The sequence below is a fragment of the Lepidochelys kempii genome, chromosome 19, assembly GCF_965140285.1.
Source record: "Lepidochelys kempii isolate rLepKem1 chromosome 19, rLepKem1.hap1, whole genome shotgun sequence".
In the NCBI taxonomy this organism is placed as follows: Eukaryota; Metazoa; Chordata; order Testudines; family Cheloniidae; genus Lepidochelys; species Lepidochelys kempii.
This window is the reverse complement of record NC_136398.1, coordinates 9,121,507-9,181,703: the sequence shown is the minus strand read 5'-3', so window position 1 is coordinate 9,181,703 and position 60,197 is coordinate 9,121,507. Positions and strand designations below refer to the sequence as shown.

At 48.7% G+C, this 60,197-nt stretch overlaps 1 protein-coding gene across 2 annotated transcripts; it reads right to left on the bottom strand.

Moving 5' to 3' along the window:
• Window positions 1-982: 982 nt before the first annotated feature.
• On the bottom strand, window positions 983-37,618 carry LDLRAP1 (low density lipoprotein receptor adaptor protein 1). Of its 2 annotated transcripts, none has more exons than XM_073317876.2 (9): window positions 37,440-37,618; window positions 23,989-24,131; window positions 19,952-20,064; window positions 15,599-15,713; window positions 11,261-11,333; window positions 9,803-9,886; window positions 7,174-7,301; window positions 4,833-4,867; window positions 983-3,066 (listed from the first exon to the last, which is right to left on the bottom strand). In XM_073317876.2, the coding sequence occupies exons 1-9, from the start codon at window positions 37,522-37,524 to the stop codon at window positions 2,922-2,924; spliced, it is 921 nt and encodes a 306-aa protein (XP_073173977.1). In that variant the 5' UTR covers window positions 37,525-37,618; the 3' UTR covers window positions 983-2,921. The 2 variants fall into 2 exon arrangements, with proteins under 2 accessions (XP_073173977.1, XP_073173979.1); XM_073317878.2 differs by having other exon boundaries at window positions 7,174-7,298.
• Window positions 37,619-60,197: the final 22,579 nt, after the last annotated feature.

Here is a 60,197-nt window from a genome sequence, read left to right as displayed (position 1 = left end):
GCCAATTTAAATAGTGGGGGAGGGAGAGAGAGGGGAAGAACTTATGGAATTTTTGTTGGTTTGACACTGATGAAAGGAATCTTTGTAAACTCCGACCCACACAGCAGTCAATACCAGACGGGTTCGGTGTTACATTCTGAGAACATTCCATTGCTCATGGTACTTGTCAACATCCTAAAATGAATCTCTATATTTGCTCTTCAACAGGTGATTTTTAGCAACGTGATTAAATGTTAGCCCAGGAGACTGCCTCCCCCCCCCCCAAAAATATGGAGTAGAATAAACAAGACTTCAGGGGTAAGAAAAGCATGTTTTTGATTCAGATTTACATTTAAAGAGGCAACAGTAAAAATTAGCCATCGCCTCTCATGGGAAGGGTGTAAGAAATCCTTGCAGATTAGACCATCCCCACATGTAAAATTTATTTTTAAAAATTGTATATTTAGTTGTACACAGACGTTTACTTTTATTTTTCCCTGGCGGGGCCCTGCCCCACTCTTCACCTTCCTCTGCAGTCTTGCCCCACCTCTTCCCCCCCCCCACTCTGCCTCCTCCCCTAAGGCCTCCCCACCCACCCCTCTCTGCCCTTCCTCGAGGCCCCCTGTCCACTGCTCTCCCCCAACCACCTCCTACCCCGGAAAGGTGACTGGCAGACCACCCCGGGGCCTGCTGAAAGCACAGCACAGCCTGGGAAAGAACAGATGATTCTTACCTGGGGGCTGAAGTCAAAGCACATCACTTAAGCATGTGCTTGTCAGAGAGCTAGCCATCTGATTACAATAAGACTCCAGCAATCACTCCTCCACAGGTAGGCCGCTGTGAAGAGACTGATCAAGGCATGCATTCTACAAGTGTTTCATATGCTGGCCATTTCCTGTCCAATAGATGTGGGAGGGAGAAGGTAATCATTGCATGTGAGAAGCAGGGACAAGCTAATTTTTCTTGCCACTGCGTTTGCACATTTAAAGCAGTCCATCACTGGTACTCAAAAAAGGTGGAACTTTTAATAACTTTTTTTTTTTTACAGCGTAGGGTTTAAGACTATGTACATATATGCAGAATACTGTATCTGTAAGGATATACTCCAAGGATCTCTAGAAAGAGAGATTAACGTATAGCTGAATCCTCATGGTTTGTGCACCAAAAACTTTAGAAAAAAAAATCAACGCCCCCAAGGAATCAGAGCAGGGTGCTTGCTACAGCTGGCTTTGCTTAATTGGGGGACTGTTTATACAATCAGCGTATGGCAGATATACAGAACTTAAGAGTGCAACTCCTCCATTTGCAAGAGACTACCAAACAAGATGCAAGAATGCTTTTGCAGGAGAAAGGAGTACCAAGATTTTATAGTGGACATGAGGGAGCTGCGACGCTGACTCATCACATCACAGTACCCTTTATAAAACGCATTGTCTGTAAGTTACGAGTCATTCAGCTGTTTCCTAATACAATTACTCTCTCTCCCCGGAGGAAAAAAAAAATTTTTATTTTTACTTTGTACAATGTTAGGAGACTTATAAAAAGATGAATTCATTCCCCACGTAGTGTTTCAGAACCAAGTTACAAATCTATAAAACAGATTAGAATATTCCTCACAAGGCCACAAACACTGCAAACTATGTCTGTGTCGTCATTAAGTTTAATCTTTTAATTAGCATAATCCTTATATCGCCATTATTGATTTTCAAATCTAGAAGTACAGGAGATTAAGGAGCCGCATTTTTCTCTCAGCTTCTCAGGAGGTGTAGGTCTTGGAACGATCATCAAAATAGCATACAGGGGATTTTTTCCCCCCCCTTGGAAGAACATCCAGGTAAATATTGGTTTCACTTAATCCAATTCTGCCTCAGCCTACTAAGTGGCTCCACTAGGCAGATTGGTATGGAGACCAGACAGAGGAGTGCCCAGTAGGAGGCAGCCAGCATTAACCTATTATGCATCTGGTTCAATCCAACCTGCAATTTTCAATGCATGATCAAAAGCCAAGTGTTACCAGAGAACCTTTTTATGACTATCAGTGCGACTGAAGTCTTTAGATTTAGAGTCACAGTGAAGGGGGGGGAAAAAAAAAAAAAAAAAGTGAGAGGTCGGTTGTGAGATACAGACCTGCAATATTGCGGTGGTTTTTGGATCAGTAGCTTCTGGGTGAGGAGAGGTTAGAGATGAACACCCAGCTTGTTTTGACATTTTGGGCCATACTTTCAGTTCAGGCTTTTAAAGTGCAAAGCTACAAGTCTTTGGGTAAGTGTGCCAACTCTAATCTGAAAGCTAACAAAGTGTCAGACAACCCATTACTGATGGCTGACAACTATGGGGATTTATCGCAGACATTCACAAGGAAAATAAAACCGGTTACCTCTGATTTTAATACTGGTGTAGTTCTTTCCCTCCCAGTTTATCAAGAAGGTGAAATGCAAGAAGACAACTGCAGAACTAGAGCTGTTTTGGAAGCAAAGGATGAGTAACATTTGTGCTTATAATCGCAATTATATGTGCAGGTGTCTAGAAAAATATGTACACGCTAAAGAGTCTTTGGTGCTGGATAGTCATTTTCGGAAGACAGCATGCTCTGCTGAATACTCTTCCATCAGTATATTGCCATCTAAGACTGTACATGTTACTTTTGTATAGGATCCAGCAATGCAACTTCCATAATATATGTAAACTGTAACGGTTACTGAATAAATATATTCAAGAGCATCTCATTGTTTGTTTAGATAAAAAGCAAGGTTAAAAAAATATGTATTAAATGTCTAAAGCTTTGGTCTAACCAGTTGTTATTGCGGTAACAGCATCTGTAAGAATGGTGAAACCTCCCCTTTAAGAAATCCCTCCAGAACTTCACCCAGAAGGGTTTGCATTCAGCCCTTTTACTTTTAGTGGTTACTTTATTGCAAACGGTTCGGTGGAGGAGGAGTTCTTCAGAACCCAAACAGGTCATCTTTCTCTGCCGCATTTGAATCCATTTTGTCCCAGTCTACGGGAGAGAGGGTTTCTGCACTCTGGATATCTTGAGCAGTCAGGCCAGTGTCCAGGACGTGAGGGTTAGTTCTTGACTGAGCAAGTCTGAGAAGAAAGAAGGCGTTTATAGCCTCTATACTGCTATATGCAGCTTCATACTTCAAAATTCTTCCTACAGCTTGTAAAGAAATGCTCCTAAATAGGGAAAAAGCTGATCTTTGAAGCTCTTTGAAGTCTGATGCCTGCTTCTCAGAGTTTCACCTTAAAGACAGTCTACATTTGCAATGAGGGCTCCCTTTACAGTATAGGCCTGGCAAAACGTTGCCTTTTTCCTCCGAAGCTAGCACTGACTGGTACGTTGTAGCAGGGACCTTATCTCAGTTAAAAGAACGCACTGACCAAAGCAGCCTCACCAAAAGAAGTGTCTAAATTTTCACCATTCCAGGAATACCTGAGCAAGCAGCCAGTACATAATTTACTGCCATCCACAATCACTCCAACAGCTCACAGCAGCACTCCTGGTTCTCAGAAGCTGGTTCTAAAATTTTACTCTTAAGTAAAAAAGACAGTATTTTGAGGCTGTGTTCAGATCTGAAATGGTAGTGGTGGTCAGCCTGTAGGGTCATTATTAACAGGATCTTTCATCCCAGGGCACTGCAGAGGTTTATGAAAGTTAAAGCCCCACAGATTTGTAGTCCAATTACTAAATTCCATGTGTACAAGCCTAATACTTCAGTGCAAACTCTCTCATGCACAAAAGATATTTGGAGTTCATATAATGGATCTTAACAGACTATCAACTCAAGTTTGACCCCAAAAATATGTTTTTAAAACCACAACAAAAGCCAAACCCAAACCATAATGATGCTTTTAAAAGAAAGATCAACAGAAAAGTTCTCATGATTTGCTAAATTCCATTGGGAAAAGATTAATAAAGTTCTCCTGCTGCATTTGCGGCCCAACCATTGTGACAGGGATAGCCTGAAAGTGAAACTGACAATTCAATGTCCAAACTGCAGGGGCGGCAGGGGAGATAGTGACTAGTAAAATTTCTTTCTTAAAGTTCAGTTTTAAGTAGTCCAACACATTCTTTAGTAATATAGGTGAGGAAACTGGTTTGGAGTAGGATTTAAGTTGACAGCATCCCTTTAATGATTTAGGAATGGATTTGCAACTTCTCTTTCCACAATGAACAGTGGAGGTAAGGAAAGCGAGCCTTCCACCTTAAGTCCAGTGTACTCGCTTTTTTTGTGCTATAAGCTCAACTAACCTTAAACTACTGTAAGTATGGTTTAAATAGGTAGATATTAGGGATTTGCACTGTAATCAAGTTGGTTTTGTTACAACAATGCAAGGATTCTAACATAAAACCCCTTGGTTAGGTGATGAACTAGATCTGAGTTAGAGGGTCTTACTCCTTGACTACATGTTTGCAGTTCATCTGGGGAATGGCAGCGTAAACGCTATGTTAGTGTTACACTAACATGGGGGAGAAGCAAGTCAGTCATAAGTGCAAGAAGATCAGACCAAGATCACTCCTGCTAGCGCGGGAACTAGACACTGTCAGCTGAGCGAATAGCATATCCGTTCCAGGAAGAAGAGACACTATCACCATGCTATGTTTGGGGAATTAAATTCCCCATCACACACACACACCCTTATCTCCATCCTTAAAAGGTTAGTCAAATATTTTGACCATCAGCCAGCCTCAAAGTCTATCTTTCAATTAAGAGCTGAAGCACTGGCTGGGCTGCTCCCCCGGTCAGATCATTGGAGCAGATTAGATTAGAAGCATTATTAAAACTAGTCAGAGTGAAGACTCTTGGGTTGGTCCCTAGTGCCATAAACTTGTAAAGAGTTATTAGAATTACCTTGAAAATGCCTCCTCCAGCCCGTCATCCATTTCCTTTATTAAGAAAGGGAGAGAAAAAAGAAGAAGAGGTCGTTGCTAAGCTAGCATGCAAGTGTATTTAAACAGTTGGCTCAACTTTCCTTCGGGCCGTAGGTACAGCATCATCAAGTGCTTAGAGCAACACTGGGTATCCGGGTCTGAGCACTGCAGTTTTCTTTGCAAGGACCTAACAGATTGAGGGATGCTGTTCCACCACCAACCACATCCATTTCCAGCATCTCTCCCGTCTCTTCTCCCCCTCCCAGCCAGCAGCATTCCCCTCCCTGTACCAGTGCAATAGCCAACCTAAGACCTGATCCAAAGCCCAGTGGAATCGCCCTCCCTGCCCCCAAGCCTTCCAAAATTAAGCATCCACACGACCTGCACCCCCCAACCAAGTTAACTTCAGGTAGCAGAAAGCTGTGCAGTGCCAGGTACTGCTACTGCCTCACCCCTTTCCAAGGCCTCCTGATGGTTTTCTGCAGTGGATTTTGTTGGGAAAAAGAACAGGAGGACTTGTGGCACCTTAGAGACTAACCAATTTATTTGAGCCTAAGCTTTCGTGAGCTACAGCTCACTTCATCGGATGCATGCAGTGGAAAGATTTTATACACACAGAGAACATGAAACATTGGATGTTACCATCACTCATTACAGTCTGTATGATAACACCCATAGTTTCATGTTCTCTGTGTATATAAAATGTCCCCACTGTATTTTCCACTGAATGCATCTGATGAAGTGAGCTGTAGCTCATGAAAGCTTATGCTCAAATAAATGTTGGTCTCTAAGGTGCCACAAGTACTCTCTTTTTGTGGATACAGACTAACACGGCTGCTACTCTGAAATTTGTAGGGAAAGAGAGATGCCTTTTTATTTGTGTACTGCCTCTTTAAAATTTCTCACCACTGCTGCTAAGTCAAAATTCACTGCTGCAGGGAGGGACAGCCCAAGGCGATGCACAGTGTAAGCCCTCAAAACAAGCCTAATCCTTGCGCTGTCTCCTCTGTGCAGGGGTGAGTTTCACCCCGAGAGCAGCCACTTTGTTCCAAGTTCAGATGCTGAGACTCTGGCATGTGCTTCTCACAAGAGCCTATTTCTGTTCTCTCAACGCAACACAAAAAGGTTGTTCTGGCTGAAAGCATTGGTTTGCTCTTTGCATGCAGACACTTTCCCCAGCGCTGGAAACAAAAAGCGGATCACTCCTTAGATTTTAGGGTTGGCCAAGTCGACTGATTGCACTCACCATTTCAAGCTTACAGGGTGCAAAGTGCAGCAGATACAGTGGACCCAGCTCAGCAGGATGCTTTCGGCAAAGGACCTACTAAGCACATACTTCAGCTGGACCTTTGTGCCGAGAACATTATATTTAAAGAGCTACGGGGCAGTGTTTCTTGAGGAACTGCTGGTGTGCTTCTTTTTCAAATCTCTCCTCTTTGGAGGCTGCCCATGAAGGGTATTTGAATATTACTGAATGGGGGCTGAGGGGTTGTTTTAATTGAAAGATTAGGTTTGGGATGGCCTTTCAACGGGCAACTTGATTACATCCACTGGGGGTTTTAAGCTTTGGGGCTCTGATGACCTTGATGCTATTGAGAGTTATGCAAAAGAAGGAGGTTGGCTAAGATCCCTCCAGGACCTACGGTGATGTTGAAATTAACAGGTGATATTCTAATTTGGCCTGAAGGTCACAAAACTTGGGTTCAGACAGGCAGTCTCTGGAAGCAAAGCCCTTTGGCTAAAGAGGCCCCATCACTGCTCCACAATTCAGCAGATTTCATCTACTGCAGTGGGAGAGGAGGAGGTAGTTTGAGGTCGTGGGTCTCAGACTATTCAGGACTTGACAAGTCAAACAATAGATTCCATGGCGAGAGCACGGGTGTAACCCACACCAGCATGCACAGCAGCTACAGACTGGTGCTTCCATCTGAAAACTAGACATTTAGGTATGTGATAAAGCACATAAAGAAGTGCCCAAGCATCTGAAATGTGGGTTTGTGAAAGAAGTTTACAAGCTCTTCTGAAAATCCCAGGTCTTGGCAGTCAACAGGAGCCTAAGAAGGAATTAGGCATCCAAATCAAACTCCAGGCTCCCACTGAAAGCAAACTTGATTGGACCCCTTTGAAAATCCCAGCACGAATGGCTGAGTAGTCTGGAAGTTCTACACCCAATTGCTAAGGCTTTGGTTAAGAGGTGGGCCCAGAATGAAGACAACCCCCATTCCCAACGGAGGATGTTGGGACCAACAGAAAATGAAGCTTCACCTTCCCCCAGCATCCCTCTTCTCAGGAGAAAGAGCTTGCACCTCCAGTACGCTTACCCAGACTATGTTGTTGTTCTCAGATGAGAAGTTTGGACCCAACTCATCCATGCGTGGGGCGTTCACACTGACAGTCAGGGGAGATCTGGCAGCATCTTCGAAGTCCAGCAGGTTCCCTGTGGCAACTGCTGTGTTAACAGAGCAAAAAAAAAACACAACAAAAAAAAACCTGTTACCTAGAAGAGTTTTGCAGTTCTCCTTCCCTGCCCTCTCCACTCCAATAAGAGAAATATGTACACCTTCCTACTGGGCTATCCTGCCACCACTTATTCGCTTTATGTTAACAGGTAGGAGTCCTTCTCCAACCTCCCACATTGGGGCCAGGACATTGCTAAGCACTGTACAAACATCTGGGCAGGGACTGTAAAACCTGATGGGCCAAAGAGACAAGAGAGTGGGAAGGGAAAAAGAGGCACAGATGAGTTAAGTGACTTCCCTAGGGTCACACACAGCAGGGAACAGAACCCGGTCATTGGATTTCCCAGTCCAGAGCCTTGCCCAATGGGCTACACTGCCACCATGCTCTTGATCTATGCTACACTAGGAGTGCAGAACGATTACTGGGCTAAGCATTGGATCAAAGCCCTTCTGCAGAAAAAAAAGTCAGAAGCCTCATTTTCATGGCAAGACACCCTGGATTAGGTGGTGAAGCAGACTGGGAGACCTGCAGCGGCTTTGCTTAAGCATCCGTTTGAAAATGGAATTATTGAATTAAATATGAAGTGGGAATAGCCCAGCCTGCACTTTGTCCCCTAGGTTCTTTTGATATTAATGTTATTGCAGCCCATTCCCGCCTTCAGTCTAATACCACACAATGTCATTCAAGCTCACATTTGCATCATAGGACTATTGGTAACCAGGCAAAGAGTAGGTGGGTGTTTGGATTTTTTCCATCTTAAAGTGCCACATTAACTGAATGTTTGCTGCTCAAGTTAGTCAGTTTGCTAGCTGGCAAGTGCCATCATTTTATGTTTCAAAGTTAACACCTCATTGAGATGCATGGGGCAGTCCTCACCTCTCCAAGCTAAAGATTCAGGCTGCTTGCAGTCTCAGGGCTGGTCTACACCAGAGTTACGTCAGCTTAATTACATTGCTCAGGGCTGCAAAGAGTTTCATGCCCTCTGCAATGTAATTAAGCCAACCACAACAGTTTTGCCTTTTTCTTTGCCAGCTTGTATTCCTCATCACGTTCTAGCCTTCTTAACTTTCTGCCATCACTTAAACTTTTCCTCCTTCACTGCCTCCTGCACACTACCGGACCATCGCCATGTCTACTTCACAAGAAGTTTCCCTCCTTTCATTTGGCCACCCCCTCTTCTCCCTCCAGCCTCGCTGATGTGATCATGGTCCGTTTGGTTGTAGTCTTGCCTGCAAGCCTCCAACACTTCATTTTTTTGGTCCACAATTCATCTTTTGCCCATCCTCCCACCCCACTAGCCTTGTCACCCTGAAGTCCATTACAAGCAATGTAATCTGCTCTCCCGGAACGACTTCAGTCTCCCGTTTGTTAAATCTCATCTTGGCAGGAAGTGGCCACTCTATGTAACAAAATGCTCCTCCCTTTTTTACAAAGTATGTATTGGCAACAATCAGGCCATGGGCTCTGGCTAACAAAGACGTTCTCACCAGCTACATTTCTGGGTCCAAGGCATCGTACTTAACAACAACTGTTTTAGCCCTTGGGTTCTCCCATATGTCCACTGAGAGAGTTTCATTAATCAATCAGGCACTTAGCTGGACCTACTGATAAGCAAGGAACTGCTAGCTAGCTGGAATTTCTCCTCCTCTGTCATAACGCTAACCTATGGCACGTACTCGCATAAAACATTAAAGTTTTGGTCTCTACTCACTGCTATTGTCAGAGCTCACTCTTCCTTTGGATGTCCACTATCATAGCCTGTAATGTTCTGCTAGGATTGTTCTTACTCTATTCTTTTTTACTACTGATCCATGGTACTGAGCCACAAAGCAACTTGTAGCACTGGTCAACCTCCATAGATTTTGATCCCTTCTATTCGGTGTCTTGTACACAAGCAACGTGCACCCTCCTTCTCTTCAGCGTCTCAGCTACTTCTTCGTTTCCTGTTCATTGCTCCTACATTCAGGGAAGCCCGATGTAGTTCTTGGGCTCACTTTAGCTGTACATGCCCAGAATGTAGTAGCATTTACCTTTTCTCACAGCAATTGTGTGTCACTTCTGGGGGAGGGTGGGGGACGACGACACCCTAGCATTGTATTGATAGTCTCCCTGAAGTCAGACGCAGGGAGAGTATGCGATTGTAAAAGCTGCACTAAACTGGCTAGTCAGGTCTGACATTTCTTGGTTTGACCCCCTATTTTAGGTGGGCTGTCTGCCAGCCAGTGAGCAGCCCTACCTGCCTGGATCCCTCCACTTCAGCAGAGGGCATTTAGAGAAGAGGCTGCAGTAGAAGCCATGGCTGAGAATGGCTCTCTTCGTAGTGGTTGGCCAATAACAAATCTACACCACGGATACAAAAAGTTGTTTGTCCTGCACTAGTCTCCGCAGTTCTGCTGGGAGACTTGGTCAAATCCAGATGAAGACACCCAGTTGCTGCTCAGAGGTCTTTAGATCCCTGAAAGCTAACAGGGCGTTTTGTTCATCACTTACATGCTTTAAGGCAGGCAGGATCTTCTGAGTTTGGGCCACTTGCACCTTCTCCCTCAGAGAGGGACTTTTCCCGCTTTTCTTTCTCTGCAACAAGAAAGACTCCCTCATTGTCCGTAGGCACTGGATTTCCTGATGTGCATTTCACGAACGGAAACGTGATATGTCGTGACCATAAGAGCTGGTTGGGAACTTTCCCCATCGGGGCATTTTTCTGTCAAAGTATTCATTTTGCCAAAATTGAAGTTTTGCCACCAAAAGATTGATTTTCCAGCTGGGGGGGGGGCGGGAAGGGGAGGGGAGAGAAATGGGATTTACGGAGGCCTCCTGGACTGACTGCCTAGGAGACACAACTGCCAGCAAAAAAAAAAAAAAATGAAACTGACAAAAGCCTTGCAGGCAGAGAGCTTTGAGATTCCATTCTGGTTCTCCCAAAATGCAGTTTTTCCGGAAATTGCATTTGACTTTTTGGTCACAAATTAGGGCACAATTTTTCTTCCCTAGGGGGGATTTCCATTTTCAGCCAACTTTTGTGACTGCCTGCATCAAGGGCTTTGTGTACTTGGGACAAATGTTTTCCGAGTCACACCCTCAGGAGACACTTATGTTCCACTCACTTTCCAGAAGAGTCAGCACCACCCAAGACAATTGGGGCCAGTTCCTCCTCCTTCTCCACGCCCTACATGCCTCTCTGGTGGCATATAAGGGCAGTCTAGGAGATGCAAGTGGAAGGGACATGTGATTGAGGGTATTTCCCCAGTGCAGGAGATGCATAGGGCTGACACAAGTGGCCCTTTTTTTGTTTGGGGGGGGGGGGAGGGGGAAGAGACGAGGAGAGGGGAGAAATACTCTAACTTACATGCCAAGGGATGTACCAGCCCCTACACCTGCCTAGAATCCAGGTGGCACAGACCCACAGTCATCCCAGGTGCCCTTTCCCAGCAGCACAGCACAGATTCTGCCCCCGTAGGTTTGGTTTTCAGGAGGTGTGAGCACCCCAGCTTCATTACAGTGGGCACGGTGCTCAGCACCTATTGGGGGCGGGGAGTGGAGAAGAACAGCCCCAGCCCCTCAATATAAAATTCTCTCTTGCACGCTGGCATGGGGTGAAAGGGACACAGGTGTCAGGCGGACTTGGAAAGAACAGCTAGTTACTTTACAGCTTGTTAGGCACACTGTATTTCATGTGCCCACCTATGGTGAAAGCAACAGGCAGAGACAGGTTTACAAGGAGCAGGACTCAGTACGAGGTGTCAGCCGCGATTGCGGACACTAGACCCTGCCGTCAGAGTCACAAGAAACCTGCAGTTACGTTAGCAGCGCAGCCAGAACGGGCCTCAACGCCACCCCCGCCCCCGCTTTTTTTTTTCCAGTGCATACTTTGAAAGATCACTTGAAAGGATAATAAGCCCAAATTATTTCCTTGGCTATATTGCAAGACACGGAGAGCGACACACTCACCTTCCTTGGATGCTTGCCAGAACTCAAACGCGACTTTGAACGCTTGAGCTACAGTTAGGGTGACTGCCTGGGCCTGAAAGACAATGTTATACAGTGCATTCGTTGGCTGTTTCTCCCGTCCATTTCAATCATTTGGCGGTTCTGCTGATAGATGTGAACCTGGAGCTTCCTAGTACTCTGGTGCCAGGACACCTGCACCCCTTTAGAAAGGGTAATCAAATACGGATAGCAGCAAGGATTGTCTGCTCTCCACAGGACGCTGCTGCAGAGAGTTGGCTGCAGGCGTGTTACACCTAAGAAAACAATTATTTTCAGAAAGAAGGGAAGGTGTCACGCTGACCGCTCTGGAGGCTAAAGACCTCTCTAGCCTCAATGCACACAGAGCGGCTTGCATATTGGCCTCTCCCCTGTGCCTCAATCCCAACCAGGTGGGATGATTACTGTTAATCCTCCAAGATACGTGCATGCCCCACTCACTATAGTATCTGAGCGCCTCACCACACCTCTGCAAGGCAGGGCAGTGCTATTATCCCCATTGTACAGATGGGGAAAACTGAGGTACAGAGCAGCTAAGTGACTTGCACAAGGTCATGCAGGAAGCCGGTGGCAGAGCAAGGAATCAAACTTGGTTCTTTCAAATCCTGGATGAGTACCCTAAGCATGGGACACCCCTCCTCAATTTTCAGGGGCCATCTGACTGCCAAGAAAGGTGCCAGCGATGGCAGGTGTTGGTGGCTGGACCGAGTGCCCTCCACTCGTTTCAGTTAAGATGCTGAATAGCCAGGAATGACTTTCACTACAGATGTAGGGCTGGATTAGCAATGACAGCTTAGAGAGCTACTGTCCATCACCAATTCCCTCCCCTCCCCATTCGAGTTGGTTCTGAACCGAGGACCATCTCGAGTAACAGGATGCTGTAAGAAAAAGCATTAGATAGCGGGGGAATGAAAGCTGGTGCCCCCCACAATCAGTTTCAGCTCTTAATGACAGAATAAGGGCTGAATGTTAATGAGCCCAGAGAGATACAGGGGAGCTTTCAAAGGCACAAAAGGTAGCGTAGGCACCCAGCTCCCAGTGAAGTCAATGGGAGCCTCTATCTGGAGGGGACGGTTACACCCACTTGCACCAGCAGCAAGTTTGGCCCTCCAGGCCACACATTTTGTGTGCCACTGTAATTATGCGGGTTTCTAAACCAGCGTAGTAACGGTCCTCGCGTGGACTCACTTCTGTAGTTGAAAGAGTCTCAATGTAGCTTATTTCTCCTGAGTTTACAGAAGTGAGCTACGCTGCTGTAACTGCATCCACACCCACTCAATCCGTATGTTTCTAGACAGAGCCGTACAAAAAACCCCTGCTCAAACCAGCCCTTCGAGCTAACCAGCAAGGCTTACGAGTGTGGCGAGGAGCGACGTGGGATGCCAGGGTCATTAAAGAACAAGCTCATTGAAGATTTTACACACAGTGGCACATCACAAGGCAGAAGCAAGGACTTTTAAAGACAGCTGACGGGTGATAAGTTTGCGTTTAGAGTCGCATGCAAAATAAATCCAGCTTCCAAGACACGGAACTTCCCCCTCCTCCAGGCTTTGGGGAAAAAGCGGAATAAAAAGTTTAATTGAGAAATAAGTTCTAAGAGCCACGGGCTTTTGAAAAAGGGAAAAATAAAAACACACAAAACCCATCTCTGCCAATTAAACCTCACAAAAGTAGAGGATCTCATTTGAATGTCTGAGCTATTTACATCTGTGATGGAAGTGTGAATGCTTTATGGCAAAAAACTTAAATATGGTAATTAAGTATGAAACTCCCCACAGCTGTTTACAATTTAAGCTGTCACATCTGAATCAAGTTTAATAGACCCAGCTACCGTTGAGAATTGCCCATGAACTAAAAATATGGAGTAATTATATGCCAGAGCCGGGTAGCTATACATACCGAGCCCCGTCTTAGATGCCAAGCTCTGGTACTGCAGTATCAGTTTACCTGTTATCAGCATGGTGTTCACGCATTGTGTGTGCGTACAAAGATTCTGCTTGCTACCACAAAAGGCCTGGGAGAACTTTTTTATTTTGAGGAAGACGTACGGCGCTGATGTACCAAAGAGATAATTCTTTTAGCACTGGAGAGATTTAAATTTTAATTTGCAGAGTCTCTTCTTATCTTGGCAGCGCAAAGATGGGGCTGTGCTTTGCAGCCAGGAGAGAACTGGTGGCTTCCTTTATGTTCCCTGCTTCCCCAGAGGGAGGCCGGGGTGGGGGGCGGGCGGGGGGAGGAGAAAGGGACAGAATATTAACACTGCCATTCATGCCTGGAGCAGCAGGGAGGTGTTTGGAGCGGAGGTCTGGGCCATGTTGCTGGGGGCAAATTTGGTCTCTTCTCTGCCCCAACCTGACTGAAAGGGGCTTGCTGCAGGGGCAATGCCAAGTCGCTGAGATGAAGAAACCTTCCCACCCCCCACGCCATGATGTGAGAACAGTCGTTGCTGCAGCCTCCGTTTAGATTATGCTCCCGATTTGGGGGAAAAGATGGGAATGGCAGAAATAAGGGCATGAAGCAGGCAGGGTGTAGTTTAGATCTACAGCTCCCTGCCTAGATCACATCAATGCAGAAGGAACTGTGTCCCCCACACTCCCTGTGAGTTCCAGTGTGCAGGGGACGAGCACCCCCAGCCCTGCAGGCTTCCAGCCCCTGCAAGCCACAACAACTGCATGGGTTCCTCCTCAGAAAGGGGCTTCTGCAGCTCTGTGTCTGGGGGAGGGGTATGCATCGGTCTGGTCCCCGCATCCTACTAGAGCGGGCAGAGGAGGACACCCCCCCGTTTCCTAGCACACACACACTAAGCCCAGCCCCCCCTTGACTCATCCACATCTCCACCGCAAGGTCTCTCTGGCTCATCAGTCCCTGCCTCCCCATTGTGAGAGTGGAGGAGATCTAATCACTCTCTACACCCACTCACAGCTTATGCCCAGTGACCCATTTCTCTCCCTTGCCAACTCTTAAGTGCTGGGCCTTAGCCCATGCTGTCCCAGCTCAGAAGAGCTCTCCCGGTTATGCGATACATTGAGCCAAGGGGAGGGGTGAGCAGAGAAACCAAAACAAACAAAAAAAAACCTATCCGCTCCGCTCAGAACAAAAGCTGGTGGCTATTTCCCAGCTCTGGCTATTCTCCTTAGTATGTGTTACGATCTTGTGTTCCATGCTGTGCGTCAGTTACAGTGCAATGGTGCTAAATCTGCCATCAAGTACAGTAACAAAGGTATCACAGGCTTCAATAGAGAAAGAGAGCGCGAGCTCTTAAAACAGTGAGCCACAAAGCAGGGGGGAAAGTTGAGGTGAAGCAGGAGTGGGGTCTCACAAACGCCTTGTACTGCCCGGCCACTCTCCTTTTTAAAATGCTTTCCCATCCACGGCAGAGTCCAGTATTCCGGATGCAATGGTAGCATCACCAAACACAGCTACAGTCTTACTGCAGCCACGGGGAGTTAAGGACGATGCAGAAATGATTTCATTAAGCGATGAAGTGCCAGGAGAATTTCAGCTGGCGGGAGGGGGTTAGAGACAGTTCAGCAAATGCTACTCCCCCATTTAAAATAAATGCCCCCTTCCCACCTGGCCCAATTATTAAAAGCTTTAATTCTGCATATCTTTAAGCATGTGACCAAGTCCCATTGACTTCAGTCACGCTAAACTCTAAGCGCACTGAAGTATTGATTTAATTGGGTATGGGTCCTGCTTTTGAGCAAGGGGTTGGACTAGACCTCCTGAGGTCCCTTCCAACCCTGATATTCTATGATTTATGGGATCAGGGCCTTCAAGTAAGTTTCCAGGCTCAACTCTGTCATTTTTAACTCTGCATTTTGCCTCTTTAATAGGGGACTCTCACTCCTGAGAATGGGAGATGGGGCCTCCCCTCATGGGGGCATGCAGCCTAGTGGTTAGACTAGCCGAGATCCCAGCGCTCCCATCAGAAACAGGTGAAGTTGTGGATTCTCAGCCCCTCAAAGTCAAATCCAGCAAGGCATTTAAAAGTTCCTCCCAACATCAGCACAAAAGTGACATAACAGATGATATCTGCCCCTCCCATCAGCATGTATCCAGGTTGATTTAGCCTCACTACATCCTACGATATGCTCGGGCCTCCAGAGACGCAGGGCTGCCGACAGCCCCGAGTTATGTCTGCAAGCATAGGAGCTCCAATACCTGCAGGCAGGGCAGTTTGCTGGATCAGACCCCTAGATCAGTCAGCAAGGTCCCTGCCCCGAGGAGCCTATGAAGCACTGAACCCTGCCCACCTCTCTGGTAACAGCCGTACGGACCCGCGCCCTCCTTTCTACTGACCAGTTTCCGTTTGGGGCAGAGGAAAGCATGACACTCCAGGTTCTCGCTGTGCTGGCTCTGAGCAATGTAGGCAAACACTTTATCGTGGCTCTTGTCTGCGGTGCAATAAGAGATCCTGAAAGTCAGAGCGAGGGAAAGTTAAACTCTTGGATTATAGCAGGGTTGGGAGGAGGCCAGCTTGCACACTGACCTGGCAGGCTGGGCGTCAGATTCAGCCTGGCAGACGCAGAGGGAACATGAATACCACCACGTTCTAAGAGCCCCCAGTTGGAGATTGGGGAACTCTTGGCCTGAAAGACAAGCCCCATTTTAGGCTTCAGAACCACAACTGTGAAGGCAGCAAAATGGGACTGACGGGGAGCAGAGCCACACACCGAATGATGCGTTTGGTGGGGTTACAGCCTCTGAACAGGAGCCTTTACCTTTGCTCAAGGAAAGGAAACTCTCTGCCCAGGTTTTGTGACATGCTAGTTTCTGAGCTGGGCAAGAGACACTTTGCTGTCAGGACAATCTCATGCATATTCTCTTCCAGCAAGGAGAGCGCCCAAGTTGTTCCAGCACCACAAATTACTGCGGAAGCTCCCCTGTGTGCGCTCCAGTCAGAGAGAGAAGCTGACGTCGGGGACAAGGAAAGTCTGTCTGAAAGAATGAGCCTCAAACTCCAGGAGATCTGCTCTAGCAGTTGCAGGCATCCTTGAACTCAGTGGGCCATGGGGATTCACTCAGCCTGAGGTTTGAGGGACATTTCCTCCGATGGGCTGCTTTCCCCTGAGCCAGGCAGGAAGCGCTTTGCATTTCTGAACAAGGTTTTGGCCAGCAAGCAGGGTGCCCTTCGACCAGGCATTGGCCTGGTGAGCAGACTATAAATGCACCTTTGTAGGGTGTGGGGGCAGGACCCTTGGAATTCTGAGCGTTTCCTTCCCCCAGTGTGAGTATCGGCACAGAGATCGGCTACTCCCATCTTATGTCAGTGAGTGTCATTGCGACACACGGCAGCTGAGTCACTGAAAGGCAATACAAGGTGCACATACAACTGGCAGTAATTTAATCTAGCGGGCTATTGAGGATGTGACCTCCCCACAAGGTAGGTTCAAAGGAAACCCTGAAGAGAATTAGAGGAAGAAAGGGGGACCTGTGGTTAATCTTCTCACAGCACCAGATTCTCCATTCAGCCCTTGCTTGCATGACTGTCCTCTAGGAAGGGGAAAGTGCATCTCATTTCCCTGACAGACTTAAAGAGCCACAGTCAAGGTTTAACAACACTTTCATTTCATTTCTTTTTGTGCATCAGGTTACTTTTGCTCATTGGCCTACATTTTGCCTTGCCAAGTGGCGTCATGCAAAGCATGACGCCCTTCAGGTTTATTCCCCTCCGTCATTTGCTTTCAAAGCAGCAAAGTTGGCCTTTCTGAGAACTGCAACAAAACCTCCTGCGTGCGTCTCACACACATACACACACACACTCCTCCCTGCTTCATAGCAACCCCCACTGTTCACCTGCATGTACAATCATCATTTGTTTTCAAAGGGAGGGTCATTCACACCAGCCTCTGAAGTTAATCGGTTTTGTAACCGGAAGGCAATTCACCACACACCAAGGGGCGAGTCTGAAAACCACCTACAGAGTCACAGGGGCTGTGTTTTAAGCTGCAGCAAGTCCGTTAGGATGCCTGCCTGAGGAGAGTGGTGGAGAGATCAGAGTTTCTGCCAGTGAAGTCTGAGTTTGCCTAATAAAAGTTCCAGGTTTGAGGGGGCGTGCTCCAGAGACCACAGCTCTGTCAGTTCAATCCTGACCCGGCACATGGGAGAAATTACTTTGGGCAATAAAAGAAAGCTTGCAAGAGAAAATTAAATTCATGCACACCAACCCGCCCTCCTTTAGGGAAAGTTATTCCTTCACCCAAAGTGGTATTGTTTTACAGAACTGCCTCTGATGTTGTCAGCTGCCTTAAGACACAGACACTTCAGTCAACTCAGAGGATACCTTTGTATAAACGTGGACCGGAAGGGACAGCTTCACCGTTCCAGTGTCCAAGCTCAATTCAAGGCAGCAGCTAACTATTCAGACCTCAGGTCTGCACTCACTTGTTTCCCCACCTCTTGCCCTCACCCACAACACAGTTCCGCTGGATTTCAGTAGACCAGGACTAATCTGGAGTGATTAAAGAGAGCAGAATTGAACGCCAGGTCTGCAGCTGTTAACTTTTAATTGTGAGGGGGTCTATGGGGTGAAGATTGCAGAAGGAACTCTACTCCCATGCGTTTTAACATGACCATGTTTATACAGTTGACTGTGTAGAGCAAGGATGGTCAATGGTTTTGTCCAGACCCCCAGTGATCCAAAGGCTTCCTGTGAGCTGACTACTAGGCAATGCAAAATGCCACTACCCTGTATTTCAGTATGGGGAAGCAGACTTACAACAATATGCCAAGGCAAGGGAGGATGGAAGGAGGCATGGAACACAGGAGTCAGCAGACTGGATCATACCTGGATCCATCTACTCTAGTACCCAGTCTGACTGGCCACACCAGATGCTCAGAGGAAGGTGTAAGAATCCCAGAGTGGGCAGGGATGGGATAATCTCTCCCCCTCCCCCTCCCCTCCACCTCACAATAGATTGTAAAGACAGAAGAGACCATTGCGATCATCTAGCCTGATCTCCTGCATGACAGGCTGTACAGCTTCCCCGACTTAATTCCTCATCCCGGTCTTCAGCATTACAGACTGGGTCAGGGCCCGAACCAAAGCCATGGTAGGAGTGGGAGAGGGAAAAAAGAAGAGTTCGAGCTAACCCCCCCCCTTGAAACAGGAAGATCCAACTGGCTAAGTACACCAGCATCCCTAGATGGAACTTTAAAGGAGCCGAATTTCTCCATGCAACCGGATTAACACCAGTAGCTGCACGTGCCTCTTGCTGAAGCTGGAGTTTTAACTTCGGAACCACTTTTGACACCTGAAGTCAGGAGTCCGAGGTCTGTTAAGCTGCCTGAAATTTAGCCTGCCTTTTGCCTGCTTCAGAGTGAGTTCCGGCTCCCTGGAGGAGCTGAGCTGTTAGTGTTGGAAGCCAAAATCCTCTAGCCACACCACAGCAGCCCGCCCACCTCTGTGTCTCAGCCCTTGCTTGTATCTCTAGGGTAAAGAGGAGAGTTCAGCCTCCATTCAGTGGTTGGCCTCGTCAGGGAGGCTGAAAGCCCATCAGGGCAGGGACTGCGTGTGCTTTCCGTACCTACCACAATAAGGCACCAATCCCACCTGGAATCTCTGGGCGCTACACAATCAATACAACGGCAAGGAGAGGAGTTGTTACTTGGACTAGGGCTCCAACAGAGGGAGAGAAAGCATTAGAGGGTCAGACAGAGCCTTAGCAAGCCTGGAGAGGAGACAGAGTAAAGGAGAATGAGCTGTGTAAGTCACCACCCTCCATTACCGGGCGGATGGTCCCCCTTTTCCACATAGGAGACCAAGCAGAAGTCAGACGCTAACCACATTTGACTGCTGCCGTTTGTTAGAGCTCGCGTGGAGCCTCACCGCACGACACTGATGCCATCGTTTCGTGCGGGACAGAACTAGGAGACGTCTCAAACGTTCCAAGCCTCCTCTCCAGGAGAGGCCTCCGTTACCTTTCCCCAGTCTCAAATGCTTTTGGGCCTGCGGTACTCGAGTGCATCTGATTCCACAACACTGTCAGACGCCCAGCGGACGGGGCACATTCTAGAGTCGGGACCACCAATCTAAATGAACCGCGTGCTTTGTATTTTGCAGAGAATCTTTCCTTATCCTCCCCCCTTCTTGGCTCTGTTGCAACCTTTTGGAAGGGCTGTGCAGAGTCTTCATTTATTCACTCTAATTTAAGGTTTCCTGTACCAGTAATACATTTTAACGTTTTTAGAAGGTCTCTTTCTGTAAGTCTATAATAGATAATTAAACTATTGTTGTATGTAAAGTAAATAAGGTTTTGAAAATGTTTAAAGAAGCTTCATTTAAAATTAAATTAAAAATGCAGAGCCCCGCCCGGACCGGTGGCCAGGACCCAGGCAGCGTGAGTGCCACTGAAAATCAGCATGCCATAGGGTGCCTACCCCATGCACTAGACAGAGGTTTTCCCTTTGGATTCTCATGGTGCCTAGTGTTCACTCATTCCCCTCTTCCCACGTAGCCTCGGCTTTCGAGAACAGATTCCTAAAGATGTGGTCAGCCTGCAGTACAGGTGAAGACTGGAGCCCGATGCATTCTCTCCCTACCCTCACACCAGACTGCGGGCTGTGTAGCCAGGGCTAATACGCCCATCAGTTCAAACAGGAACAGGTTTGGGCTCCACACCTTTACATGCTGAAGTGTCTCCAATAACATACCTGTATATCGAGATGTTTTCTATCAATTCGTTAGTTCCGCTGTCATTTAGGATAATCCCTCTGGGAGATACCTTCAGGGTAACTTTCTGCAGTTTCTTGCCACGTGCTTTAGCCTTTGGAAAGGAAAGGGAAATAGATTTACTGGTATTTAGCCTGGTTACGTTCAAAGCTGTTTCACGGAGGCCGATTACTCACTCTAGACGTGGATTGTTTAAATAGACAAATTAATGGCACTTGTTACGATCAGAGACTGGATTTATTATTAGGTACAATAAGGCCCTTATTAAAATGGTACCTTTGCTGAAGCACCGATTTACACTGGCATTGAGCATGCACCCCCATAACATGCTTGGTTACTGTGCCCACAATCCCTGGGGTCAGAGGGACTTTGCTGTACTGATTACAGTGCCTGAAGGCTACAGGACCGGCATGGATGTAGTCTTGGCAGAGATCAATTGGGCTCCTGCAGAATTTGCCAAGTTCTGCAGAGGTTTCATTTTTAGTCCAACATCCGAGGAGATACTAGAGCTCTCAGATTACACATTAGCCAGCAAGAGAGGGGTGACATGCAATGGAGTTAGACTGATCCCCTAAGTTTTGTTTCAACAGAACTATCCTCTGGGGGCAGTAACCACACCACACCTGTAGTAAGCCATTATCTTCTGTTCAAGCTGCCTTAAGTAGTCCCATAAAGGAATAGTTTATTGAAAGCCCGATCCTCAAGTTACTGAGGAGAGTCAGTGGATATGTTGCCTGGGGAAAAGAAAAAAAAAAAAGACAGGATCAAGCCCATTCCAGAGTGCACCTTATTAAAAAGGAAGTGAAAGCTTGGATATCCTTCACCTAATGCACTGGGATTTGCACTCAGAGACTAGTGTGTAACTCTACCTTGCTGTCCTAGGGACAATGCAAATCAGGGCTTCCTAACAGCCTCTGCAGTGTTTAGTTCGACTGAGCTGTTCACTGGCTCATGAGGGCTGACAAGGCACATCAGATTTAAGGAAGCAGTACTGTATAGTGACAAGAGGAACTCCAGCTCAGGAGCCATTGCTCAAGCTGGCAGGTGCTGTTCCAGAAGTGGCCTTCAGTATTCCACAGCATTGCCAATCCCAGTCAGTCATTCAAAAATCCTAGTCAGGCTGCCACCCACCCCCCAAAATCAGAATTTTAAAAATACCATGTTTCACTGATTTCTTGTTTGAGTCTCTAGGGCACACCTTGGTCCCATTTTCAAGCTCTTCTCTGCTAACGAAAGGTCTAGAAATGTCCACTAGGAAGAGTAAGCAGGGTCTCAAATAATCACATGACTCCAGGAGCTGGGGCTGTAATGCCACCATGTATGACAAGAGTTGGCATCGCCAAGCTCCAGTCTGCCACCTCCCTGCTTCTTTCTAATAAAAGAATGATGCTCACCTCCTCCCAAATTTGTGGGCCAGCCCAGTACCTGTAGCACTTGTATACTCCAGATACTGCAGGACTGGGCCCTTTCCTAGCTGCTGATTTGCAGGCCAACCAAGCTGCTCCTGCAGAGTAGTGGCTTGGCCACAATAGAGTCCAGACGGAGGAAGTCTGCTGTTTCAACACTAGATTTGCAGAGCAGTTTGTTTCCCATGTCTTTACTCCGCATTAGAGGGACGAATGGCTGGAGCCGAGACATCTAAGAGCAATGGACTGTTGCCAAAACCATCTCTAACCACCTTTCCAGGCCTGATGCTCTAACTTTGCATCACTCACAAGTTAATGTTTGCTTTGAATTTTAACTGCCCTTCAAGACAGAACCAATTAAGAGGACAAAAAGCATTAGATTGGCCACATGTTATAATTCAGCCACCTGCAGCCCAGTGAAGAGAACCTCAGCTCTCCTACTGAGTACAGCATCTCCCCACCTGCCAGGCAGTCATCAGACCGGCACCACTTCAAAGTGCCGACAGCAACGCGGCAGGTTCCAGACCCTCACAACCCAGCACTGTCCCTCAGTGAAGAGCCTCAAGGAGAGTTGTACTTACAGGGAGACTTCTTTGTGTGCACACCCAGAGTCCTCTAGCCAAGGGCATGAGCTTCCACCCACCACAGCAATGATCACCAGAGATCCTGGACACAGCATGACTAGCAACCCAAGAGTTAGTAGGCACCCAAGTGAGACAGATGAACGTCAGTTTCACAGAGACAGACAACTTCACAGTACTTTGCAAGAGCCATGCCCTACTGGGAGAAGCCAGAGATCCTGGAGCAGAGAAGTGAGCAGTGCCCTCCCCAAAGCTTAAAGAGGGGAAGGGCCACACTCCCCAATCTCTGCCACGAGGTACACAGCCAGTCGCAATATACGTTTCGTGACACGCCCATAAGCTTTGGGGCCAGATGCTCAGCTGGTGCAAATTTGCTTCACTTTACTGAAGTCTGCAGAGCCCAGTGATGCTAGCAGAGGCTCTGCCCCTAGGTCTTGCTGGAGGGCTCAGCGGCTGCAGGAGTCATAACCCACCCCAGAGTTCAGAGTAGGGGAGGAATGTGTTAATGTATGTCATTTCCCAGAATTTCCCAGAGCCCTCCCCCGCCTATTTCATTTCCCTGGAAGTTCAGCCCCTGTCAGGAAGATACTACTCACTGCCCGAAGCTTTGAGCCACCACATTTAGTTTTATGCGGATTAACCATGCGACTGAGTCTTTGCCTCATTCCATTTGATAAGTGTCTAAAGATGCATTAATTTGCTGTAGCACTAGTGGTGAATAAGGATGGACTCCTAAGTAAGTTGCAGTGTTAAATATTTAACAGTCGGTAGCTGTACGGCGCTGGCAAAATTAAAGTAGCATCAGTCAGCTGCAAGGGAGACTAATTGCCTTTTCAGTGGCCAGGAACGGGCTGCACAGTTTGTGCTGGTCCCTTCCAATCCACCTCTGGGATTGTAAAGCTCAGAGAAGCCCATCCAACCAGGGGTGCGAGAACCAGAGGGGCTGCTGCACCCCATAGCTTGAAGTGGTTTCCAATCACACACAGGGGTTTACAGTTTGGTTCGATGGCTTTCAGCAGCCGCCCTCCCCCCCCCCCCCCCAACCCCTATAAAAACTGTTCCGATGCCACGGCATCCAACACAGCCAGATAGGGGACTGGGAATTCCCATACCAGAGGTCTACTAACGCATCTCTGGGGAGACAGAGGTTGGACATGAAGAGTATATAGGCTGCTTTTAGAGTAGTTGTACCATTAAGAAATCAAGATTTGGCAAGGTATCCACAATACTAGAGTCTCTCCCTGGGTTATCTATCTGCAACCCTGAAGTCTTCCTATAACTGTGTGTCTCAGCCATGATTAAGGGTTAAACCATAGCTGCAGACACAGCAATCACCATTCAAGGTTCTCTTCCTATAAGGAGGACCAAGTATAGCCATGGGAGAGAGTTCTAGCGAGCACTAGGCCAGCGGTTCTCAAAGTGTGGGTTGGGACCCCAAAGTAGGTGGTAACCCTGTTTTAATGGGGTTGCCAGTGCTGGCATTACACTTGCTGGGGCTGAAGCCAAAAAGTCTGAGCCCCATGGCCCAGGGCTGAAGCCAAAGTCTGAGGGCTTCAGCCCTCCGCGGCAGGACTCAGGTTACAGCCCCCACCTGCCCAGGGCGGGAAGTCCTGAGGGGGGCAGGTCTCGGGCTTTGGGTTTGGCCCCCGCCCCCATGGGGCAGAGGGGCTCGGTCTTCAGTTTCCCTTCCCAGGGTCACGTAGTAATTTTTGTTGTCAGAAGGGGGTCGCAGTGCAAAGAAGTTTGAGAAACCCCTGCACGAGAGAGAGAGAGAGAGAGAGAGAGAGATCATATACTAGGTTTTATTTCACCTAAACTCCACAGTCCTTCTGGGTGACCCATCATCAACTCCTTGCTGCTTATGCAAAACCCTCGGAGAGGGGTGTGTATAGGAAGCATTTACATCCAGGATAAGCGTTCAAGAATCATTTGCTTCAACACCAGGAAGAGAAGAGTCTGCATTGTTTGGTTTTGCAGGGATCTCCTTTATTAGGCGTCAGATCTACTTAGAACCCCGATGAGGGCACTCACCATTGCCACAATTCTTTTGACGGCAGCTGCCGAGAGATCTTCTCCTTTGGGCTGTTCCACCAGTGTCATGCCCATGTACTTTAGGTTGAAAAGCATTCCCTCCAGTAGGGTCTCTCTGGTGTCGGTCCAGTTTTCCGGTAGCTCTGAGGAATAGCAAAGATCTTTAGTCTCGAGCGTACTAGGACCTGAGAAGTGATTTCATTAAACATGAAAATGCTGCAAGGTGATGCAAATGTGGGCAGCTGGCTCATCTGCATCTCACGTACTTTTGCCCAGGTGTCAGAGGGGGCCATGGAATGCTACTACACAATTGTCACGATCTGGAGGTATTTGAGAGAGTGCTAGCTACCGAAAGTACTTCGGTGATCATCACTCCTCCTGCCCCATCGCTGTGGCATCTTAGCATTATTCAGGTAAGACGATGCTATTCTGCCCTCAGTGAAGAAGAAACCTTGCTTGAAGGGAGATATCCAGGCCAGGCAGAAAGACTCCCAAGGCCAGGCCTTGGGAAAGAGGTGCATGACCTTGGTGGAGAGAGACTCAGCCTGATCTCCCACTGAAGGGAGAAGACAAGACCCTACAGCTCATCTGGTTTTGCCTCATGCAGTTCAGCAAATGAGCTGCAACAGCCCTATAATAGAACCGGGGATACGTTCTGGAGCAGAATGCTCAGCAATATGGCCATGTACAATCATCCTCTGTGTGTGTGTGTGGGGGGGGGGGGGAGAAAAAAACCAAAAACAAACCAAAACAAAGACACCCTTGCCCAATTTGGCTCCTCCAAGCATTGCCCTGTGGCCAAGTCCTCAAGCACTGGAGAAAAGGTTCCTCATGAGAGCCATGTTGCTAGGAATAAGTTTATTTAAAGCCACCCCTTCCCCCCCCATCCCTGTTTGATGCAGCTGGTGATCTAGCCAGAGGTGTGTGCCAGGTGGTGGAGTCACCAGAGAGGACTAACTAGCACATACAATTCTGCAGCCGTCCCAATGGATCACACCTTCCTTATGCCCTCCTGAACAAAGCTCCTTTAGGACCAGCCAATCCCCTCTAATTAACTGCTAAACGGATTATGAATTAGCAGAGATTGTGAGAGTGCTAACATTACCTTATAAGTCTCTGGAGTGGGGAGGCTTTTAGCAGCACAAGCCAAGAAAAGGACCAGAGGTGTTTTAGTCCAAACACACCCCCGCAGCCAGACTTAAAAACGGTGTTACTCTGCTTACAGCTGCCCCCAGACTCAGGTCAGACTAGGGGAAGCAAAGAGGGGGGGTATGCACAAGTTAGAGCGCATCTGAGCCCGAGCCCATGCACAGAGTTGGAGTCATATGAGCAATCGCCCAAAGGGAGAGTACGCAGATGCGAATAACTAAGCTGCACCAGCGGTCTTCGCTATCACCCCCAAGGGGAGAGAGCGCGCGTTTCTGCATCCAACATTGATGGGAAAGATTGTTCTTGGCACTCACTTTCTCCAGTTTCGCCACCCCATCTCCTAGCCCAGTGGCTCTCTATCTTTCCAGACTACTGTACCCCGTTCAGGAGTCTGATTGGTCTTGCGTACCCCCCGCCCCCAAGTTTCACCTCACTTAAACTACTGTCCTATAAAATCAGACAAACATTCAGACGTCTGTCAGCGCATTATTACTGAAAAAACTGCTGACTCATTTTACCATCTAATTATAAAATACATTTCGGTGTATAGAGCAGTATAAACAAGTCATTGTCTGTATGAAATTTTAGCTTGTACTGACTTTGCTACTGCTTTTATGTAGCCGGTTGTAAAACTAGGCAAATACATGGGTTGAGGTACCTCCATAGAATAGAATCATAGAATAGAATCTCAGGGTTGGAAGGGACCCCAGAAGGTCATCTAGTCCAACCCCCTGCTCGAAGCAGGACCAATTCCCAGTTAAATCCATGTGAACCCCTGGCTGAGAACCATTGCTTAGCCTGTAAGAAGAGTTGCTTCCTTACCCACGAACTGCATGGCCCAAGGAATGCAGATTCTCAGGCAGGCCAGTGCAGCTCACCCTGTGGCTAGTGTGCAGAACCACCTGAAAACCCACCAGAGAGCCCCCAAGTCAGAGAGCCTGGCTTCACATGGTGAACAGCAATTGCTCTGCAGCAGCCCCCTCTGCGTGCATTGGCTAGTCATGTGGAGCAGGACTAACTGATGTCAGAGCAAACCCCTCCCCACGATGCATGCTTCACTGAGCTTTGCTAGGCACCGAAGGGAGACAGGAAGCTTGCACAATAGCATTTAAACATTCCAGGCCAGATCCTCAGCTGGGGTTAATCCACACAGCGGTTATAAACTGGTGCGCTACATAAGTGGAGGATCCAACCCTCTGTTTTGAGAGAGCAGGGAGAGATTGCCTCAATACAGCAATCACGTACACTTCTTAGCAGTAGAGAGACCAGACTTGAGGCTCGTGCAGGCTATTGTTTGACGCCAATCTGAACAGATCAGGTTGTGTCGTCTCCCAAAAGGCCTCACATGGCTTCCTCCCCCAGGCACAGGGCCACCTCTCGTGGCAAGGTAGTTGTACTAGACTTTGCCGCTTTCCTACTGCTGTGTGAGGTAGGGGCCCCCGATGAGCGAGTGGGTAGGACTGATCACAGCACGGAGGCACCAATTCATCACCCCCGTAGCTAGTGATGTTAGAGGCATACTGGAACCGAAGACGTGGAGCAGGACTGGAACGGAGACCTGGCTGCTCAAGCAGAAGCGTTGGCAGTTCAGTTGTACCAAGACTAAATACATCTAGTTCATCAGGGTCTAAGCCGCTCTAGAATTCACCATAGCCTCGGGGATAGAACCGGGAGCCTCTCGCTCAGGGCAGGCCCCTGCTACCAGCAGTAAAGGAGATTCCCCTTCCAGCAAAACTCGACGAGCTGTCAAGCAGTCCTATTTCATGCCAGTAGGGGCAGCGCTGCACACATCCTAACCAGTTCATTCCCACTGCACCGAATCAGAGCCCGCTCCAGTGAGCGCATTTAATTGGTCACAAGGTTTTAAATTACAACTAGACAAGGGCTCCACCTCCCCTTCCCAGGGAAGCTGCTATGAGCATGGGAGGCGGTCTTCACTCCTATCTATGGAAGGCACGAAAGAGGGCCCCAAAGAACGGGGGCCACTGAACGGCCGTTTTGGTGGAAGAGATGGGTCCGTGTCCTTGCTCGAGTACCTATCCCCACTGCAGCTAGTGGCCGCATGCTGGCAAGGAGAGGCGTTTACAGCACACCGCAGAGGATTAACGCAGGCAGGGAATGCTGCCCAGGGGCCTTCGGCCTTTTCCACCTCATCTAGCAGCAGAAGCAGCAGCCTTGACCAGCCTCCAAACCTCTAAGGGTCTGCTGCTCATTTCAGAGACACCAATGATCCTTCCCCGAGAAAGTTACATTAAAGATCCAATTGCTTCTTCCACAACCATCCAGCTATGGCAGCACGGTCAGACTAGCCATGCTCAGAGACGGTTGTGGAGGGTGCTGTGTGTGGGGTATTGGTCTACAGGTGGCCCACCACTTCTTGCTGACGAGGTGGGGGGTGGTGGTGTTGTCTAGCAAAGGTCTCTTGGGTGCTGCTCTCCCCCACATCCACCTTTTCCTCAACCTGCATCAAATCCACATGCTCCCTTTCCCAGTAGGGGCAGCTATTCTAAGCCTGTGGATGTGTCATTACACAAAGTAAAAACTATTTCCCCATGTTTATTCCCCCCCCTCCCCCCCCACTGTTCCTCACACATTCTTGTGAGCTGCTGGAAACGGCCCACCTTGATCACTACAAAAGGTTCCTCTGCCCGGCTCTCCTGCTGGTAATAGCTCACCTTAAGTGATCACTCTGGTTACGGTGTGTGTATGGTAACACCCATTGTTTCATGTTCTGTGTATATAAAATTTCCCCTCTGTATTTTCCACTGCATGCATCCGATGAAGTTAGCTGTAGCTCACGAAAGCTTATGCTCAAATAAATGTTAGTCTCTAACCTGCCACAAGTCCTCCTTCACTAAGCCTTCAAGACAGTCCACTCCAGCCCCCATGGGGCCCATTCCAAGTGAGCTTGGCAAATTGCTCCCCTCAGATGCAAGTGAGCATCTGGCAGCGTGTAGGTACAGGCCAACCATGCCAGCAGGCAGATCTCACTAAGGGCAGGTCACTGCTCACTCCTGGAGGCAGCATGTCAAGTACACACACACACGCCCAAACAGCACAGGTACAGATAGAGTAGCTAGCAGGGCTCTGCTTAGGAGACTCAGGTACAGACCACCAAACCCTGCGGGCACGTAGACGCGATATGGCTTGCTACGTGCCCTACTATTTAAGCAGGGTCGTGTCTCCCTGCCTCTGGAGCCTTTCCCCACTGCCTCCCCCTTGCCAAAGCCCCCGTCAAGAGCTGCACGCCACAGAGTGGACACAGCCTCTTTTCACTGCAGTGTGTAGCTCCATACACGCAGCATAGGATGTACTGTATGAATCAGGACATAGAAAACCCCTGCCAGACCTCCGGGGCTTCAGAACGGCAGGGTCACAGGGCCACAACCCCGCCTCTCCACGCCCCCACTCCTCTCTGCTGAGCAGAACTGCTCTCCACAGCAGGGAATTCACCAGCAGCCTCTGCTCTGCGCACATGCTTTTACAGAGAAAACCTCCATGCAATCCTAAACCAGAGGGTGACTTCACCCTGATGCAGCGCAGGGAAAGGGAGCGGTTAGCCCGGTGACTCAGACTCCACAGAGCAGGGCACATTTCGGGCTCTTAGGGGTTATGGAGAGGAACCGCCACTGCCAGGTTTTGGAGCCAGGTGCTGTTTCCTGGTGCAGATTAGTAGCCTCCACCCCTCCAGGCAAGATCTGTAAAGCACTTTGAAATCTACGCACTGCATCAGTGGTAGTCAACTGGCAGACCGTGGGCCTAATCCAGACCTACAGGCGCTTTTAAATGGATCCCAAAATTTTCTCTGGAATTTGGACCTTGACAAAAAAAAAAAAAAAAAGATAAAAATAAGACTACCCTTGCACTACACTGTCAAGATCTGTTCTGCAGTGCATTGGAAGGGCTACAGCAGAATCAGAGAGTTAGATTTTAGGGTTTTGTTGAATTCAATAGGAAAGTGAATAGACTGTCATTCCTGGGGATAGTGAATCAGACATCCAACTGTGTTTTATGCTTCCCCCTAGATGTGGTCCAATAAGTGTATAGTTCCATCTCTAGAGCAGTTAGAGGGGACACTGGCTTCTGGCACCCTAGGATGAACAAAGTGATCAGGGAACACAACAGTGCTAATATGGACATCATCATTAGGTTTCACCAAAACACCCCCTTTGAAATGGAAGATAGAAGTTCAGCTGTTTCAGGCTGTCTGAAGACTCAGGTATAAAGTCACTCATTTGTTCACATATGAATGTTAGGGCTGTCAATCGCAGTTAACTCACGCAATGAACTCAAGTTAATCACGATTTATTGCAGTTTTAAATCACACTGTTAAACAACAGAATAGCAATTGAAATTCATTACATATTTTGGCTATTCTTCTACATTTTCATATATATTGTATTCTGTTGTAACTGAAATCAAAGTGTATATTAGTTTTGATTACAAATATTTGCACTGTAAAAGTGATAAACAGTATTTTTCAATTCACCTCATGCAAGTATAGTTGCGCAGTCTCTGTCATGAAGGTGCAACTTACAAATGTAGATTTGTGTGTGTTACATATCTGCACTCAAACATGTAAAACTTCAGAGCCTACAAGTCCACTCAGTCCTACTTCTTGGTCAGCCAATCGCTAAGACAAACAAGTTTGTTTACACTTACAGGAGAGAATGCTGCCCATTTCTTATCTACAAGATCACCAGACAGCGAGAATAGGCATTTGCATGGCACTTTTGTAGCTGGTACTGCAAGGTATTTATGTGCCAGAGATGCTAAACATTCGTATGCCCTTTCATGCTTGCACACTGATGAGGCTCATTAAAAAAAAAATAATTAAAATGTGTGACTGAACTCCTTGGGTGAGCATTGTATGTCCCCTGCTATGTTTTAACTGCATTCTGCCATTTTTTTCATGTTTAGCAGTCTTGGATGATGACCCAGCACATATTATTTTAAGAACACTTCCACAAAATGCAAAGAAATGTGAGATTTCTAAAGATAGCTACAGCACTCGACCCAAGGTTTAAGAATCTGAATCTGAAGTGTCTTCCAAAATCGGAGAGGGACGAGGTGTGGAGCATGCTTTCAGAAGTCTTAAGACGACCAACACTCCAATCCAGATACTACAGAACCCGAACCACCAAAAAAGAAAGAAAGTCAACCTTCTGCTGGTGGCATCCAGTTCAAATAAGGAAAATGAACATGCATCGGTCCATATGGCTTTGGATTGTTATTGAGCAGAACCCGTCATCAGCATGGATGCATGTCCTCTGGAATGGTGGTTGAAGCATGAAGGGACATATGACTCTTTAGCGCATCTGACATGTAAATATCTTGTGACACTGGCTACAACAGTGCCATGCAAACACCTGTTCTCACTTTCAGGTGACATTATGAACAAGAAGCAGACAGCATTATCTCCTGTAAATGTAAACAAACTGGTTTGTCTGAACGATTGGCTGAACAAGAAGTAGGACTGAGTGGGCTTGCAGACTCTAAAAGTTGACATGGTTTTATTGTTGAACACAGTTCTCTTTTTGTACATAATTCGACATTTGCAAGTTCAACTTTCATGAAAAAGATTGCACTGCAGTACTTGATTTAGGTGAATTGAAAAACTTTTTTTTTTTTTTTTTTACAGTGCAAATACTTGTCATCAAAAATATAAAGGGAGCACTGTATACTTTGTATTTGTTGTAATCAAAAACAAATCGATTTGGAAGTGTTGAAAACATCCACAAATATTTAAATAAATGATACTCATGATTAATCTTTTTAACTGTTTGACAGCCCTAACGAATGGTTCTTTTTCTACCCCTAGTGTTACAAATGTAGGGTCCCCCCCTTCATTTTAAAGGAGAAAAGCTTGCCTTATGCAGCAGGGAGCGGATTCTGGGCAGCACTGGAGGGCATTACATAGGGAAAAAAGTTGGGGTGACAGTACAAAAATACCAGGATTAAGAGTCAGACAGAACATGACAGTCTGTTAAGGAGACAGGAGTATAGCAGGACCTCTTTTCCGTGCTCACCCAGGCATCTATAATGTGCCCAGCATTGTAATTACAAAGATTTAACAGGTCTTTGATATTTTAGGAACGAGGCCACCTTTGCATGCCATTTCTAAAAAACACAGCTCCTCCATTTCCCCCTCCCCCACAAAAAACAAACAAAACCCACACACATTCCCAACTCAGTCAGGTCTCCAGGACAAACCCCTCAGCTTCCGCAGCCTGAGAGACATGCCAGGCAGGAATCCTTGTTTTCCAGAGAACATGGCATTCCCCCTTCTGCAACTGCAAGCAAGCCAGCCATCTGCAAGGCACAAGTAAGGGGGAGGCAGCAGACAGAGATTTCACCCAAGTCTGTCCAACTATTAATACCCTGTTTCAAGGTTTGCCGGTGTTGGCAGCAGCCACTGAATGAGATACAGCAAGTCAGGACTCGCCGTTTGGGGGAGAACATGCAAGTCCATCAGAGCCTGACAAATCCTTGCAAAGCAAAACCGCTGCCAAAGCAAAGAGATGCACAGAAGCTATCAGCGGTGGCCAGAACAGGTGAGCGTACTAGAGACTACAGCTCTGTTGGTGATATATTACACCACCTCCTGCATTCCTCCAGATTTTGGAACTTCAGCGACAAGCCAGGGAGGTTTTGGATCTGACCTACCAGCTGTGCTTTGGTAAGAAGCATGAATCACGTCATCCCTGCACTGTGCCCATCTGCTCTGCTCTGATGAGCAGATGGAGAATGCCCCATATTCCTGAATAGTCGAGGATAGTGGTATCAAGGGGTGGGGGCTATAGCCAGGCTGTTTATATGTGCCGCCAGGCCAGTCAGCCTAGGAGAGGCACTACAGGCCTAGCCTGAAGGCAGGCAAGAGGAGTGAGCATAAACTGGTTTTAAAAAGGGGAAAAAAAAAAAAAAAGGGCGGGGGGGTCACAACACAGCAGCACTGAAGCCTTTTGAACACATAAGGGCAATTGCAGGATTCTGGGGTCTTTCATGGCCCTATCTACTCCCAGGCACAGAGTGGACATATGCACATCTCCCACGGGGGGGGGGGGGGGGGGGGGGGGAATCAGAAACTTCACCCAGGCTGGGATTTCTGGGAACCTGAATCCTGGTTCCAAGTGAGCCAGCACGCTCAACCCCAGGCCATGGGAAAGAGCTGGACTGGACACCAGAGTGACTCCTAACCCTGTTTATCCACAAGACTGGACAGCCCCTGTCAGGTTCACAGGAGCAGAATGCAATTGACCAGAGCAGGGGCTGAAATGCAGTGGAAATAGACAAAAAGTCAGGGGGACTTGGAATGCCCAGTTGTTTCCCAGCACCAGTGGGCCTCTGGCATTCAGACTCAATACAGCTCATCTAGCCTGTAAGACATGGCAAGAGAGTCTATTTTGCTTGGCTAGCCTGAGTCTCTCAGTGGCCTCTGTACCAGGGGGATGCTATTTTTAGCCAGGCTTTGTTTATTCTAAAAGCTCCCCACCCCAACCCTTGTGGTTGTGCAGATGACCCGCTCCCAAAGTTTAGCGGGGAACCAAGGACAAGCCAGATCCTTTGTTTAACTTGGTACCATCTGTTTACAGACATAACGCAACAAGGGGCTGAATTTTGTCAGCATTAGAGACTCTTCCAGTACCACCGATTTCCTTGGCTTCCCACCCCCGCGATTCCAAAGTAAGCGACGGCTGGCCAGCTTATGAGGTGCAGCAGGCCAACTCTTACGACACATCTCAAGCCCTGCTCAGAGGGACAGATGCCTGTTATGGTCCCACTGTGCTTTTCAGCCTCTGAGCACTTTACCAGCAGCTGAGGGAGCCCAATGAGCTGGAGAAGTGAGCACCAGGTTATGAGCCAGGCACCCCTTGTTTGTTTGCTCTGCTGCTATTGTGATGACTTCCTCTGTGGCTTTCAACAAGCCACAAACCTCTGCGCCACCTCTCCTACTCAACCCTCCTGCCCCACGCGTAGAGTGCAAATGCTAACGGACCGGCTCCAGATGGACGCGTACAGCTCTTCCAAGCACAGGGACTGACCATGAGGTTTTTTTTTTTTTTTTTTTTTTTTTTAATATTTGCCTTCTGGGTTTTGAGCCTTGGCAGGGGCAAGAGGAGGCGTGGGATCACCTTTTTGAGCTTCTGAACCAGGAGGGCTAGAAACCAGGTTTTTAAAGAAGGCAAGGCCAAGGTTCACATCATCACAGGGCTCCGGGAATATTTGAGCTTGCGGGGGAGAAGAGTTAAGAGGCACACAATAAAATGGTGAGTTGACCACACTGTCTAGACAAGCAGGGGTGTGAAGACTGGTGGAGCCTTTCCATTTCCAACACTGGGTGCAACGAAGGCCTCATACCGCTCCTGAAGCTGCGCTGGGCTTGTGTGCATGGGGTGGGGGGTGGCAAGCACTGTGCATCTAGGCAGCTGAGTAACATTACTTGGGCACTGAAGCAGCTAAGTAATCTTGTTCTGTTAGTTGCATATTCAGGCTGAGAGGAAGGGGTTTGAGGAGGTGGGGGAGACCAAGGGAGAGGATCCTCAGGTCCCACTTTGACTCCATGCCCCCAGTTGGGAAGTCTGAACATCGACAGCTTTCAGAGGCACACGGATAGCCAGGCTTCGCTAGCAGCCGTGCTTGCTTAGGAAGGAAGCTCCTTGGTTTCAGTTCAGCCACTGAAGTACTCGGAGAGGAAGATGGTTTGCAGCCCAGGAAGGGGAAACTGTCAGAGCTCTCTATCAACTTCACCAAAACCATTCCCTCCCCTGGATTTCCCACTAGGACTCTCAAGATCTTCTGGGGCGAAGAGAAGAGCACATCTTCCCCACACTGTGCCAAAAACAAATCGGGAGTGCCCACTGCTCCCATGGCTTGGATGACCAGCCCTTCACAACAGCACACCCCTCCTCGGCTGCTCCCCCAATTTTACTGAATGGCAGAGACTGTCAACTATACGGCACCAAGCACCCCTTTGGTTAGATCTATGACGCATGGCTCACAAACTGATTTAGATCAAGAATTACAATCAGCATGCAGCTGCTCAACGTTGAGAGAGGCAGACCGGAAAGGGGCTGCAAAGCTCACAGTGGTTTATGCTTTGGTGGGGGGGGGCGGGTATGTGGGGGGAATAGATGTGTTCAGACGAGAAACCTTTTCCATCTTGGGGCCTCCAAACAGATTCCAAGATTAGAGTGTCACAAGTCCCCATTCCAAAAGAGCGTTATCATTAAGTTCATTTTGAAGGGGGGGGGAGGAGGGGGAGAATCGAAAGCTAGATAACACACACACACACACAAAGCCTTAGTAAGTCCAATGCAATCAAATATGCTTTTAACAGAGAGTCCTTTCTGCAAGAGGTCAGTATGCATTTACCTGGAATCACTGCTACATTTACACAGCTGATGTCTCCATGCCAATTGACAGCGACTCCTGCTTTTCACTCATTTACTCAGCACACAATTCTCATGCAATTCACAAGCTTGTTTAAGACAATTTAATAGTAGAGTCAGAACAGCTTCATTCTAAGACCAAAAACTGGTTTGCTTTTAACTCTGTAGCTGGGTACGGGTCAGAAAAATCCCTCCACGCCACTCTCTGCAGACCCTGTACCAAGTCACAGCCCAGTGCCAAAGCGTCTACAGCAGAGATACTGTAGTGTAGTTTCAGATCCAGAGATACTAGCCTCTTAATCCTTAAAGGAGGCAAAAAACCCTGGAGTAAATCTCAGAGGATTAGTCAAAAAAATCATGCAGTTTGATCTTGCCACCATGTAGCCAAGACTCCAGACACTAGGGGTTTTATTGGCACAGGGAGAGCTGGCAAAGGAAAATACTTCATTCTTAAACCTGGATTAGTGTGCTTTGGTCTGCTGCAGGGATCTTGGGCTTTCCTGCACACCCGCTGGTAGCAAACTTGGTCCTGCTTCTTTACTGCACCTCTGGTATGGGAAACAGAGCACTTCATGAAAACCCCACTTATCTCCTCCCAGGAGTTTCTTCACATAGCTTTTAGGGAGATGGCAAAAATGACAGGCTATTCCTGGATCCTATCAATGGACAGGACTGTGCATATTCACCACGGTAAGTCAGAACTGGAAGGGGAGCAATCACAGTCTAGCACTTTAGGCCTTATGGAAGAGAGCAGCCTGGAGGACCAGACTAGCTCTTGGAGAGCGTTGAGCAGGAGGCTGTTCCCAGCCTTGGGACATGGAGTTAGGAGTTGGTGAAAGGGACAAAAGAACCAGTCAGAGAATCTTGGTTGGAGCAGAGAGGCTGGGACATCCCATGGGAGGAAATGAGATCAGAGAGCGGCCTCCTTTAGAAGGTGAAGACAAGAAGCTTGATCTGAATGAACCAAGGTGCAAGGGACAGGAGGAGCTCAAGGTGATCCTGGGAGCAGCATTCTGAACACACTGCAAGGCTGGAGATGGGGAGGAGGATATACCACACATGGCAGGAAATTAATCTCTCATACTCCCATCCAAGCTTCAGCAGACAGGAGGGGGAGAGAGAGAACACACATGGAGTTTAGCTGTTGGGAGAGGAGTCCGAGATCCCACCAAGATTGAGAGGCCAGGCAGGCAGGCATATCATAAGAGTGCTAAAAACTGAGAAGGGGAAGAAAGTTGAAAAAATTCCACTTCAAACCCTTTCGTTATTGTGTGGGAGCAGGGAAAGGAACCAGGGCTCTGTGTACACATGGCAGGTGCCCAGCAGCCTTGGAATGAATGCAAGTTACAGCTAGCTACTGTTCAAAGCTCAAGAATCTAGTAGCAAGCTGGATGGAGTGTGCAAAATCAAGCACCGCAGTGAGATTTTTTTTTAAACTGGTATCCTGGGTGTAGTGACGAGAAAATATATTTTTAAGCCAGCTAATAAAACCAAAGTTACAAGTTAACCACCGATTTGACTCTGGATGAAGCACAACTAAACCAAAGCAAAAAAAAAACCAAAACACCTACTGCAGAACTTTACCCCTTTCCACGAACCCAGTACCCTGTGAGTTCCACCTGTGATGGGACAGAAAGTCAGCCTGGATTCTCCTTCTTCTCCTAAAAGGAGAGTTGGGCTAACGTCTGCCATAAAGGAGGGCAGGCTTGGAGAGAACACACGCGACCAACAGACTAATGCATGTGCTAATGTACTACTCCTGACACACCGCATTAAGATGTGTAAATTGCTCAGCAGGCAGAGCGTTGTGTGGTCTCATTACGCTCCAGTCTTCTCCTGTGAATGCAACAACTCTTGTTTGTTTTCTTTCCTTTTGCGCAAAAGGAAACTCTAAACCTGGACATGCCACAATCAACGACAACAATCCCAAAGCTGTCGAGCCGAAGGAGAAGTAGGGTGGTTTGTCTGCAAAAGGCGAGACTTCGGGTAGAGAAGGGGTAATTTAAGGGGTTCAGAAACATACAGTCCTTCTTAAAAGGAAGTCAAGTCAGCGATCCCTGGTAGGAGCAGCCTGACAGCAGAGCTATGGAGTTCGCAGGTAAGCGGAAGGTGACTCACTAAATTGGCTCAAGACATCCAGGCAGGCCCATAACCTCACCTAGAAGAGGAGCAGTGCAGCAATTCCTAAAATATAGGGCTACAACCCAGGGTGCAAGGAAGAGGAATTCCTTGGTTAGCCACCATCTCATCATCAATCATTAGAAGCAACACACGCACCGTGGCCTCATTCACTTGCCGGAGCCCTTCAGTAACTATTAACCCAGCTCCACAGCATTCTGCTTGCGCATTCAATCGCGGGCTAAGAACAGGTTCACGAGTCTTAGATGTGCGGACGGGGCTAGGGATTGTCCACACCACAAGGCAGCCCAAGCCAGGCCCCAACCTGCTCCCCCAGGGGGTAGGGACTGGGAGTAGAGCAATAGCTGTACGTGTGGGTCGGGTTGGGGGGGGTGCTCTGGGCTGGCCCCTCTCTGCTTGGGTGAGAAGGGAGGGAGCAGAGGCGAGATTTCACTGTAAGGCTGGAGAGAAGAGGAGGAAGCCGAGGCAGGACCCAGCCACGACCTGGGGGGTGTGGGACCATCCTCCAGCTCAGCAGCTTTTGGGCATGAGGCCAAGCCCCGCTGCTCCTCTCGGGCCTCGGGAAGCCCCACCCCAGCGGGCGCCCCCGAGCCCAGGGAGAGGCGCCAGCCGGGCTCGCTCCCAAAGCGGAGAAGCAGGTAACCGGGCGGGGGGCAAACCCGGTTCCCGGGGGGCCAAGGGCGCAGCAGCCGCCCCGTGCGAGCCCTGGAGAGGGGCGGGCGCCCCCCACCCCAGGGATAAGCCGCCCGCCGCCCCCAGCCCGGGGGGACTCACTCCGGTGCTTGCCGCTGCCCCAGGACTGCTTGGCGGCGCTCGGGCTCCGGATGAGGGCCCGGCCCGCCGACCGCAGCGCCTCCATGGCGCGCCCCGCCGCGCTCCCCCAACTCCGGCCAACAAACTTTGCCCGGCGCGGCGGGCGCCGCCTCCCGGCTCGGGGCGGTCGAGGGATGATCGCGTGGGGGGAAGTGGGAGGCGAGTTTTATGTAGATCCGCCCGGGCTGGTGCGGCTGGTGACGCGCGGCGGCTCCCCGCCCCGGGCCCCGCCACCTCCCCGCCCGGCCTGGCCGGGGCCGCGCCGCCCGGGACAGCCTGAGGCGGGCGTGGCCGCTGGCCCGGGAGCGTCGTGTCAGGCCTGGGCCCCACTGGCGGGAGGGGGGGTTCCCATGGGGTGGTGGCAGCAAGGCCAGCCCGCCCCCCCCGCCGGTGCAGACCCCTGTCCCAGCGGGGGGAACATCGCAGCGTGCCCCAGGTTGAAACTAGTATCAGTAAGGCCCGGTGTGAAGGGGGGGGTGATTGTCCCCCAAAAAATTACAGCTGAGTCGGCGACAAGCCAGGGACAATTGCGGAAAAGCACGAATGGACCTTATTAGGTGCCCTCCTAAAGTCCATCAGACCTGCCCCTGACTTTCCGCCGTGGGTCGCCCAGGGCTGACACCGGGGGCCTGTGGCTGGAAGCGGGGACACGGGGCTGACACCGGGGGCCTGCGGCCGGCAGCGGGGACCCAGGGCTGACACCGGGGGCCTGTGGCTGGAAGTGGGGACACAGGGCTGACACCGGGAGCCTGTGGCTGGAAGTGGGGACACGGGGCTGACACCGGGGGCCTGTGGCCGGCAGCGGAGACATGGGGCTGGCACCGGGGGCCTGTGGCCGGCAGCGGAGACACGGGGCTGACACCAGGGGCCTGTGGCTGGAAGTGGGGACACGGGGCTGGCACCGGGAGCCTGTGGCTGGAAGCGGGGACACGGGGCTGGCACCGGGGGCCTGTGGCCGGCAGCGGAGACATGGGGCTGGCACCGGGGGCCTGTGGCCGGCAGCGGAGACACGGGGCTGACACCGGGGGCCTGTGGCTGGAAGTGGGGACACGGGGCTGACAGCGGGGGCCTGTGGCTGGAAGTGGGCTCCTGCTGTCAGCCGCCAGGGGCTCAGTGGGGGGGGTTCTGGGGCTGACAGCAGCTGCCTGGGACTGAGTGTGGGGGCCCAGGGCTCCGGCTCTCAGATCTGCGCATGATGGGGCTGTCCAGTGTCAAAATTGCAGGGGAAGCCTCCTATGGTGGAATCCACAATATCTGCAAGCTAAGTAGGGCCTTGAGGATAAATGTATAGAACAAGCAGTCTAAACCCTATGGTCTGAGCTTGGGAAGTCCCATCCTTGGGCCGTGACGGGCCCAGCATTGCTTCGGAGTCTTAGTTAAGCTCCGATGGCACTGTGACCTGCCCAGAGAGGTACCTAGGTTTCTGGAGCAGGACAACGCCTTTGCCTTCCCCAGCCAAGCACTGTCAGGATCAGTTTTGGATGTAAGAGAGGTCCCGAAAGCCGCTCCCGCCTGTGGAGTTAGTGGCTGTCATGTCCGTGTGTTGCATAAATGTGTCATCGGGGCTGGACACAATGGCCTCATGTCCCCCATGCAAGAGGCTTTAATTGGTCATGTCATTTGATCATGAGGCAGCCACTCCTCAAATATGGGGACCCTCCCAGTGTTATTGTTAAGGAGGCCTCATGCTTAAATCAGCCAGCTCAGTTATCCCCACACACATACCTTGGCAACTCTAGCATGATTTTGCCCCCAGACTCCTAAGGGTCCATATTATCAAATCAATGGTCTTTTCACAATTAAACTTTCCATCCTATTGTATGGCAGTGGTGACCCTCTTTCATCTAAGCTTGATTCACCATTCTGATAAGTCCAGAGTGTATTTGGATTTAGAATTGAAAATCATTTCCACCATAAAAAGAAAAGGAGTACTTGTGGCACCTTAGAGACTAACGCATTTACAAGTACTCCTTTGCTTTTTGCAGATCCCGACTAACACGGCTGCTACTCTGAAACATTTCCACCATGTGATTACTGCATTGTATAATGTACAGTACATGGAAAATGAGAACTACTATCAAAAGACTTTAATGTGTTAAAAAGGCATGGGAAGAACAATTTTTTTGTTTCCTTAAAGCCTCAAATGTAGTACAAGCAAATTCCATGCAATATTTTAGTGTCACATTTAATAAAGGCCTGTACATGTGTAACTCCATGCATGTGTAGCTTACTTGATTTCAGCTGGCTACTAGCATGCTTTAAACATATGTGCATGAGTGTTGGTAGGTTTAGGGGCCTAGTGGGCTTGTTGAGATTAACGGGATATTATCATAAGTGGGCGGGTTAGGCCCAAAATGTAGGTTTTGTAAAATAATTTTTTTACAGGTTTTTACAGTACTTCCTATTAATAAATATATCTGAATGTAACTGAAAACAGCTTTTTGATTGAATTTAAACATTCCCATCTGGTGTTGGCAATCCAAACCTTGCAGTATTGCGCTTGTACACGAGGAGCCAAAAAGTGAAAGTGATTTAGAAATAAAAGTAGAATTGACTAATCTATTTTCATTGTCCCAACTGAGTGAAATGCAAGAAATGGATAAACCGCCCGAATGATGAAAAGTAAATTGGATTAAAGATATTCTTCTGGTTTTAACAATCTAACCTATTAGTAATATTTCCCCCCAAAATACACTGTCTGATTTTTAACCTGACAGTATCCCTTTAAGAGCAACAACTGTGGTCTGAATTTGAAACAGGAGATTTAAATTAACTGGTATCAAAAGATACAGCTGGTTGTCTAATGTAGCTGGTAAATAACAGCATAGGCATGGTGGAAGTGTATAATTAAGTCAGTTTAAAGGTCCCTGTAAAGCTGTAGGCCCCAATTCAGCAAAACCCTTAAGCATGTGCTTAAATCCATCCCTGTTCAGGAAAGCACACAACCATATTTGCCTTTAAGCACATGTTTAAAGCGGCACTGAAGCCAAGGGGTTTAAGCACACACTTCAATGCTTTGCTGAATCGAAGCCCTGTGGCTGAGATGTTGGCATAGCACGGTTCCCAAATTGCAGCGTGCATTGTGCTGGAGTGTTTCATCCTTGCCAGCCGCTGAATGGCCAATCCAGATACTCTATAAAATTTTATAACAAACTAGGCTGATAAATCCACATGGCAGGCTTTTGGTGCAGCCGTGTGCTATTTTTCCTCTTCTCTGGTCTACAGTTTTCTGTGTTTTGCACCATCATCAGCTAAGTGTATCACAATGTGCTGTTTACCTCGGGCAGCAGCTTCAGCACCTTCGCACGGCTTCCTTCCCACCGCTTCCCCTGTAGCGACTGCAAAAACAAGCCACTCGTCAGAACAGGGCATGCTCCTGTCTTGCGTGCAGCACCCTCGCACGTGCAGCTTTCCCTGCTCAGCTGTCCGTCCCCTGCCAACAACTTGTATGTGTTGCTGACTTTGTTAGCTCCCTTCAGCGTGCCCGGCCTACGTTCTCAGACACTGGAGTTTTGATGCTCTGGCTGCATGGGGCTGGTTTTTTTGGATGCTGATGTTCTGAGCACAGACTCCAGCTGCAATGTGTCCTCCACTGCTGATTCTCCCCGCCCCCCGCCCCAGTGAACTACCAGCATCAGTGTCAATGTTTTTCCCTGACTGCGCTGAAAATGCTCTCTCAGACAGGAGGACTGCTTGGGAGTCGCGGGACATATTTCTTCAAGTGTTGGAGCAGCTCCAGAGGGAGAGACAGTGACAGCAGCCGGAGTGAGAGAGGCTAGTAATCAAACCAAGGTCTCCTGCATGGCCATGCGGCACCTCCAAGCCAGTCTCCGCAAAGGAATCATTTATGTTTAAAATAGCCTTGTCATCTAGCAAGCTTTAAATCTCAGCTCTTAGCTGCGCCATCTATTAGCATGTCCAGAACTCCAGGGTCCTCTGTTCCACTTGTCTTCACTTTCAAGGCCCTTCATGCTATCCCCACCCTACGAATCTTCTCTCACTCAGTCTCAAAAGGTCAATTCCCGCCTCCAGCCAGCCCATGACACCAGCCTCCGGCGCCCACTTGTTCAATTTTCTAACAAGCCCTTTCATGCTTTCTCCCATCCTGCCCCTCGTGTCTGGGGAAAGCTCCCTTGGAAACATCTGCAAAACTAACTCACTCCTCCTCCTTCCACTCCCTTCTCAAAACTCTTCTTTGCCAGGAGGCCTACAAAATACTTGAGAATGGCCAGGCCGCTTGTGCGCTGAGACCGGTGCCTGTCATGCTGACCAATATCGTCTCACTGGTCCCCTGTACTGCCCTGTCGGTCGGTCTCTATCCACCTGGTGTCTCATGTCTTATACTTAGATTGCAACCTCTTTGGGTCAGGGTCTGTCTGTGTTTGTACAGCATCCAGGACGGGGTCTCCTAAGTGCTGCGATAATGCAAATAAATAATAATAATACAGATGTGTCCTTCTATCGGGGGAAATACACATTTGCTGCAATCGATGTTTCATTGGCCATAAGTTACCCTGATTACAACTCAAGGTAAGTCCCTATTGGTGTTAGTGACTAAGTGGCAGGGTAGACACATCCCATGTCCAGGGTAATACAGTCAGTGCTAGTGGTCCTTCCACGGCTGTCCCTTGCACTATATAGACCTGGCCCTGGCAGAAGAGGCCTGTATGGTCACCTTTCCGCACTCCACTGCCCAGGAAAGTCAGCTTGGCCAGAAGCCACCTCCCTTGTTAGTTGTGGAGACAGCATGGCCCTCACTTGCAAGCCAATTTGTTTTGTGTTCTCTCTGGGCAATTCAGAGCTTCACAGATTACACCGCTAGTGACAGATTTATATGCACTAATACTCAGAATAATGCTTTGTACTCATATAGCACTTTTCAAAGGAGGCTCTCCCAGTGCTTTACAGACCTGAATGAATTTAGCGCAGCTTGTCCCTGTGGGGTATTGTAACTAAATCTCTTTCACTGCGGGGCGAACTGGTATAGAGCAGCTAAGCTAAGGCTCAGATCACTGATTGAGTCATTGGGAGAGCCAGGAATAGGCAACCTGATTCCCATTTCCTTGCTCTTAGGGCTAGATAAACCCTCTTCCATTCGGATTCACTAGAGGGAATCCGTTAGAAGGAAACAGTTCTCTCCATAATTTTTACTTTAGTCATATTGGTTTCATCAGTGATGGATTGTGGTGGAATAAAACTGAACAGGCTGGTGTGAATAAGTGCACCACCGCCTTCCCCTGGATGGAACCAGGACAGCTCAAATGTGCTCAGGCCTTATACTGCTACTAGCTAGGCAAGCTTCTCCTTTAGCTGAGCTAGCAGCAGGCTGTTTTGCAGCATGAGACTCTGAGCTTGCGTCCGATGAAGTGAGCTGTAGCTCACGAAAGCTTATGCTCAAATAAATTGGTTAGTCTCTAAGGTGCCACAAGTCCTCCTTTTCTTTTTGCGAATACAGGCTAACACGGCTGCTACTCTGAAACCTGAGTTTATCCCTGCGTTTTGGAAGAAGACGTTTTGATTTCCCATGGTGTGCACCATCGTGATGGCCATGAAATTCTAAGGCAGGCCCAGATTTGCTCCAGTTTTAAATAATACTTAAAAATACCAATCCCAAACCACCCTCTCAATTGTAAGACAGCCACAATCAAGGCACAAAGTGAACTAAGCAAACTCTATCAGAGCTGCTGCCGGGTGTGTGGGTCTTTCCAGTCACTTAAGAGCCAAAGACAAAAAACTGCATTGCCAGAGAGAGTGTGATCTACTGTTTAGATCAGTCAACTTTTCCAGCCGGGACCCTCTCCCCCCCCTGCTCCATCTAGCTGGGAAGGGTCAGGTGGTCACGCCCCCCCCCCCGTCACCTGTTCACAACATCCAGCTTGAGAACCTCAGAATGGGGATTCCTGACACTGATTTACTATGGAGCTGTAGTCTGTTTCCTAACAGCTCTGTGCCTCAGTTTACCCTTCTGTTACACAGGTATAATTTCCATGTATGGGAGTGCTGGGAGGCTTAATTAATGAAAGTGTGTGTTTTTAAAAGGAAGTGAAATTTGATTCTCAGAGAGTTGACATTACAGAAATAAATAGTATTCAAGTACTGTACAAATAAATGATACCTGATCCCACAGGGGTTTTAGGGAGGCCTTCTGTTAATGGTAACTGTTTTACATTTCTGTTCCGCTTGACTGCCACATGGAGTATGCTTTTGTCCACACAAAATGCTTTCTGCAAGTCACTGACTGTACCAACACTGGCCAAATTGTGTACTGGCATCACCCTTTCGGGTCCATGGGCCTTGGATTGAGCCCCATCAATAAAAAAATCTGCATCAGATTGAAGGGTTAAAATTTGGGCAATGTAAAATAAATGACATGTAATAGCAGAGTCACTCGAAACAGACTATGGTACTGAATTTCCTAGATGAGGTGAGGGGTGGGAGTCAAGGTTTAAGGGAGAATGTTGCATCACTATCCCACAGTGGGTCTATCACATAATTTAGGTGTCATTCCCATAATTTCGGGCTAAGATGCTGCTTAGGACACAGGGGTGCTTGACTGTGTTTCTAGCCTTAAGTGTCTCCCACCTCTAGGTTTTCTGGCCTTCTCCTGAAGTGACTGTCCCCCTGACCTGGAGCTATTTCAAACTCAGAAGCAATAGCCATGTGCCTTGTGACACACATGCTTTGCGCCTCACCAGGAAGAGCCGGATTTTCTGTTGCTTTGCACCTTGTCACCAGTGCAACACGCTGGCATTCTGCTTTGGTAGCATTGTGTTCCCACTTGGCACTGGAATATGTGACTGAACATGGGCAGGACCGGAGAGAATCAGGGCATATTTATTTTACAGACCCGGAGGATGAGTGAATCTCTTTTCAGCAGCACATGCTTAGAGCCTGATCCCAGGCTAGTTAATGTGCTAGCTGCAAATGGCTCCTGATCGCAAGTTTTTGGCATAGTTTCTCTGACTACTGGGGCACGGCATGATTGTCCTAGCCTGGGTCACAGACGAAATAAACAAGGTTGCTGCTCCGCAGCTGAGAAGGAAGCCCACTGGCCTTGAGCAGCAGCAGATTAATGGACACAAGCCCTGGAAAACGAAAACGAACCCGCATCTTGCTCCTACAGGCAGTCCCTGCAGGTCAGGGTTGAAGAATGCTGGAGAGGCCGTACCAGGAGGCGTACCTGGTGCTGTGCATGCCAGGAACATAGGGATCGCCAGGTTAGATCAGAACTGTGGTCCATCCTCTCCAGCAGCCGGTCTCTGACAGTGGGTGAAGGAAATCTCCTTATCTCCTAATTAAAAATTGGCTTAAAGCATAAGGTCTAATATCCCTTCCACAATTTGTGTCAGCATTAACTACTCTAGCTCCAAGTATTCTTGTTATCCTTAAAAATGCCCAAGCCCGGTTTGAATACTGCTCTCAGTTTCTGGCCTCAGTGACATCCATCCTCAAAGGGGTTAAGGTGCCTAATTGCCACTGAAATCATGGAGAGTTCGATGCCTTGTTAGAGAGGACCAGAGCTTGAGTTCCATGGTTTAAAAATATGCTATCCCAGTTTGGGGGTGCTTTGACTCCTGAAACCATTACAAAATGGCACTGAGCCCTGCCCTGCCAGCCAAATCGCTGTACATGAGGCAAATCACATTAAAACAACAGCCTCCCCTGGGCCCAGAGCTCCCACAGGAGATCTCTTGCCTGCCCTGCCTCTGAACCGTGTTCCCATTCGTCACTGTTAAAAGGAAAAGGATACAAGTAAACAAAGGGAAAGGCAAGTGAGAGAGATGAAAAACTCCAGGCTTGGTGGGGAACAGCAATACATGATGGATAGAAAACCCAAATCAGTGTCATAATCATCCAGGGGAAGGGAAGAAACTGGAAGAGAAGCTGGTTTGAATCATGAGTGATTGTGGTTTGCTCCTCTTCATACTCAATTCTCTTTCCCTATTTTAAATCTGCAGCAGAGACAAGTGTGGGTCTGCCAAAACCACTGACATCCCCATAACCCTAATCCAAACACTCGGCACCATTCCCCAGCAAGGTTACTAAGAAAACGAAACCATTCCGCAACCTAATGACTCATAATAATAATCTGCTTTTCTGTATCTATATCTCTCAAGGGGCTCCACAAAAAGTCAATAACAATATCCCAATTTTACAGAGCGGGAAACCGAGCCATAGAAAGGTGGAGTGACACGCCCACGGTCAGCCAGCAAGTGTGTATAAATCAGCTCTCCTGTCTCCCATCCCTGCCCTCTGTCTGCTAGATCGCAGCTGCTCCCGCACTGTACAATTTACAATGGAATGGCCTTCTGTGGTCTGGGCTGTCTTGTTTTCCATCGGCCGGAGACACTGCATCAGCAGCAATTGTAGAAATGGAATGAAACTCGAGCAAAATTCCCCCTGAAGAAAATAAGTGTTTGCCTGAGCAGAGGGCTGCAGGATTGGGTCCAATGCAATTACTGTACTCCGGGTGGAATCTGGCCAAGACACCAAAGTGGCATGGCTTCTGGAGGGAGCACAGATAAAGGAAGATAAATGCCATGCGTCATTTCCCAGGGGCAGGGGTGTGCCCTCACAAACCCACACTCATATTGCCACAACACCACACACATTCCTCTCTTCCCCCTAGACACATTCACCAGACGCACATGCACTGAGCAACATTCGAAACAAAGACACCTGTATTCCCCGCACCGACACAGAAACACACCCACGCAAACATTCAGCACACGTGTGCGATCTCACAGCCACTAACAACAAATACGTGGTGATGGCCCCACCTCCCTAAACACTGAGCAACACTCAACAGCCACCGACACAATGACACACACACATCCCCATCCGTCCACACGCCCGCCGTCTTTAGAGTTGTTTTTAGTGATTGCTATACCTAAAAATGCAGCTCACATTTCCAGCATCCCAACGGGCAGCTGCAAATGTTGACACGTGCCGGAAAAATCTTATCTGGCATCAAACAGGCAGAGCACTTTACTTCCAAAGATGCAAAGCGTCGACATCATCCCCACGTGCAACTCGGGAAACTATCGCGGTGCTGTGTGAATTTCAGCGATGGCTTAACCATGTACCAGGCGGCCCCCCCCGTCCCCGGCCCATCTCAGCTCTCCAGAGTGTGTGCTGGTCACAGACCCCAGAGCAAGCATGTCTTCTGCCATTCCCCCTTCACACATCAGGGCAGTGGCTGTGTGTTGGGGTGGGTTCTGCTGCTCTGGGGATGCTAGGAGACAGATTCGGCAAGAAGTGCTCCACTCCAGTTGTATTGCACCCTGCTGTTCTGAAGCGTGGAAACAGTGGGACAAATTAATCACTGGTGAAACTCTTCCTTTGACCTCACTGGTCAAAACTTTCAGGGCTCAATAGGAGGGAGAGGTGCTCAGCACCTGGCCGAATCAGCCCCCATAGAGTGAGAGATGGTGTGGTCCAGTGGATAGAGAACAGGAGACCAAGATGCTATTCGGGGCTCTGCCAATGGCCTCCTGGATGACTTTGGGCCAGCCTCTTCACCTGTTTGTGCCTCTGCTTTCCTCCCACCATTTGTCTGTCTTATCCACAGGTGCTGGAATAAGGGGCTTGGGGGGGGGCTGCCACACCCCCTGGCTTGAAGTGGTTTCCATCACATACAGGGTTTACAGAGCACTCTAGGTTTTACTGTAATATTAATACAGTTTGATTATACTTTAATAAATAAATGAGATAAAAGCAAACAATTAATTCATGTTCTAGGTGCAAAATAACAACAACAAAACAAAAAGACAGAGCCTTTTCCTACAGCCCTTACTCACAAAAGCAAATAGCCCAATTGATTTTATTCATTGCTTGCATGGGTAAGGATTTCTCATGGAAGGATTTGCAGAATCAAACCCTTATTTAAAAAAAAAAAAAGGCTTTTATCCTCTTCTGATTTACTGAAATCAAGACCCAAAGCAGACCCTATCTCCCGCTCACCTCACATCCTTTACCACAAGTCAGTCCACAGCAAAATTTCGTTGCCAAGTTAGGGACCCTCTGAAAAATGGAATTTATGGCGCAACTGCGGATGGAGTTCATTTAAATAGTGTAAAAAGCCCCAGTTGCTCATTCTAATAATAGCTCCGAGGCCAATTCAATCCGTTCTTAATTATAACCATTTTTCATCGCTTCCTTAAGCAAACTCTCTCCCTTTTTGTCTGCCCAGCAAAACTGTCTCTGTCCTGTCATGTGTTCAATTGATACACTTCTTGGATGCTATTTCCACACCGGCACCACAGCCTGATTCATGGCAGTCAGTGACACGTTGCCGGGCTATCAGATTTCACTGCTGCTGTTGTTGTTTGTTATAAAGTTCAGATTGTACCAGAACTTCAAATGCAATGTGCAGTCAGGAACAAAACCTCAGAGGCTGTGTGGATGTAACAGAACAGATGGGCAGTGACTTGCTGCTCTAGTTGCTGAGACTTTGAAGCTAATAATAATTGTAACCATCCCTTTTCATCTCGTTTTAATCCTGGTAATCTCTTTACGCTGCATTCAGATTATTGTTTTCTTTGTGGGCTGGGATCACTCTGCCCAGCCAGGCGATGCGCTTTTCCCTTCGCAAAGGGGCCATCCAACGCCAAATTTTGTTATTAGAGCTTTATAACCAAACTAATTCCACCCCCCTCAACTAACGAGAGGCTGAGCTGGGTTCTGAGGGAAGATTTAGACCAGGGGTTCTCCAACTTCATTGCACGGTGACCCCCTTCTGACAACAAAAATTACTACATGACCCCAGGAGGGGGGACCGAAGCCTGAGCCCACCCAACCCTGCTGCCCAGGGAGGTGGAGGCAAAGCCGAAGCCCAAGGGCTTCAGCCCCAGTTGGGAGACCTGTAACCTGAGCCCCACCGCCCTGGACAGTGGATCTGGAGCTTTGGCTGAGGGTGGTAGGGCTCTGGTGTTGGCTTTGGCCCTGGGCCTCAGCAAGTCTAACGCCAGCTCTGGCAACCCATTAAAATAGGGTCGCGACCCACTCTGGGGTCCGGACCCACAGTTTGAGGACTGCTGATTTAGAGGGATGATGACAGGTTTAAAAAAAACCTCAGGATGGAAGCATTAGCTGGGGTTGCAACAGGAGAATGGGAAGCAGGAGTCTCTGATTCAGGCCCCAGCTCTGCAATGGATTTGGTTTGCAAATCTTGCATGGTTTGTGGTGTTCTACATAAAGCCCCTGCTCCCAGAGTCATGTTATTATGTGAGCTTTCAATGGAACTCCCCTACAAAATCAAGTTTCTAGCTCTCATTGTTGAAGATAAATGCTTGAAAATGTGGCCTCTAAAGGCTTACAAAACCAGCAGACCAGTACAAAGCCTCCTCCCGCCCCCCAATTTTGTTATTTTTAAAAATCTCATGATTTGGGTTCGGGGGGGGGGGGCTGAGTCATGATATTGGATTGCTTGGTGTTAGTAATCCTGGAATTTGGTCAAGTGACTGAGGGCCAGGAGCTGCTGGGTGCTCAGTGCTTTTGAGAATCTGGCTGTTATTCCTCTTTGGGACTTGATTTTCCAAAGTGCGGAGCACTCCCTTCTCCAGATGAAGACAATGGGAGCTGCAGGCCCTAATCAGGCCCTCTGTGCATCCCCCACCTGGAAAATAATCCAGATCCTTTCCGGGTTGTTGTGAGGCCAAATTAATTCGTGGTTTTAAGGTGCTTTGAGATCCTTGGATGAGAGATGTTCTAGGACCAATTCTCATCACTGGTAATGAGCCAAATTCCCAGCGATTTCAGGGGGGTGTCAGGGTTGTAACAGAGAACAAACTCTACTCTTAAGGAAATCACTAGGAATTTTCACTGCATCAGGATTGCTGCACTAGCCCCTTGTTGGTTCCCACATTGAGCCATCCTTGGTGTGTCTAATAAACACGTTTGCTCCGAGTCTTCCTTTTTTTAATCCAGGTTCCCAGTCACCTGACCACATGGCAGTGCCCAGCATTCATCTGTGTCTCTGAATAACTCCTCCACAGGCTACAATACCTTTCAGACCCTCACCCCACCTGGCCACGGACAGCGTTTATCTAGTTTCTGACTTCACATTGTACATCATCCTGCCCGCAGTTATGCAGAATCAGGGGAATTTCTTTGGAAATCTGTTTACTTTGAACCCTACCAGGAGATGTAACGAGCCAGACTGAGGGGATGTTGACAGTTCAGGGTTAATAACTGTAGGATTAAAGATCACTGTCCTTGAGCAAACCGTTACCATGCAAGACCGGTGGTCTCTCAGGAACGGTCTCTTGCTTTGTGTGTGGACAGCACTTGGCAAAATGGGCTCTTGGTTCCGAGTGAGGCCTTTGGGGGCTCTGCTTGTACAAATAAATAAAAACAACCTCCAAACTTTGGGCCTGATCCTCCAGTCATTGAAATCAATAGGAGCTTTGCCACGGACTTCAGTGGGAACAGGACTGGGCCTCTGGGAGCAATGGGTCTTTTCTGCCCCTTTATATCTGTCACAAACCTGAGACACCAATAATTCATCTTACTGCTATTTCTGCAAATTCCCATTGCTATAAAAACCCCTGTTCCCATAGGCCTAGGGTTTCCTGTGGATCCCTGGGATCTGCCAGGACTGGGGGCAGGCCTCGTGGGGTTTTTCATGACACAGGAGTCTCAACCTTCCACATCCTAATGGGATCATGGGAGATCCCCTTCTCTGGAGCCCTCCCTGCCGTGAGCCATACTGAAGGTGGATGGGGGATGATCTGGACCATTGTAAGCTCTTTGGGGCAGCAGATGTCGGCATTATGTACCACTGACATTTACGGTGATGAATAGTAATCATATAATCCAGCAAGCGCGTGGTCACCCTAGCAGCCAATGTGTTTTTGATTTGCAACTTTAATTTGAGATAGCCTGTGCTTAGAGCAAGCCAATTTACATTCTGGTCCATAAGACTCTCTGCCGTCTGCCTTGGCTGGTTCAGAGTACTGTGTGCGAGTGCTGAGAGAGATTGATACACCCCTCCGGGCCCCATCCATGCCTTTCCCCACCCCAGCCCCGAGCCCAAACCTCTAAGGGAGTCTCTTATAGGAACTACGGCATGGAAACATCGTTCCAGCTGTGTCGGCTGCATGGTTCCTAATCTGCTGAAAACAGATTATTGCTGCTGAACGGTCTGCGGGAGCTGGCTGTGTATTTATAAACTCCATTATTTCTGTTATAGGGTATTTCCAGTCTCCCCTCTGCCACGTTTGTACATAAAAATAAGAGAACAAAGGGAGGTTATTGAAAAAGACAACAGCAACAACAAAAGCAGCTCATGAAAAGGGCAATCTTACAGCAACGGGAGGTTTTAATTAATCAGATGTAAATTGGGACACATCTTAATGTAAGAACTTCTCGCAGCAGTGGCATATCAGAGGGCTGATTCACATTTCTTAAGGGGAACAAGCATGTGATTTGTGACTTCTCTCTCCTGCTATGAACCTACTTTCTTTGGTGGGGTAAACAGGCCATGAGCCACCTTGCCTTTAAAGGAAAGCGGCTTACTAATAGAATACACTGCTGTCATCCTTACGTTTGATTATAATGCAGAGTGAAGAACTGAATTGTAAGTTGCGTAGGGTATGTCTGCTGGAGGTGTGATTTCCAGCTAGGGTAGACATGCCTGCCCTACGCCTGACTGAGCTAGCGTGCTAAAAATAGCATGTCGCTATGGCTGCATAGGAGCTGGGATATGCTAGCAGCCCCGAGTACGTACTTAGGATCTCCGATGGGATCAGACTTGGGGCAGCTAGCCCATCCTGCCACTAGGGTTGCTAAGGCTCCAGGATTGGCCTGGAGTCTCCTGGAATCGGCATCGATCTTGAAAACCATCCAGGAGATTTGTAATAGGATATTTTAAGAAAATGACATTACGTCATGTTGGGGGGAAAAAAAATCTCCCCGAAAAGTTTCAGTCAAAGTTGGCAACTTTACCTACCACCCTGGTAACGCTGTTATTTTGAACACGGTAGCTCAATCAGAGCGAGTGCGGGGATATATAGCCAAGCTGCGAATTTCATGTCCAGCGCCAGTGTGGACATACCCTGAGACCCCACAAATCAGACCACTCAGCAGAAGTGGCAATCTCAGGCATTTCAGGAATCCTGTGTCCGTCCCCGAGCCTCCCAAAGTGATTGTTTTTTAAATAATACATTTGATTTGCCTGCTGGTTTCTGAGCCTTTAAAGCTGCGCTCAGGCCACCTTTTCAGTCTTTTCTCCACAACCAGAAGGGCTGGAAACTTTGAAACGAAAGCTGCGATTCTCACGGGATCACGGGTCCCCAGTAACAGGGAGGTCAGCGAGAACACAAATCTAATGCAACTCTTGCTAAAGTTGTGCGAATTGGCTGCAGTTTCACAGCAGTCGGATTGTTAGTCACTTTGAGAGCCTGATGACGATCCAGTGGATTATGTCTCAGGAAATCAGGTGACTATTTAAATCTCAACAAACCAGGCAATGCCCAGAGCCAAATCTGAAATTGACAGGTACAAATTTCACACCATTTCAGCACCAGGATGATTGCCCTGTGCAAAATATCATTTGTGGCTGAAAAGGCAGCAGTTAAACCCCTAAGCACCTGGCTCGGGGGTGCTCACGTACGATGCATGCACAAAACCGAATGCTTGTCCAGGGACAGTTTGGCTGGGAGGAATTAAATGCTCAAAAAAAAAAAAAGAAAAAAAGGCAGTCTGCAAATTTATGCCTTCAGTTTGACAGGCTGGGTGAAGTCTCCTTGAGAATGTGGCTTTCATGGTTACTGCGAGGTAAGTTCGGCTCTTTTTACAGTGGCTGATCTATGATTAGGTCCCTACCAAATTCACGGCTGTCAAAAATGCGTCACAGACCATGAAATCTGGTCTTTTACCCTCTACTTTTACCCTCACTGATTTTACAGATTTCACAGGAGAAACCAGCATTCCTCAAAAGGGGGGTCCTGCCTCAAAAGAAGGTTGTGGGCGGATGGGTCGGAAGATTATCAAAGGGGTCTCACGGTATTGCCACCCTTACTTGTGCGCTGCCTTCGGAGCTGGGAGGCCGGAGGGTGGCAACTGCTGGTCAAGTGCCCAGCTCTGAAGGCAGCGTCCCGCCAGCTGCAGCGCAGAAGTAAAGGTGGCAACACGGTACCATGCCACCCTCACTTCTGAGCTCCTGCCTTCAGAGCTGGGTCAGGACTCTTACAGTTACACCACCATGAAATTTCAGATGTAAATATCTGAAATCATGAAATGTTTGATTTTTTTAAATCCTTTCACCATGAAATTGACCAAAATGGACCGTGAATTTGGTAGGGCCCTATTAATGATTATTTTTATTACCGTAGCCCCTAACACCCCTCGTCATGGACCAGGACCGCACTGCGCTAGGTGCTGTACAAACACAGAACAAAAAGACAGCCCCTGCCCCCAAGAATTTACAGTCAAGCTTGGGGAAAATGCTACAAAACAACAACTTGCCTTGTAACCAACCAGGAAGTCCTTGTTTCTCCTGCATTCAGATGGGGGCGGAGTTTCTGGTGTCCTACTCTGCAGCGTTAAATTGAGGGCTCATGCTGGGAATCATCAATACAACTCTCACTGGGAGGCCATTCACGGTGAAAGAGAAGGCAGCATTTGGCTATTGTGAGCTAATCACTGGAGCTTTGCTATAAGATCGGCGGCAGAGCCTGGAGCAGAGGTGTATGCTACCTTGTGGGTGGTTTGCTTCATGTCTTACAGCAAAATGGTTCTGAAGAGGGCCCTGCTGTGAGGAAATGGTTTCATTTCAGAAGCCCTTCCAGATCCTGCATCTTTCCAGTACTTTGCTACACTCGCTGTCTGTCACCAGTTCAAATCTGGTCTGGGTCCAAAAGTGATGGTTGTTTGAGGCCTTGGGTCAAGTGAGCGTGGTGGGTCTCACACCACAGCCCAGAAATCACCTCCGTGATGGGGCCTGCCTGTCCCTCTTGTTGGCAGTCCCATCAGAGAGGCCAAGGCCTGAATGGGCCATGAAGACCAGCCTCCCCTCTCCCTCCAGGGCAGGGCGGAAGGACGTTGGGCCTTGACTGCATTAACCACCTGAGGGGAGCTCTTTCCCTGTGGCAGTTCTCTCAGTGGTAGCAGCCGTGGGTGGCATAGCTCAGAGAAGGCTCAGGCATTTGCTCGGAATAGGACCAGATGTCACAGTGGTAAATATGCCTGTGCCCCCATCCCCTCTCCCTGCAGTGCTACCGACCGGTGGAGCTGCCCCAGGGATAGCGCTGCATTGGGAGATTTCCAGCAAAGGCCTGGAGGGAAAACACCTGTGGGCCGCTACGGTGCCTTTTCTGTGCACAGAGTGCTCCGGTCTCCAGAGCTGCCAGTCAGGCACCTTCCCCCAGCACTGAGTTAAAACAAAACCAGGCTCCCTCCTCGGCCCCGCAACTGAGTGACACTTCCTTTGCCGGTGGCCCAACACGCTGGCCCAGCACAGAGTGGGGGCCCAACGTCCTGCATCGGGACAGCAGAGAACGGCAGCGCTAACCGTCACTGCAGGCCCAAACCCTCTGTCATTTCCAAAGGTGCCTCTTTGGCTGGACAGGGGTGGGAAATTAGGCAGCTCAGCAATAGCGAGACCTCTGCATGTTGTCCACCCCCAGCCTACCTGCCTTCCTTTGCTCCTGGGCAAATCCATCTTCTGGGGAGAGCGTAGGCCTGGAGAAGGGTCGATTAATCGAGGTGAGTAAAGCAAAAGCTTTGAAATACATCGGCCTGGGTGGTTTAATTTAATGGGCAAGGAAATCCAGCAGCTGGGAAGAGGCCCCGGAAAACCAAGGAGGGACCAAGGCATGACAAAGTTGCAGAGCGCCCTGCTGCTTTCCAAGCAGGCCCAGACGGATTAGCCCCAGTCTACAAGCTCTTTACATTCAGTAAGATCCCTGGCATCAATTCCCTAATTGCTGCTTTGCACATAACCCAGGCTATGCGCAACACGGTGTCCTGTGCTCTCCAGGGGATGATGGCTCAGACCTAGCCCCAGACGCAAGAGAACACGCAGCTTCTTTCCCCAAATGGTTTATTTCTGACTCTGTGTGTGGTTTGTGTTCATCTGTTGTTCCTGCCAGACCTGGACCAGGCTGAAGATGTTGGGATCTGATCCTGAGTGGTGCTGAGTGCCTCTCTGCCCCAGCGTCAATGGGGACTTGGGGGTGTTCAGCACCCTGCTTAGCAATTTGAGACCAGTTTCTTGTCTAGACGGATTTTCAGGCTTTCCTTTCAAGATGCGTTAATAGCGGCAATGCACTTGGCGGGCTCCTTTCATCAGCAGAAATGGGCGCCAACCACCCCATCTAAACCCAAGCGGCTTGTCCAATGTCATGCAACATGTCAGCAGCGGATCGAGGAGCAGGACCGAGGTCTCCTGACCACTGTTCTCCTTCTCTAGTCACTGGCCATCTGTTCCTTCCCGTCTGTGGGCCTTTGCACTTGTGTAGGATCCACCCTGGTGCAAACGTCTGTGTAGAGAAATGTCGTGCTCTCTATCAGCATTACAAGAACCTCTCAAACAGCCTCCATCAGCTATAGTGCCGGTCCACTAGGTTGTCATTCTAGTCTTCTTAGAAGACCCACAGCCGCGTTGGGAGGGACACTGGCTCAGTAAAATCAGAAGAGGAATCCATGGTTCCAGAGGAAAGACACAAGTTATTCCCCACCGCCAAAAAAAATCGAGGAGAATCTAAAGAATTTCTAGACTCGCAAGGAGGAAAAACAAAAATCCAGGGGAACGAGGGTGAGGTTACAAAGCAATCTCAGAAAAAGGAGATGTTCGAAGGGTCTGAAAATAAGAGATTGCATCATGAGTTAACTCCCTTTTCATCTTCTAAGTAATGCAGCTCAGATAGCCTAAGAATGGCCTGTGGTGCCTGCAGACCTAAGCAATCCTCCTTTATTTGGAAACATGACAGCTTGTAACTTTCGCTACAAACAAAAGCGTGGCAGCAGTTGATGGAAATCCCAACTGGGGAGAAGATTTTTTTTTCCCCACTGAGGCATTTGCTATGTGCTCTCGGCCTTAATCTCAGGAGAACTGGCAGTGAGACAAGAGGAGAGGTGATACAGCGATGCACTGACATGTCTACCACTTGCTGCTTCCCATCAGTCCAGCTCCACTTCTCTGCTGTGCAACGTTTCAGCTGCAAATCTTCTGAGATCACTGCCAAAAAATGGGTTTCAGAGGAGCAGCCGTGTTAGTCTGTCTTCGCAAAAAGAAAAGGAGGACTTGTGACACCTTAGAGACTCACCAATTTATCTGAGCCAAAAAATGGAAACCCAGAATCCATGGCCAAGAGGAAATTGACTGTGCGGGAGAGCATGCTCCATGTCCAACTGCGGACGAGGGTTGCTCTGGGCTGTCAAGGTTGCCTCCCCACTTTGGAAGACACACATTTCTGAGCTTTGTGGAGGAAATGGGGCAAGGGGTGTTGATACCTGCCAGGTGCCAGTCTCCCATTGAGAAGTCCCTTAAACTCCTATCTATGCCTCAGAAAATCTCCCTCTAAACCATCTTCGGGGCTCATTGAATTATCCTCAATAGGCAGGAGGCTGTGAACTCTTGGTGGCCTATCAATCTGGAACCATTTATATTATTATTTGTATCACTTTACAGAGCCCCAGACCATGCCAGGCAATTCACAGAGCAAACAGTGGGATGCGAGCTCTGCCCCAAGAATCTCCCAACCTAATTTTAGAGTTGATATGATGCGTGTGGTTAGCAGTCTGTAAAGGAAGGTACAGGTGAAGATGAATGAGGTGATAACATGTCTGCATGCTTGCTTTGCTTAGGCAAGTGCACATACTGATGGTTCAGTTACCCTGTACTGTTAATATTGACTCAATTCTAATGAGCAACGAGGCAGAAGTGACTTGTAAGGAAGGGATTTTGGTGGGGAAAGGGTGAGGCAAATCACACTTTTCACCCAGAAAGATCCCACAGCACTTCAGGAAATCACTTCACCCCAGCCCTGAAATGCAGCTGCCTCTAGGGTGGAACATGGCAGTCATTTGAGAATGAACAGCAATGATAGATGACAACTTGGGAAGGAAGTGAAAGAGACTGCTCTATTCCATTTGAAACGGCAGGGGGAATTTGGGTAAGCAGAATGTAATTAGCTGGGGCTGGAATTTAGTTACAGTTCTGGAATTAACACCACTGCGCCATGGAATCTTTAAGACGGCGACTGGTTGACCTTTCATCCAGCATACGGCATTTTCAGCCGTACAGGAACTCTAACGGACACTGTGCTGGGGTCAAGAATCAAACCTGGATCTCCTCCATGGTCATAAAGAACCAAGGGACCAGTGGTCCACAGTCAAGTGAAAAGAAATGAAGGGTTAAAGTTTGTTCTGCCATATGTCACACCCCGTGCACTTTGCTCATTGCAATACCTTCAGCGTCTACTTCCCTGCAAACTTAGTCACTAACACATTCAGTTTGTAAAATGTGGCTTCCTGACCGGAGAGATGACATTACCCATAAAACAGCTCAAATTATCCCTTGGATTTAACTACGGCCTGCTGCATAAACCATCTTTTATGAATTTCACTTAAGGCTGACAAGCGTCCCTCCCCCTGTTCCCCCCACATCCCTTTAATAACATCAGCGATCTGCACAAAGCCCTTAACTGCTCTCCTTCGGGAAGCAAATAGCCTTAAGTGCACTTTTGTCATTATTAGTTCTCACCAAGCAGTTTCATAGGGGATTGTACTGCCGAGTTCTCAGGCTCTTGATACGACCTGATCGTTTTTGGAAAGCGTCTTGGGGTTCTGTTTCCAGCAGGTTTGGCGGAAGGGCACCAACTCAGGAGACTTGTCCTTCAGATAGTGCTTGGGGCATCAGAGAGGACAATGACCTTTTTCATTCCACCCCAATGTCAACCTATGGTGAAATCCTTGCAGCAGCTGGGACAGAAATCTGCAAGTCGAGCTTTATCATGGGGAATTGAAGAAGAGCTCAGTGTAAGCTCAAGAGCTTGATTCTCTCACCAACAGAAGTTGGTCCAATAAAAAAAAAATGTTACCTCACCCAGCTTGTCAGGGTGACCACTGACATTTATAACATAGAAGAGTCAGCAGTGGAAGCTTCTCGCCTCCCACACACGGGGACCTCAACCTTGGAACTGCCCCTGGAGAACTGAGGGTGGGCAGGGAAGGGGGTTTACAGCCTAGGCAGAAACACCTCCCCCTACACACACCTGAGCCCAAAACAAACCAGAACCCAGCCATTCGGAGCCATTGGTTACATCAGTGGGTGCCAACCTCTTGCATAGAGTCATCAAAATTCCTTGCACTGGTAATTATCCCAGTTCAGCTCGCGTCGTGCTCTTTATGACGGGGCACGTTCAGTGACTTCTACCAGGGAAGATGCAGAGTGTAGAAGAGACCCGTGCAAAGTTTTGAAATGTGTTGGGTAATCATTTGTAGTAACTGTAATAACGCTAATGGCATACAGTGCCCGTCTCCAAATAGCGATCATCCCAAAGTGATTTACATTCAGGCGGATAAGCCGTAGAGAAATGGCTTCTCCCTGCCACAGAGATCCAACGACTCTGGTAGCTGTTTAGGACAGGAGGGGAAGAAGCTGACCGGAGCAATTTGAAACGGCAGGAGGAATTAAGGGAGACAAAATACAGTTACCCAAATTGGAGCCCGGACACCTTTAACAGCCAGCTCGTACAGAAAGAGCTTTGGCCTGGGACTCAGGAGACCCGGGTTACTTTTCTGGCTGTGCCTCTGGCCTGCTGGATGACCTTGGGCATGTCATTTCACAGCTCTGTGTCTCAGTTTCCCCGTCTGTAAAATGCAGATAATGCTATTTTGCAGCGCACTCTGAGGTCTACCGATGAAAGGCTTTCTGTAAGGGCTCGGTATTAGTAAGTCATCATACATAACACCGATTAACGCATCTCCCCCAGAAGACTTTACATTACCTCCAGTTGCACAGCACCATGCCGGGACATCGGTTTGGAACCAACTCAAAGGCAAAATGTGCGGCTAGTGTCTTGAGGGGGGAGGCGGCTCCTTTGGGAGTCTCCCTTCCAAGTACAGACCCAGCCTCACCTTGCGAGAGCTGACTTGAGCACAGCGTCAGCCGTACTGCCAGCAACAATAACTGCTGAGTTTATCGCCCAGTCGGGGCCTTGCGCCCGCTCATGGCCAGCTCTGCAAACTTTCCCATCACCTGGCCACTCAGCGGAAGTTGGGTCTCACCAGTTGTTGCCGTGTGACGGGAGGAAATGATGGAAGGGGCAGGGAGCTTTTTTTGAAACACTCAAAACTCTTGGAGTTTTTACAAACCTCATTATTTTAACATTCCATCAACAGCCGTAGCAGGCAGTGCTTTCCTCCTGCTGCTCAGTTAAAAGGTTCCCATCTTGGCATTAGCTGCGAGAAGTTGTTTTATCAGAAAAATTTTGCAGCTGTAGAACAATCGCTTTCCTCTGAATGCCCCTGGGCTCTCAGCCAGACAGCCGGGAGCTTCGTCAGCGGGTGGCCATCTGTGCCCTCCCCCCGCCCCCGAGCATTAATATTTCCGGCAGCCCTTTCTCGAAGACGATTGTGAGGTTGCAGCCTTCAGCCCCCGAATGGGAGAAGTTGGGTTCTGAGATCCCAGCTGTGCTTCACCAGTTTGGAGCCTCAGGCCCCAGCCTTGCAGTTGCAACCATGGTCTGAGCTACCTTCAGCAGCAAAGCCAGGGAGAAACGTGGTTCTCTGGGCCCTACCTTCCTGCAAAGGTGCCGAGTCAATGGGACCTTGAAGTCAACGGGCGTTGTGGGTTTTGACACCTCCCAGGAGGAGGCCTAGAGGATACATACACTGCAGCTGGGTGGTGTGATTCCCGGCACGGGTAGACAGTTTCACCCTAGCTCAGCTGGACGCAGGGCACTGCAAAGAGCAGTGTGGCTGCTATGGCCCGGGTGATGGCTTGGGCTAGCCAGCCCAGTCCAAGCCCCCCTCACCCCCCGCTTCTGAGCTTGGGTGGCTAGTTGGAGCAGCTGCCAGCATCACAACTTCCATGCTGCTATTTTTAGCATGCTCGTTAGTGTGAGTCTGTCTACCCGACCTGGGAATCCCACCTCCCAGCTGCATTGTAGATGTACCCAGAATGACAGCCTGATTTGGTTTGATTGTTTTTTGTTCACTACCAGAAGCCCACCTGGCAGCTGTGCGGGGAGGAGGGATCTCTCTCCTGGAGGGAGGGAATTGGCTGGATGCTGGGTGCCAAGTATAGCTGTTAATTGGATACAGAGCATGACCCTACGAAGCTTTGAGGAGGGTAGCGGGTCAAGGTGATTTTGAGGTCTCGAGAGGATGAAAAGAGAGCCGAGCTGCAGGGGGAATGAAGGCAGATCCTTCTGGAATGGGAAAGGACTGGTGGAAGGGAGCCATGCCAGAGTTCAGACAGCTCTTTCCAGAGGGAGGCGACCCTTTTAAACTATGAGATCTCTGGCTATTGTCCCAGAGTCATAGAAGAACGATTCCATCAATATCTCCCGCCTCGTGCTCACTCTCCTCACCAGTGTCCTAGATGAGTGTGTTAGCCTGGCACAGATTGGACAAATCAGGGGTTACTGAACTGCTAGACGCAGGCAATGCAGTTTCAACATCCTGCCCACCAGTCACTGCTGGAAATGAAATACATTCACAATGAGAGGCCAGCGTGCTACGTCAGAGCTTTCTGCTTTTCGGATGGGG

Bases quoted from the DNA above. Each gene is read 5' to 3' on its own strand.
- LDLRAP1 (XM_073317876.2), bottom strand. From the start codon at position 37,524: ATGGAGGCGCTGCGGTCGGCGGGCCGGGCCCTCATCCGGAGCCCGAGC. The intron at 7,302-9,802 runs GTAAGTGATGAA...CTGTTAACACAG, and splicing joins TCCTGCCTGCCTTAAAGCAT to CAGTTGCCACAGGGAACCTG. The intron at 3,067-4,832 runs GTAATTCTAATA...CTTTCTTCTCAG, and splicing joins CTGGAGGAGGCATTTTCAAG to ACTTGCTCAGTCAAGAACTA.